The sequence below is a fragment of the Vigna unguiculata genome, chromosome 7 (genome assembly GCF_004118075.2).
Source record: "Vigna unguiculata cultivar IT97K-499-35 chromosome 7, ASM411807v1, whole genome shotgun sequence".
NCBI classification, from domain to species: Eukaryota; Viridiplantae; Streptophyta; class Magnoliopsida; order Fabales; family Fabaceae; genus Vigna; species Vigna unguiculata.
The window spans coordinates 38,200,654-38,270,844 of NC_040285.1; the positions used below are offsets into that span (position 1 = coordinate 38,200,654).

Genomic DNA, 70,191 nt, shown 5'->3' on the forward strand with positions numbered 1-70,191 from the left:
TATTTGTATGGATGTTTTGTCCAACACATCATACACTTGAAGTCCACACACTTGAACATGAAATAGAAACCAAAATTTTGTTTTTCTAAAACGGATTACATAATCCGTGTGTTAAAGATGTGAAACGGAATAACTATTTCGTTTCATAGTATTCCGTTTCATAATTTGATTTTGTGTGTTGGTGTGTATATTGTGTTATTGGTGAATTTTTAATGTGAGTCTGTGTGATTGGTGAATTTTCTAACTTAAATTATGCAATGAATATGAACATGCAATTAGATTTCAATTTTTGAATATGAACATGCAATTAGTTTTCAATTTTTGATACGTGTTGCATTCACTCGTTTTCTGTGATACGTGTTGCATTCTTTATGCATTTAGATGGGTTATTTACTTATTAAAATTTCTTTTTTTATTATAGTTCATTATGGAAGAGCATGAATTTAGTTATTTGAGTTTCTTGGATTCTCAAGCGGATTCTCAACAAAATTGTAGTCTCATGTCAGAGTTTTCTGATTTTGTTCATGATATCTGCGAACAAGATTATACATCTCATTTTACAACCGATGATATTTTCTCAACACGTGAAGATTTAATTAAATGGGTTAGAGGGGTTGCTTATAATCTTGGGTTTGTCGTTATTATTCTAAGATCGGATAAATACAATGGACAACCAGGAAGAAAGACCCATGTATTATTAGGTTGTGAAAGAGGTGGAAAATATAGAAAATACAAGTCTGATGCAGAACCCAGTTTATCTGGGACAAGAAAATGTGATTGTCCCTTTAGATTGAGAGGGAGACCCATCTCTCAAGGGGAGGGATGGGTGTTGAACGTAAAATGTGGTTACCATAATCACGATGTCTCTTCTACTCTAGTTGGTCACCCCTATGCGGGTAGGTTGAAGTCTACTGAACAGTCGTTGCTTGTTGATATGACCAAAAGTCAAGTCAAACCTGCAAATATACTTCTCACTTTGAAAGAAAAAGATGATTGTAATGTTACAACTCTGAAGCAAGTGTATAATGCGAGATATAGGTACAAACGTTCAATAAGAGGTTCAAGAACTGAGTTACAACAGTTAATGTTGATGTTGGAACGTGATCACTACATCCATTTTAGTAGATGTCTTGATGAATCTGATGTGGTAAGCGATTTGTTCTGGACCCATCCTGATGCTGTGAAGTTGTTAAATTCATTCAACATTGTGTTCTTAATGGATAGTACCTATAAAACCAACAAATATCGGTTGCCATTACTTGAGATTGTTGGTGTGACCTCAACGGGATTAACTTTCTCGGCCGCTTTTGCATTTTTATCTAGTGAAAAGAAAAATAATTTCATTTGGGCTCTTGAAAGGCTAAGAGGTCTATTTATGACGTCCGAGGGTGGTCCACAAGTCATTGTAACTGATAGGGATCTTGCTCTAATGAATGCTGTTGGCATGGTGTTCCCTCAGTGTTATCATCTTCTATGCCGTTTCCACATTCAAAAAAATGTGCAGGCAAAGTGCAAAATGTTAGTAAATTCTGTTGACGCATGGGATGTTGTACTTCAAGCCTGGGAGAATGTCATGGACTGTGAAGATGAATTAAAGTTCAACGAGTGTGTTCATCGTCTTGAGCTTGTTAGCCAGCCATGACCTGTATTCTTTGAATATGTTAACGACTCGTGGATCATTCCTTATAAGAAATTCTTTATGAAGGCATGGACGAATAAAGTTATGCATTTGGGGAATACAACATCAAACAGGTATGTTTGTATTTTGCTATTAATTAATTTTTTTTTTATTAATGGTTTATATGATTTCCTTGTATAAATTGTACTAGGGTTGAGTCTGCTCACTGGAGTCTGAAGAAAGTTCTTGGAAGTAGTATGGGAGACCTTTGTTCGTGTTGGGATGGAATTCACAACGTTATTATCTTGCAACACAACGAAATTAAGGCATCTTTTGAAAGAAGTATAAATCTGATCAATGACTCTTACAAGGCATTGAGTTATAGAAGATTAGTGGGTAATATTTCTAGATGTGCCTTAGAACTCCTTGCTCCAGAATTGGAAAGAGTAAAGAAGATTGGATTCGATAGTAGTCGTTGTGGCTGCATTCTCAGACAAACTTATGGTCTACCATGTGCGTGTGAATTAGCACGATATGATCCTGGGATTATTCCTCTCCAAGAAATTCATGTCATGTGGACTAGGTTGAGCTTCTCCAATGTCTCGTCTTCACAATCTGAAGGGCAATTATCTATTCAGAGGGAGGTTGATCTACTGCTTAATCTTTTCAAAGAAGTTAATATTGCAGGAAAAGTGACCATAAAACATAAATTACTTGACATAGTTAGCCCTTCCATGACATCGATGTTACCACCACCGAGTAAAGTTAAGACGAAAGGTGCAGCTAAGAGTCATAGATCAAAGAAGTCAACCAAACGTGATCCCTCCTATTTTGAGCATGTGGACGCCTTCAAAGAGTCCTCAAGACAAGACACATTTGTTGCAAAAACAGAAAACAAGGTGAAGAGCAAACGTGTAATTGAAGAGAAAGTAATACCCATGCTAGAACAGTTCAATCCTGTTTTTCATCCATATATACTCGATGTTGTCGATGTTGTGGCGGACGGTCATTGTGGATATAGATGCATTGCTGCATTGTTGGGTATGGGTGAGGAGTCGTGGCCTCTAATCAGACATGATCTATACAAAGAACTTAGCCAATGGCGAGATGAATATGCAACGTTAGTTGGAGGCTATGATCGTCTGGAAGAACTGAGAAAGTCTTTGCTAGTTCAATCACCATCAGGGGTATAACTTCTATACACCACTGTTGAAATTTATGTATTACAAGTTTTTTATGATTTTGTTTTATTATAATCTAATTAATTATATACAGGCTAATCGAGACAAGTGGATGACTATACCAGACATGGGGTATGCGATTGCTAATCGGTATAATGTAATCCTCGTGTGCTTGTCATCAATTCAGAATTTGACTATATTCCCACTTCGTACATCCCCACCTACTTCGCAAAGTCAACATCGACTAATTTGTATCGGACATGTTTACAATTCTCATTTTGTTCAGGTATATATGTTTATATATATATATATATATATATATATATATATATATATATATATATTATTTTTATAAATAACTTTATTTCTCTATTGACTAATTGCGTATTTACAGGTTCGTCTACAAGAAGGCTGTCCATTACCGACAGTGGATATCATATCATCTAGCAATTGTTACCCAAAGGCAAAAGGGTGGACATCATTTTATAGAGATAGGATGCAAGCATTCCTAGATTTACACATAGTGGATCGTAGTTATGTAGATCTCATGGAAGACTGATATTTGTTTATTGTATTTAAGTATTTCACTGTTGTAGTTTGTAATTATTTTACCAATATATAAAATTCTAACTCCTTTGGCCAAGGGACATATATATTTTGGCCTCATTGCTAACATTAAATAACTTAATATAAAATACCATATATAGATGAAATATCTTAACATAAAATCCAATACAAATGTCAACTCTAACATCAAATACAAATAAATCGACTATCCAGACGTAGATGGTCGTCGACCTCGAACTCTACGTCCTCCTCTAGTCTCTTCCTCTTCAAGTCCATCTTGAGCCATCTGCAATAACTCATGAGTGCGATCCCAGGCAACTGTGCCCTCAGTAACATCTCTACAGTCTATCATCCGCTGAAGACCACCTACAATGCGTTTCACGAGACCCTGTCATAATAACAAGTTAATGTCAAATATTAATAGTTACTAATAATATGAACAACTAAATGTGTGACATACCAATAAACCACTGGAAGATGATGACGGTGACGTCCTCTGAACTGTTATGTCATCTGGCAAATTCCGACGAAGTCGGGGCACAAGCACAAGGCTAGGTCGGTCAGCCTCAGCTCCACGTAAAATGTATGGATGGGAGACTCTCCTAAACCACTGCAAATATCCATCCGAACATGAAAAGGGAGCTGGTGCTTGGACCACTTGATGTACAACAAACTGCTCGTGCTTTTTCCACTGATCATCAATAGCCTCAAAGTCCATCATGGGAACCGAACTAGGCGGTCGTGGAATAGGCTGGATGAAGCCAAATTGTCGCAACACACGCTCCGGCAAATGACGTTGTACGACGGTCCCAACCCTCAGGAAGCCAGAAAACATGCTATGTGTTACCAGTTGTCGTGCAGCTCTGTGTGCTACATATGGGTTCCAAATCATCCCATCATATGTCAAGCCATCCAACTGGACTCTAACATCAGCTATAGCGGAAATGGCGCGTCCAGTGACATAACGTAGAGCACGGGGTTCAGTCTCCACATATGTATCCCGTACTTGCTTCCTTCCCAATGTAGGGAAGTGCTCGTATATCCAAGCCTGTATCAAATAATATTTCATTTAACCATTGTCATATAAAACTAAAAACAAGTGAAATAAAGAATAAAATGTTATATAAATGGGTACCTGCAGAAGAGGTAGATATCCAGCTAATTGCTTTGTATTTGCAAAGTTGGCATCTCCTAGCTGCTCATATAAGTGGACAAGAGCAGCAACTCCCCAACCATATGTACGACATGTGGAGAGATCTCTAAATAGCTCCAGATAATGTGTACGAACATAGGTGGCGCTTTTGTTAGCAAATATCGTGCACCCTACAAGATGCAAAAGATATGCACGTGCAGCAAACTCCCATTGCTCGTTTTCACAACAGTTGTCATACAAGTCCCTCAGCCAGCTCAGTCGGACCTGTGCACCCCGACTTTGATTCAGCTCCACACATGCCATGGCCCGGTCAACACCAAGAAGTGTCGTCAAAATCTGAACAGAATCTTCATATTCAAGATTCTCAGTCGAGCAAAAGTTTCCACTGATGGAAACATGGAGAAGTGACGATACGTCATCCAAAGTGATGGTCATCTCCCCAATGGGTAAATGAAAAGTATTAGTCTCGAGATGCCATCTCTCCACGAAACCCAATACTAACCCAAGGTCGATATATTCATATAAAATGTCGCACAAAGACGATAATCCCGAAGCTAACACAAAAGGTGCAACAGCAGGGTGAGGACGTCCTAATTTCTTAACTTTTTTAATATGGGAGACCACTTTCACAGCTCGATCCTAACAGAAGAAACAAACAACAATAAAAATACTTAACAACAACAAAAAATTAAACCTATATAAAAACTTCTTACTCACCTGACCATCCCATATCATGCGTGCAACATGATCCTGGTACTGCGTCAATAAAGATGTATCATACGGCCCACCAGGAAATCCTCCACCATCGTTATCAATGACCTGGTCGTCCTCCCGAGGAACGTCAGGAACCTCATTCTCAACAATGTCATCCTCAACAACATTAGCCTCATGCTGACCCCTTCTACGAGCCGATGTTGTCGGTCTCTTTCGTGCAGCACCCTGTGTGGAACTCTCGGGTGCATCATTTGAACCACGTCTAGATATATTTCCTCTGGTCCTAACCATATCTGTAATAAAATAAAATACAAATTAATAAATAAAAAAGAATAAATACTCGCACTCATCTTTCCTTATTTTCTTTTCCTCATACAAACACAAGTGCACGTTCAATTTCATCAAACGAATTTTTATATAAAAAACATTAAACGCATAAAAAAAACAAACAGAAACGGATTTTGAAAAAAAAAAAAATAAACGTGAAACGGATTCCAAAATCTGTTTTTTTTTTAAAAAAAAATTGAAACGGATTACACAATCCGTTTCAAAAAAAATAAAAAAAAATAAATGTCAAACGGATTCCAAAATCCGTTTTTTTTTTAAAAAAAAATTGAAACGGATTACACAATCCGTTTCAAAAAAAAAATAAAAAATAAACGTCAAACGGATTCCAAAATCCATTTTTTTAAAAAAAAAAATTGAAAAGGATTACACAATCCGTTTCAAAAAAAAAAAAAATAACGAAACGGATTCCAAAATCCGTTTTGTAAAAAAAAAAAGGAAACGGATTACACAATCCGTTTCCAAAAAAAAAAATTAAATAAAAACGGATTCCAGAATCCGTTTTGAAAAAAAAAATTGAAAAATGGGGAAACGGATTCCGCAATCCGTTTCCTTAAAAAAAATAAAAACACCACACCCTTCCTCTCCAACGCACACCACTAATCAACCCAACCCACCGTTCCAGATTTAACAACATGTAAAAACCTACATATAAAATCAATTCAAATAAAAATATACACATGCATTCAAATAAAAATATACACTGTATAATTTTAAAAAACAAAAAACGAGTATGACTTACCTGCAAATGAGAAGCCGCGGGAAAGGATCAAAGGTGGTTGCCGACGGTGGGGAGAAGAATGGTGTGTGGAGGAGAAAAGGAGAAAAGGATGGCGTGGCGGCGACAATGATTTGTTGGAGAAGAGGGAGAATGAATCGGTGCAGTGGGGGAGAAGGATGCTTTGTGGGGTGCAGTGGGGGAGAAGGGGAGTAGGGGAGAAGGATGCTTTGTGGGGTGCAGTGGGGGAGAAGGGGAGAAGGAAGCTTTGTGGGGGTGGGGAGGTAGGTCAAAGATTCTCAAGAGTGTGTGCAGTGTGTGCAGCGTGCAGAGGGAGAGGGAGAGAATCTGCTTTTTTTTATTGGGGTGCGGGTAGAGGGGTTTTGGGGGTGCAGTGTGGTGAGGGGTGTGAGGGGTGCAGGGGTATTTGGGGGGTACGCAGTAAATTGAGAAAACAGACACAATAACTTTTTTTTAAGCAGGGGCAACGTTGGAAATAAAGAAGGTTTTGGGGGTACAGGAGAGTTTATTGGAGGTGCAGGGAGAAGCCCCCGTACAGAGGATGTGATGATAATTGGGCCATGTGTTGAATCTCTTGGCAAGCGTACCAAAAGTCAACTGTAGTATAATGATTTGAAGTAAGAGTGTCGAACCCACGAGGAACGGATTCAGTTGAAATAATTAATTATCTCGATCAGCATATATATACAGAGATTTTAAATTTGATTTGACATTAACCTTTGCATAAAATTAATACAGTAAAAGCGGAAAAGTTTAGAAAAATACAGTAAAAGAAACTGGGATTGAATTTCAGCTATCTCCCTTGTCTGTAATCTGGATGAATATAAAATATAACATCTGAAAATACCAATATTGATGCACACTCAAAAATCATTTATACCGATCCCTCGCGTATAAAATTCATAAGATTGGTTTCCTGAATATTGATTCCTCACATATTCAACAAACTATCCAGCATTACGGTCGAGTATTAAAAGCAATTGATATATTGAGATCTATTCCTAGCATCACAGTATATCAAGTATCATTGTTCAAATCAGATTTTCAGAAATACTTTCCAGTCAGTTCTAAAAATCAAAATCAAAACATCTATTGATCAGATAGAAGTAAGCATTAAGAGTAGAACAATAATACCAATACTGAGTAAAACAGAAATGCTATATATAAATATCACCAGATTACATCCAAGTTCGAGTAGATTACATTCAATCCCACGGAGAAGATTAGCCACTCATGGTAGCTATCAAAATCCTATGAGCTAAGAAGAAGAAGAAGAAAATGAGAAACTGATGCTCCTGGTATCAACTCTGCAGCATGGACCTCTTCTCTCCCAAAATTCCAAGCTGAAAAATCACTTTCTGATGCATGAAGAATATATACCCACGAAGTCTCGCTCAAGCTACCAAAGTCTCGCTTGAGCGAGACAACATTCTTCATCCTAAAGAAAGCCTCTCGCTTAGGCGAGATGTGCTGAAGCCAACATCTCGCTTAAGCGAGCAAGAGTACTTCAAGCTGAAGAAAGGGTCTCGCTTAGGCGAGATTGGCAGCATCTGAGCTCGCTTGGGCGAGTATGGGGGCAAGAGAGGGTCCCCACTGCACGAACTCTCGCTTAAGCGAGATTCTGCGTCGCTTAAGCGAGAATGGCGGTAGTGGCTTTGGCTTAGGCGAGAATGCTTTGGTTTTGAGCGAAGTTAACAGCATTCCTTCCCTATTTTCTCTATTTCTTACTTTCTCCTTCACTCTTCTTGAGTTCTCTTTAATCTTTCCTGAAAAACACACAAAATAGGATCAAATGATTTCTTTAAATCAAAACTTGGAAGCATGTGATTAAAACTTAGATTTAGGGAGAATCAATATGAAATGAACACAAATTTAAAGTATAAGTGCCAGAGTTTGTTATGAATCTTTACTAAATTTTGGCACTTATCACCATGACAGGAGAAGTATGATACCTTCAAATTGTAGGGGTTTCTCCCTACACCCCCAAACCTTATCTTGTACCCCAATAATTACCTTTTTGACCTTAATCAAAAGTATGAAACGGATTTCAAAATCCATTTCATAAATTTTCATGTTTTTTTATGAAACGGATTTCGGAATCCGTTTTAGAAAAGTATGAAACAGATTCCGAAATCCGTTTCTAAAAAAAAATTAAAATTAAAAATGTGATTGTCGTTGATGTCGCTGAGGGAGGGATCGCAGGTAATGTGGCGAAGGAGGTTGAGCTGAGGGAGGGTTGGGGAAGGCCCATGGAGGGCGGGGAAGTGGGTGGAGGAGGCGATGAGGAAGGCGAGGTTTTCGTTGGAGGGCAGGAGGGAGAGGAGAGGATGGAGAAGGAGAAACGAGAGGAGAAGGAGGCAGTGGAGTTGGTTTGGAAGTGAAGAAAACAGAGAGTCAAAAGGGTAATTATTGAGGATACAGGAGAAGGTTTGGGGTGCAGGGAGAAGCCCCCCAAATTGTATTAGAAGAATAGTAATTTTGCAAGCACAAAAGGAGGGAGTTTGATGAAAGATTTGTGAATGTGGTTGTGTTTGGAGAATGTATGGTGGAAATGGAAGTGAAATGCATATGGAAGATCCACAAGATCCATGCGGTGCTCCGAAAAGAACTCCACCTTTATTTTTTGCACCGGTCATATTCATACAGTGACATCACTCGTTAACCATCAAACCTTGAACAAGTAACCTCACACTCTCTTGGAAACATTTTGACTCATTTGCACATTCATGTAAATTTATATATTCACACCTAAAATTATTTTATAATTGTAAATTTTCAAATGAAAGAAATATCATGATGCTCTCTTTATGCATAACATATTATTATATACCTTTTCTATTACAAATTTGTTTTTCACTTATTATTAAGTTGCCTCGATCATTAAGTCAAAATTTTGTAATTTATAACAATTTATTTTTTCTCGGGACAATTTGTCTGGGAAAATGGATGCATACATTATCTTGTGTCTCTTGGAAAATAAAAAATTTATGGTAAAAAATAATTTTAAATTTAACTAAACCTCACAAAATCGATTTGTAATGTAAAATGTATATCCACTTAAATACTGTAGATTTATCCAATTTCTAGTCAATATAAGAGATCTTCAACACACGCTTTTACACTGAAGTATATACATTTTAAGTATGAAACTAATCATTAATTAATAGTCTGATAACGGATGACACGATCAATAACGAAACTTTGTTTATTTGTAGGGAGTCTTGACCCTCCCAAATTGTTGTACTTCTTCATTTTTTTTATTAGAATATAATAATATATTTTCAATTTTTTGAAATATAAGTATTCAAAATGTTAGTTTTTAAGAAATAAAACCCAAATAATTATAGAATTTAAAAACATAAAGATAGATGATAATGTTTATCATGATTTTTTTACTCGCTCACTTGCTATCAATTATAACTTTGTTACTATGTTTTTAATATCATGTTAAAAAGAACACTGATATAAAAATTTAACTTCACTATTTTATTCTAGATGTTCTTAACCATCCAAATTTGAGAAATTTATCAATCATATTTGAATTATGTGTTTTTGTTAAGAATAGAAAATACATTTTAACGTAGCTGATGGTCGAAATCTTCAACCCATCTTGTTCTTTTTAACGTAGACCGAGTGACTGATTTATTGGGTCCAATCCGTTTTACTACTCCTTTTATTACTTAAAAATAAAAAATTTGAAGTATTTTAAAATATATATAAAATACAAAGACAGATATTGACACAATTATGATGACAGAAGAGATATTTACATAAGGAATATTTTCCACATTTCCAATTTATAAGATCAAATATTATCATTTTTAATTGTATTTTAACTCCTTACCCTGATTTTAAACTCAAACTTTAATTGTATTTCAACCATGACTCCTTACACTTACACGTGAATAATACTTATACAAGCAGGACGTAATTCTTCGTTTATTTTACAATTAAAACAATTAACTTATATTTTAAAATTTTATAAAATTAAATATAAACATAGCTTTAATATAAATATTTTTGCGCGTATAAGAAAGCAATTATTGTGTATGGGTATTGATTTTAAGGCGAGACATAATAGTTCAGGGCATACCTTTCGGTTTTAAAAAGAAGTCGAATAATATTACTGTGTTTATGTACTTAGTTAAAGTGAGTGTGTTTTTTTTTTTTTTTATATATAAATAGGGATGAACTTAAATAGTTTTGAAATCATTTGTCGTTCCTACATGTATAAAAAAAATTAAACAATGAAAAATTTACACTTTTGCATTAGTTGGATTAAGTAACGAGAGAATTAGATTATTTAAATAAAGAAAAAGAAAACCATAGAGATATAGGTAACACATAACATTCATAATATAAATAACACTTCAAAATATTAATTTTTTAGTATCTAATTGATTTTGGTCATAATCAATGTTATACTTTGAGCTATATATTCAGAGTAAAAGGACTTTTTAATTATTATTTTTTTCACACAATCTTGAGGTCCGTGTGTGTTTTTCTTTCCCCTATCCACAAATGCAAATGAGTCTTGGTATGCTCTTGCTCAGTCCAAGTCAACGGTGGGACACAGGAAGCAAAGGCTTAGAAAATAAACAAATTGCGCGTAGAAAGTGTTGCGCAAAACCCATGTGATCATTATGAAACCAAACAATGCTCCCAACTTGAACATTATACGTCACATCCAATTTTGACTAGCTAAAAACACTGCTATTTCAGAATAATTTTTTAACAAAAAAGAGAAGGAAATAAGCTTTTTTGAAACACACCATAAATATTTTGAAAAATTATGAAGTAACTCGAAGTTGGAAATCTCAAAGGAATGGAAGGGAGGGTCCTATTTTTGTTTTTCAAGTTCTGGATGGAGGAAAATAATAAAAAGAAATCGAAAACTAGCTGTGTTCTTACAAAGAAATACACTATTTGCCAGTAAGAGGCTAGTAAAGTATTTCTTTTACAATAAGTTGGTAAACTTGTACGACTTGGCTGTTGGAGGGAACCGTTTGTAATGAACGAAGAAATATCTTTTGTTTGTTGAGATTATTAATTAAAAGTTAACAGGGAGAGAATATACACTCATTTTCCTCCCTCTTCAGTGATCTGCATCCACAACTAGAATCCAAGATGATGAACCCAAACTCCCAATTTTTTATCCTCAAACCCCTCTATTTTCGCATCACCAATTCCTTCATCATCATCTTCTACCTTCTTGCCCAAATCACTTCTTCTCAAGTCGACCCTAAATTCACTGCATGTGCACCCAAAACCTGCCCCAACAACAACCAATCTATTAGCTTTCCCTTTTACATTCAAGGAACGCAAGAATCTTACTGTGGGAGCCCCGGTTTTGAAATCTCGTGTGCCCCAGATGGCTCCCCTACCCTCAATCTCTCTCACACCCAATACTTCATTCATCAAATTTTCTACCAAGATCAGTCCCTGCGAGTGTCCAATGCTGCGTTCTCAACTTTGCAATCAAACGCCACCGGAGGTTGTCTTGTTCCAACTCAGAATCTCACTCTTCCTCCCAGTAACGAGTTCCGTGTTGCTCCAAATCAAACGGACATGGTGTTGTTCTACGGCTGTGACGCACCTTCGCTTCACGAACACAGGGTTGGGTGTTCTGCAGAAAACCAGACGAGTTCCGTTTTGGCATTGGATAAAAGAGATGAGCTTATAAGCTTTGTGGCAGCGAATTGCAAGGGTGAGGTAGTGGACACGGTTGTGGAAGATGGAATAGGAGGGGTCGGTGAAGCTTTGAGAAAAGGGTTTTTGCTGTCGTGGACTGCGAGTAACTGCAGCGTCTGCAACAGCACCGGAGGGAGGTGCGGTTTCGATTCAGATTTGTACACTTTCAGGTGTTATTGCACTGACAGAGTTCATTCTGCTAGCTGTGGTGCGGTTGATCCAGGTCAGTCTCACTCTTCTCTCTTTGATTTTACTAAAAAGTAACTTTATTAAATAGTTACTTTTTGCTTCTACTAAAAGGTAACTATAGAAGTCAGTAAATTGGTTCGATATTGACTGACCCAATAAAAACAACAATAAATTTTATTATATCATTTGAAAAAATAAAATTTAAATATAACTAAAACTTGCAAAATCGATAGCCTGTAATGTGAAATTAATATTCATATTTATATTATAAATTTATCTTACTTCTATTTTATTATCAAACAATTTTCTTTTTAATATTCTCTCAATCAACAAATAAAAAAAAATTTGATGTAACCTCTCGGAAGGGAAAAACTAATTACCGAGAAACATACAATTAGATTGACTTAGTCTAAATAAATATCATAGTTGAAAATTGCTTAAATAAATATATTATTAAAAGTTCTCATATTATATAAATTTATTAAAAAATTTATAAGAAAATATTTTTTCCTACTATTTTTACTAATAATTTTAATTGACAAATAAATAATTTTTTTTTACAAAATTTATTGTAAAAAATGTTTTATATAAAATATTTTAAAAACAATTGGTAATAATTTATTGTAACAAAATTTTCATAATAATTTATAAATATTTCTTAAAAAAAATTTAAAGCAAAATTGACATAAATATAAATTTTTTAGTAATAATATGGTTGTAACACTTTACCACTTTGTTGAAAGAATATAAATGTTTGTAATGACATGTTTGGTAACGAGGAGAAAAATAAATAAAATAAAAAATAAAGTAGAAACTTAAAGATGTTCTGCGAAAGGAAAATGAAAATAAATGAAAATAGAATTTACAGACTAATATAAAATTAACTGAAAAATAAAATAAAATAAAAAATACTTAGTTTATTCACTCATCAACATTTTTTTTTTCTCACCGTAACCAATCATACATACGAGAGATCTAAATCTATTATATTTAAAATGAGGAGCACGGAAAAGATATTTATGTTTATATAAAAGATATTTATGTTTATATAGCTCAATTGGTTATGCAAGTTTGTGAGTTGAACTTTAATGTGTCGTATAATTTTAAGTTTTTTTTTCCATTCTTTGTATTAATAGTGTTGGTCGTTACACAATATAAAATATATTGATTATTATGATTAATAACATTGAGTGATCAAAATATTTTTTTTTAAATATTCTTAAGACGCAAATCAAAATAAATAGTAATTAATACATACGCAGAAGAAAAAAAAAATCATATATTAGCAACCTAAATAATATATCCAGCATTTGAAATTCGCTTTGATATCTTTGTTTGTCTTGTGCAGTGATTACCAATAAGAACAAGGCTACAATGGTGAAAATAGGTAGATCACTACAAAATTCAATTCAATTTCTTTATTTTATTACTACAGTCTGAAAATTAATTATTCTACAAAGACTTTTTTTTTCTTATAATACATGAGATAACTATCGAAGTATTAAAGAGATTTATACGTTATATTGGGTTTTGTTATATATATATAGAACAATGTATGTGTTGATTCATAAAATACTTACGCTGTACAATTTTCTTTTTATATTATATAAATTCTCCAGCTTCAGCAGTGGGCGTTGTTGGAATTGTAGTGGTGGTGGTCTTGGCTTGTTGGTTGAGGACAAAGATCTTTCCCTCGTCTCTTTTATTTGGGAGGGATAATCAAACCCATCATGTCATTCAGAAGTTTTTGAAGGAACACGGACCTCTTCCTATAACTAGGTACAATTATTCAGAGATTAAGAAAATTACCAACTCTTTTAAAAACAAGTTAGGGCAAGGAGGCTTCGGTAGCGTATATAAAGGGAAGTTACATGATGGATGTGTTGTTGCAGTAAAGATTTTAGGTGAATCAAGAGGCAAAGGAGAAGATTTTATCAATGAAGTCGCAAGTATTAGTACGACTTCACATGTTAACATTGTCAGACTCCTGGGATTTTGTTTCGATGGTTCTAAACGTGCTCTAATATATGAGTTTATGAGTAATGGATCTCTTGACAAGTTCATATATGAAGACAAAAATCCATTACAGGTTGCTCATGAATTGGATTGCGAGCTAATGTATAACATTGCAATTGGCATTGCTCGTGGATTAGAGTATTTACACAGAGGGTGCAACACTAGAATCTTGCATTTTGACATAAAACCTCACAACATATTACTGGATGAGAATTTTAGCCCCAAAATTTCAGATTTTGGACTTGCAAAAATATGTCCAATGAGAGAAAGTGCGATATCCATTACTGGTGCAAGAGGAACTGCAGGTTATATTGCTCCAGAAGTTTTTTGCAGAAACTTTGGCGCCGTGTCACATAAATCAGATGTTTACAGTTATGGAATGATGATCATGGAAATGGTTGGAAGAAGAAAGAATATTAAGGTTGAAATCGAGTGTTCAAGTGAATTGTATTTTCCTTATTGGATTTACGATCGTCTTGAATCAAATCAAGAGCTTGGTCTGCAAATTGTAAAGAATGAAGGTGATGACAAAATGATGAGAAAAATGGCTTTGGTAGGTTTATGGTGCATACAAACCCACCCTTCAAGTCGACCAACAATAAGTAGCGTGGTGGAAATGTTAGAGAAAAAAGTTGAATTATTGCAACTTCCGCCTAAACCGTTTTTGTCTTCTCCTTCACCATCTTCGCTTCATTTCTCAGGAGACACTATAGCTTTGTGAGAAGCAATTATTTTTTACTTTTAATTTGTTAGAACACGAATATTTATTTCTTATATAGTTGTTTATTTTATTTTAATATTTATGCACAATAAATAAAAAGAAAATAATATTTCGACTTCTACAATTTAATTTTTATTTTATATTTTCTGACGTAATTTAATATTTACAATAAACCACATAATAAACTACAAAGTCAAAATATGAATTTGCTAAATAAGATTTAAACATTACCTGGTGTTTTGCAGTCGCCCATGTCGTACATAGTTTTAGACTTCCAAGTGGTTTTTTATATGGAAATAAAAAATAAAAAAGAAAAAGAAGTCCAAATTTGATGCGGGAAATGGATTTATACTATTTTTTATATATTTTTTAAGAGAAATGATATTTTTTGATAAACTTTTGACAAATAATTATTTTTAGTATAAAAGATCTTAAAATTTTATTATTTTATTCTTGTAACTTTCATAAAAAGATAGAAAATTAGTTTATGTAATAATTTTATCAACTTTGTCAATAAAAATGTTTGTTAATTTTTTTTAAGTATAAAAATGGATAAACCGCAAGTAAATTATGAGTAGACTTGCATTTCAAACACGTTTTCTAATAAAAGAAGTAATGTTTTAAAACATATTATAAAATGTATTTTTAAATATGGTTTAATTTCTTTTTTATATTGAAAATTTAAGACATGGTCATAAGTAATTCTCCTGAGGCACAATTGTCCGATAGTTTTAGAAGAAAAAAAAAGTACCCGTTGGGATAAAAACGAGTTAGGAGGTTTCTTAAAAATATTCTATTAATTTGTGATCTCGGAATTTTTGGAATTAATAACATTTATAGATTTAATGTGTACAGTAAGTGAAATACATTTAAATTGATGAGTGACCCAAAAAAGTTTCAAAACAGATTAGATCATGTTACAAAATAACGATATAAATTGAAGGGGATTAATTTTAGTCTAATTAATTTTTAAATAAACCTAGACAGAAAAAATCCGTTTTTAGCATATAATAACTATATTTTAAAAGAATTAAATATATTATTTTTTCATTTAATATATATATATATATATATATATATATATATATATATATATATATATATATATATTACATCAAAATGATACATTTAAAAATTAAAATTATTTTTATTTGCGTATTTTTTTAAAATGAAAGGTTCAATTTTCTATTTCTTTTAAATGGGACCAAAATAAGTCATTTATTCAATATATGACTAATCAACATAATTTTTTATTTGACTTGGAAATACATGTTTTCTAGCCATATCAATGTGCATTTAGTATGATATTAAATTAGACGTGTGTCACCTTGCATATGTTAGATTGGGTTTTGGTAAATCAAATTTTGGTGAGATCTGAATGAAACAAGTGTAAATTTAACATAGTTTATTTTTGATAAAAGAATTATTTTTCATCTTGAAATATTTTGTGATTTCAGTTCAATCTTAAAATTGAAATAAACTAAAATAAAGTTTTTGGAGAGATTTTTCACCTTCATCTTTTATTTCATATAGGTATATCTATATGTTATAACTGAAGTACAATTTAATCTTATACTTTATCATTAAGATACAATTTTTTTCTCATATATTTATTATTAAAATAGAATTTAGACTACACATAAAAAATCAAATTATATTTTATTGTACTACTTTAAAATTATTTCACAAATAAATAAAAGTAGTGTTTAATAAGATTTCTATCATTATTTTTAACTCTTTAATAGATATCTTGTAGACATATTTATAATATATAAGTGAATTTAATATAGTACTGGAGTCATCTAAAATCTATATTTCGCTTGTTGGACCTATTGCGTCACTTGTTATTGAGCTATTGGGTTACATGCTATTGGCTATCTATTATCGAATCACTATTAAATCACAATTAATAACTAATTTCACATATATAATATATATATCTCAATGAAAAGTTTAACATCAACTAAAGATAAAATAAATTTATGATATATTTTTTAATAATAATAATAATAGTAAAAAAAAATGTGTCGATAAGTTAATGGTAAGAATAAACATGTAATGAAAAATAAGTATATATATATATAAAGAAAGAAAACTATGTATAAATATTCGTTTCAATATTTATCAGAAAGTAACGTGAGTGATTGAAATGTTATGGGGGTGAGTGAGAAACTCATATAACGTAACCTAATTATATTTAACGAGATAGACGGAGTAAATCGAATTGGGTGCAAATTTTGTTCATTATGTTGGACTAAAATAAAGTTAAATAATAACCTTGTGAATTTAAAATTCAATAAACCCAATTCAACTTAATTATATGATAAAAATACTTAATTAATTTTTTCGTATAAAAAATATTTTCACAGTTGATTATATAAATATTACAATTAAATACTTCATATCACATAATGATATTAAAATAAATAGTTTAATTATTTTGAAATTACATTTGTTCACTACATTGCAAAATTGATTTATGTATTATTTTGGTAATCTCCTATTTTAAGGATTATTGTTTGTATTTATGTTTTAAGTTTTGTTAATTTTTTAAATAATAAAATTTATTAGAAGTTAAAGAGAAAACAATATTTTTCAGTACACACTAAAAGGTAAAATTGAAAGTACAATATGAACACTAAAAAAGTAAATCCTCTTTATATTATTAATTACATTTGTTTTACAATATTGAACATTTTTTTTATCTCATTTGTTTTGAACAGTGGTTATGGATGTTGGAAAGGTAAATTTGTTCCACTAAATTTGATTGGGTCATAGCTAACCGAAACTGTTGGGTCATTGATGATTGGGCCTTTAGAGCAAGCCTATTGAAATTCTAACATAACATTCACACTTTTTTAAGGACTTTCATTTCATTACGGTGAAAATTTACAAAATTAAGATATATTTTCTGTGTGAAATAAATATTCTGTTTATCGGTCACACACAAGAGGGGGGTTCAGTTTTAATTATTTATTACTAGTTAACGCAATTTCTAATGATCATGACCTAGGAATCGTTGTAACTTGAAATTGAATTGCTACAATAGTAATTTTGCAAGCACAAAAGCAGAGTTTGATGGATGTTTTTGAGTGTGGTCGTGTTGGGAGAAATTGTGGTGGAAAATGGAAGTGAAATGCTAATGGGGAGACCCACAAGATCCACCATGACCTTGCCACTTTTCTTATTCGCATCACTCATATTCATCAGTTTTCAACCATATAATTTTCAACAAATATACCCTTGTGGGGTTCGCCTCATTTTGACTAATTTATAAATTAGATGTAATTTCCTAATAATCGAAACTAAACTCTTCTTTTACCTCATTTTTCAAGAGAAAAACAGCATACATAGTGTGAAGTCAAATAACGAAAATTTATACTTAGAAAAAACAACTTCAACGCACAAAATAGTGTACAAAGCCCAACCCATACTTTAGAAACCAGAGATTGCTTTGAATGTGGAGAGTCAATAACCTTTTTCTTTAGTTTATGGTCCAAGCAATTGTTACGTTCAATTTTGTCATTAGTCGAAAACACTTAGACGTGTATGAGAATAAATATTTTCAAGAAAATGAGATGGAAAGACAAATTCTTTTATTTATTTTTTAATTGAGAATTACAGAACATTTATAAAAATAAATAAGAGATCAAAACATGATATTGTTTGTCAACTTTTTTTATTTAAAATAAATAAGAAAAGTTTTGAAAAATAAAAAAAAATGTCTTTTTACGTTAGTTCACTATATAAGATTTCTAGCATGACAAATATTATGGTATTACTGAAATTATGGGATTAAACGACCCCTTTGATGGGATCAAATATTGCACGAGGAGTTTTGTCTTCTCACGCATCTGTATCATTTGATTTTCCATTGTTTTGGGTCAAATGTGTGTCATTGTCCCCAATTTATATACTAGTCAGAGGCCCGGTTCAGTTAGTTATTTTCTTAGGCCGAGAGGTTAGGGCATATTTAAAGTGCCACACCACTTTAGATTTGGCCCACAATTATAAAGCTAATTAATCCCATAAAAATATCCTTAACTATACCATCAATTTTCATCCACAATTAAAATTGGTTAACACAAAGGCCGAATATTAAATTAAAGTACCTATGAATTCTTATAAAAGAGGGTAATTATTGTGGCAAAGGATGAATCAAATCATTTTCGAAGGAAGAGAAGATCTCCACAAAGATCTTTATGCTTTTCAATAAATTAGTAGTTAATTCTTTCTTCTGAATGGATGGGAGTATATAAAAAAATAACTTTTATGGTCGAGTTAGTTAAGTGAGAGATATATAAAATAGTAAATGTATAGTAATGAAGGTGAATTATGAAAATTATATAAAAAATGAAGGTGAATTATGAAAAGCAAAACTCTAATTTGAATATAAAAACATTAGTGTCAAACCAAACCATACATGTTTATCTCTATTTTATATGGTTTATTATTCACAAACTTGACTGGGGGATTTTTGTTTTCAAGATTAGCAGAACAACTTGGACATTTGAGCACTTAAAACCCATTAATCTTTGTCTCTCTGTGTCTCTAACGTCTGCAATCCAGGCATGTAGCGAAATCGAAGTGGAAAACAATTAAACAAGTGGTGAGAGAGAGGGGAATAGAGTCAACATTTTCAACTTGTTCCCTTCTTTTTTAAAAATTGGTCACTGTACGTGGAGATGATGAATTCAATCAGAGATAAGAGGCAGAGACAACTAGACAATTCTTTTTCACTCAAAGATATGTTAGAACCATCCACTCCCAATTCCAACTTTCAAGGTCAAACCCCTTCGCCTTAGGCGGCCATAATCCTCACTGTTCATCATTTTTCGTATAACCAATTCTCTTCAATCATCTTCATCCTCACCTACAAACAAAAAAACCCCTTCAAAGATGATGAACCCAAACACCCAATTTTTTATCCTCAAACCCCTCTATTTTCGCATCACCAATTCCTACATCATCATCTTCTACCTCCTCGCCCAAATCACTTCTTCTCAGGTCGACCCTAAATTCACAGCATGTGCACCCAAAACCTGCCCCAACAACAACCAATCTATTAGTTTTCCCTTTTACATCCAAGGAACGCAACTACCTTACTGTGGGAGCCCTGGTTTTGAAATCTCGTGTGCTCCAGATGGTTCCCCTACCCTCAATCTCTCTCACACACAATACCTCATTCATCAAATCTTCTACCAAAACCAATCCCTGCGAGTGTCCAATGCTGCGTTCTCAACTTTGCAATCAAACGCCACCGGAGGTTGTCTTGTTCCAACTCAGAATCTCACTCTTCCTCCCAGTAACGAGTTCCGTGTTGCTCCCAATCAAACGGGCATGGTGTTGTTCTACGGCTGTGACGCACCTTCGCTTCACGAACACAGGGTTGGGTGTTCTGCAGGAAACCGGACGAGTTCCGTTTTGGCATTGGATAAAAGAGATGAGAATATAAGCTTTGTGGCAGAGAATTGCAAGGGCGCGGTGGTGGATACGGTGGTGGAAGATGGAATAGGAAGGGTTGCTGAAGCGTTGAGAAAAGGGTTTTTGTTGTCGTGGACTGCGAGTAACTGCAGCGTCTGCAACAGCACCGGAGGGAGGTGCGGTTTCGATTCAGATATGTACACCTTTAGATGTTATTGCACTGACAGAGTTCATTCTGCAAAATGTGGTCCGGATGATCCAGGTCAGTCACTCTTCTTCTGCTTAACCCTTTGCACTTTTCCAAATTATTTTTGTTGTGAAAAGATAAAATGGATTGCATTTGTTTGATCGAAAGAGATCTCAACCAAATAGGAACTGCATATTAGCTGTACTCAAACTGCATAATTGCAATGGCTGGATGAACACAAGCGTTAATAGGAAATTATATATGAACACTACTACAATATTGAATTGTGCAAATACTTTACATTTACAAAACCTAGTTTTAGACTAAGATTCAATACACAAACATGCTTTTAAGGATAATTAAGCATGTTACAAACCTGAATTGTTTGCATGTTTGCAATTAGCGCGTCTTCTTGGTTTGTAGTGAGTTGTTTGTGGCAAACAAAATTGCAGAATTGGGACCATGAACTGCTGGTTCAACCCCCTGTTCCATATTTTCTTATTTTCACGTCCAAAAAACTTTCATACCAATTTGACATTGTTTTTTATTTATTTTTACAAATACAGCAATTTACTTTTTAAATAACTATTTTACTTTTTACTTATAAAAATAAATTGTCAAATGGCTCACCCAATGTCAAAAAAATCGTTTTCCTTTGTTCTGTGTTAAAGGTTTAAAATACTACTTCAGTTTGGTTGGTAAAAAGAAAGGACCTAATCAATCTTCAATGATGGCTACGTCACTAAAAAAAACTAAGTGAAAATAGCTACACAAAGTACTTAGTCAAGCCATAATGACGTGTTAGTTAGTATAATAATATTGTTAATGAAAAACACTGTCTTGTTATAACTTAAATTAATGTGTCATCACATGTACCAAAAGAAATAATTAATAATGTCGGTACAGTTTTGAAATAGAAAAGGTTACTTCTGTATCTATAAAATAGTTGACTTAGAAAATAATTTGAATATTCCAAGCCACTGCTTGAGTTTTAATTTTCTTTTCAATTCCACCATTGATGCATTATCAATTATTTAGGATGGGGCTGCTATTGGCTATTTTTCATTGCATATATTTAGCTCTTGGTCATATTATTGAGAAATATGAAGATATTAATAGAATATTTCAGGGTTATATACTTCATCAAACTTTTTTTTTAGTTTAAAAACTTACTAAAACACAATTAAGTTAAGGCTATTAAACTCTTATTTTGGTATTTTAGAAAAAGTTAACTTTTGCACTAACGAAAAAGAATATTCGTACAAATAAAATACTCGTACAAACACAACTTTTCAACTATTTTTTTATGTAAATTCAAATAAAAACTAAATTTTGCTGCAAAAAAACCAATTTGATCCATCAGATAACTTTTTGTTTATACAATATAATATTTACTTTTCAAATAAGCCAATAAGCTTTGAGTTTCATTAATTGTACTAATTTATTATTACTATTCATTATTGTTGACAATAAGCTTGCAAGACTTAACTCGATTGCAAAAATATGACTTAATGTCAAAATATAATTAAACAAATATTTATGTTCTACATATTATTTTTAGAGGTCATAAAAATTTTTGGTTGTGAATTGGTCTTTACATTTGTAATTTGTTTTTCATTTCTCAGAGAATTATACTGTGTTAAAGAATGAAGATTTTTTTTTTTCTGTTACGTGTAATAGATATTAAAATGAGTCAACATTTCAACTTTTGATTTTGAATTAAAAAAATATATTTGAATTTGATATTACTTTTAATTGAAAATATGGTTTGAAATGGATTGGGCTGGATTTTTTAAACTTTATCGGATGTTGAATTGTGATTCTCACAATAATGGGCTGAAGTTACTATAGTGGGCCACAATTAGGCAGGGATTCGAACTATTAGTTGTATAAAAAATAAAAATTAAAAAAATTTTGTCAAGAATGGGATTCGAACCCATGCCCTTTCGGACCAGTACCTGAAACTGGCGCCTTAGACCAACTCGGCCATCTTGACATGTTGTTAATACTTGTTCAATAAGTTTTCATAATCTAAATTATAGTAAACAGTAGAAAAAAGTGAGAAAAGCAAAAACGGAGAAGAAATCAGTTTAATTTAAAGTTAGGTTGAGAGATTGAATTGGACTTCCTGTAAATATCAAAACTTTAAATCTTTAGAGGATGAACTTAGTTATTTTTACAGAAAATAATTAATTAACATCTCATGCTTTTAAAGCATTAATTAAGTATCTAGTACGAATGTAATATTCAAGAAGATTTTTTTGAATTTCGTTGTGTTTTGTTTATCGAGCGTCGTAGAAAATAAGTAAAAGTCTTTCTGTGAACTATTTGTTATCTATGAAAAGATATTATATTGGACAATAAGGAATTTTACAGAAATTCTTCCATTCCAGATCAGAGTATAGTTTTTTTTTTCTTTTTCTTTTTTAAATCAGCACAGAGTATAGTTTTTGGTTATAGGTGAGAGTTTCTTTTAGTTTTATTTTATGAAAATCTAACCATGCATAATTTTAAAAATCTAATCGCTCCCTCTTCTTCCCTCGCGTAAAAGATTTTGCACTCTTCATTATCCTTGAGTGCTTTTATTTGATTTAAACTAAAAAGGTTAAATTCTTAATTTAAAATATTACTATTGCCTATTGATTTTTTTTCTTTGATCCGTCGGGTGCAACTTTTGGGCTCACTATTCATGAGAGGATGGGAAAGTTGGCCCAATTTTTATTTTTTATAAAGAAGGGGAGAAGAAAATGTGATAGTGTGAAAATAATTCCAGTAACAGAATTTAGAAACAAGAAACCAAAATAACTTAAAATATGTTTTTTTTTTTAAGAATAGTCTATTTAAACAAGTTTTTTTAAAAAAAAGTGGAAACGATTTTAAAAAATAGGAAACAAACATCTCTAAGTTTTATGTCCTAATAATTTTGTTTTATTTATAAGTTCCTGTTTTATCTATTTCTCATTCAACTTATGTAACACTCCAAAATAATGATACACACACAAGCTTAGATTAGATGTTCATAATACCCAATAAATGATTTACATGATCAAAATATATGATCAAAATATGTTAGAAGTGGACTTTAAACCTAACTCAATCCCACAAAATCAGCTTATAAGGTGAGGTTTGTACCTCATTTATATATTATGAATTTGTCTTATCTCTAGTCGATGTGAGACTTTCAACAAAATATGTCAAAAATCTCATATGTGTGTAGGACATTTCAACTTTCTTTTTGAGTCTAGAAATATTTATTCAACAAAAACTCATCAGAATGTATAAATAATACAATCATTGTAAAAAAATTAGACAAAAGATCAACTACGAAGAAATTTTAGTCAATATATATAAAAAACTTAAGCTGTATGATATATTTTAAAATAGCATTGATTTAGATATCTTACTTGTAATAATGAATACATAATAATAATGAATAGCAATATCTTGCGAAAACACTTAAAACACTTTCAATCTATTAGAGATTATTATTTAACTCATTTAAAAAACTATCAATCTACATTTGAATATCAACTTTATAAGTCAAAGTAAGTTTATTTTACAAATTTTACAATAAAAAAATACGTAATATTGGTAAAAAACTCTTCAATATCTCATGTACCAATCTATGCCATTTAAACCATGAGTGGAAGAAAAATATTTTCTTTCATCAACGAGTTCATTTACAAGTTAAAAAATATTAAATATTATATCATCAAAACTGATAAAATTTTAATATATTCATAGATGCAAATTGAATAATTAAAAATATATGAATTTTGGAGAAAACCCAAAATTAGGATAGATGTTTGTGCAGTCTTTAGGAGAAGTAAATTTAATTTTTTTATTTATTATTAAAACACACCAACCCGTATTACTGCACTTTAATGGGCTAGTGACGGAACAGATTTTACACTTTTTTGTTTGGTCACGTAATTATTCTGTGATGACTATGAAATATCGTAGTCACAGTTCACAACAACTAGGTGATAATTTCACTTTAATTTTTAGAAAGGAATCCTGCTTATAAGTTAGATATTAGGTCTAAAGTGATGCATTTAATGGCACTGTACCTTATATTTTGCCCACAGCGTAATATGTTTGGAGGTTGGTATAAAATCTTCAAAGTAACGTGTTTCTTAGGGTAATTTATAGTATGCTACTACTACTACTACCAATAAGGATGGCTAATCCCTACTCAAAGGTTGCTAATCCAATTTTACTTTCTTACACTTTAGTGTACTTAACAAGAGAAAAGTATGTTTGTTAATAAAATTCTTTATTTGGTTGATAACATTTCAATCAACTTCACCTTTTGTTGCACTGTAAAACTGTTTTCCATATGGTGTTAATCATAGCATGCAATATTTTTGGTTTAGACACGAAAGTAGAATAAAAAAAAAAATGGAAGAACAAAGTTAAAATTTTACTTATAAAATGAGGCGTTAACATGAGTAACTAAAGATAATTGTTCTTTTTTTATCAGAAAAGAGTTCGTTCCCTCTTCCTTCTGCTAAGTTTAGGATGGATCTCATTTTATTGTGAGTCCCATGTCAAAGTCTTTTGTCTCTCTTTCCGGGAGCGATATGTCAAAACGGTGGAGGATGAGAACATAGTATAAAAAAATGAACATAAAAACAAAATGGAGTTTGCATTATAAGCAGATAAATAATTTCAAAGTCTTGGAAAACTAAAACAATTTGTGTCACATCCCTGTAGTGTGAAATGAAGAGAGATACAGAAGAAGAAAGAAGAAAGAGAAGATTTTTATATAAAAGAAAGATGGCAAAAAATATTTGAAAAAATGGAAAAAGTCACCTTAAGAGAATTGACGTTTTAAATTGAAAATCGCATTGTTGGGTATCAAAATTTTTCTGTTAGATAAGATGGGACCTTGGAAGATAAACATGAAATTGGGAAGCAAATAAATAATACATAATAAGTGGAAAATGTTTGTCTCACGTTACGGTGAAAGATGCCAAGTCAGTTGGAAAGGATAAATAAAGAGACTTTTGTTTCCATTTATGTTTTTTATGGACACAAAAAAGCAGATTACTAGAGAAAGTAACGCATGATAACTGATACAAAATTAATCAGATTCATGTGATAACAAGTCCTGCGTTCACTCGGTGGTTCATGTAATGAAAATCTGTGTTTGATTTTAGATGTAGTAAAATTCGTGGGATTAGTGAGAATACATTATCATAAACAGTAGTTTGCAACCAAGTGAAACAAACAAGACAAAAAAACTCAACAGGACCCTTTGGTTTCATTAGTTCACACAGAGAGTACTAGAAAACTGGTTGAAACTGGAGACAGCCGAAATGAGGAGGGTAGGTGGCAATGAAATTTGAAGTCAGTGATTATGACAGCGAACGCGTTTTCTCTCTGGCCTCGTTGACTGGTCACGTTGAAGTAAAGTGTGAACCTAACCGCTTAAAAAGACTTAACCATTCCATAACCTTCTCTTATTATTTCTTACACTCTTTCAACGTCATTTAGTACCCTTTTTTCCTACCTCTTTTAAGTGTTTCAACCTCGTTGGCCCCACTCTTCTGGACTCTGGACCCCTCATCCTCACCCCCTGTGATATTTTTTTAATATTCATTATGATGCACACAAGTGTTTTTCATTCTGCCTTGCGTCTCATACACGGTTTAGAGCCTCCGGGACCAAGAGAAGTTTTGGTTTTGAAGCAGAGTACGTTAAGAGATTATAAGGAATAAACAAGTCAAGTCTTCGTGCTTGTGTCGAAAGTCGCAAGAATTGGTCTCGCTCCCCTAAGGGCTGGATATGTATGTATGTGTAAATGTCTTGGTTTCATACTATCCCTCTTCCATGGAAACTTTTTCAAGGAGTATTCGTGAATTCGTGGACATTTTCTAATTCAACTGACGTATAAAGAGCTTCAAGTGGTGTTATATTGGAAAGAGTATAAAAGCAAGTGAGACAAACTTCTGCTCAGTTTGGATAATCAAATCGTAGTTGAATTCTATGATATTTTGCTCACAGACGTAGTGTGCGATTGAAGAAGCATGAGTCTGGTTCATGAATTCGTATTGCTGCTTTTGTTTTCTAACTTTATGCCACTTCTCTTGGCGGCTGGGGACCAAGGAAGGTGTCCACCTTCATTTCATTGTGGATATCTTGGCAATATCACTTTCCCTTTTACTGTAATTGGACGCCAGGACTGTGGCTTCTTGTCCATACGAAATTGTAATGATCATGATCCACATACGCCGAAATTTATCCAAGTACAAGCAAATGGAAATTGGGATCAGGTTGTAGCCATATATCCGCTTTTTAGCATCCCTACAACCCATTTCGCAACTTTTCAATTCAGAGACAAACATTTCTATGACCTTCTGCAGAACCGGAATTGTGAAGCTTTCACAAACAGTTATACTCTTCCGCTTATTTCTCACTTTGCTACTTTTAGACTGGCACACAACGCAACTCTGTTCTTGTGCAACAAGACCCTCAATGTCACAAATATAAATACGAGCAAGTATAATGGGTGCCTTGGCTACGATCTCTACTACAACCACTTCACTACAGATGATGATGCGTCTCGGAGTTCTTTTACAGCGTGTAAAAAGGTCGTGCTTCCAATTAAAGACGTGCCTGACGCCAATGACCCTTTTACTTTCGTAACCGGCGATGTTAACGTTATAGTAGCATTAACAGATCAATGTTCAGATTGCCACTATCGCAAAGGGCAGTGTCAACTTGACAGCAGAGAGCAATTTTGTTGTGCCAATGGTACACTACAGCAAAAACCCTGGAAACACAAGCACCCATGAATGCAATGCACTAATACTTGTTGCTTTTATCCGCTTTCCGCATTGTAGATTCTTAAATTTTTTCTTCACAGTATACTTTTCTGTAAAAGGCCCCTAGCCCAATTCCTTCTCCTATATCATAAACAGAAACAAACAGCTCAAGAGAAGTGACCTTGATGTTCCTAATCCATGTCCTCTCCTTGTTTTAAAATTTCAAATCTAGAATTTAGTACACTTAGATTGAAAGAGCTCAGTTGCTTTTATTTCTTGCCTAATGTCTAATATTTTTTTGGTGCAACACCCACAATTAACGTGCTATGTTTATCTCTGCATAAATGTATCTCCACACTTCAAATCTGTGTTGTTTGCTAAAATGTTTGTTGCTATAACTGCAGTTCCGGAAAAAAGGTCTCGTTGGAAGGTCAAACTGGGTTTAGGTAATGAACTGTTTACATAACTTGATATTCCTTTTCAACATGTGATTTCAAAATCGTTGATCCTGAGTGTCAAAGTTCATCAGTGTGTTGAATAAAGAGGATCTGCAGATTTCTTTTTTCTACCTAGAATGATGAAAACTTCTTTAAAAATTTGTATAGCTCTGAGTGCTAATTGCAATGTCTCAGGAAAGTAGCAGCAGTCATGCACTCTGTTCTGTCTCGCAGTATCTTCAATTTATATTTTCCCTTTTCACAGGTTTAGGCATTGGAGTCCCATGCATGATTTTAATTGGGTTGTTGTTTTTCCTTCTCCTCCGCAAACGAAAACATGCTACCTCAGGTGGACAACTAAAGTCAAGAGATTCTTATTCTGATTCCTCCTCGATTTCTCATCGAGCAAGTAGTGCCGAATACTTTGGAGTTCCACTCTTCTCTTACGCGCAGCTTAAAGAAGTGACAAACAATTTCGACCATGCTCAGGAACTTGGAGATGGAGGCTTCGGTACTGTCTACTATGGTAAGCTACTTTATCAAACACCGCACAATTCATTGATAGTTTGGCACACAGCATGTTATTGTATAGTTTAGAACTTGTACTACGTGTTCATTGGTCTTGGTCAATTTCAACACGTCCATGATCCAGAACTTTGATCTCTGAAAAATTGATGACATTACACATAAAGTGAAAATTGGATAGAGCTTTGAAAGTGTGAAGAAGAATTAAACAGTGAATACATAACAGTGTGTGCTTGGACAAACTTATTCATACACATCTATGTAAAGGAAAAATTAAAAAGAACAAGATAAAACTAGCTTTGTCTTAAGCTAAAATTAGTTGAACTATTCAATATTTCTCATGTAATTCTTATTGTAACACTTAGACCCTGAAATGAAAATGCAGGGAAACTCCCAGATGGAAGGGAAGTTGCGGTGAAGCGGTTATACGAGCACAATTGGAGGCGAGTAGAACAGTTCATGAACGAAGTTAAAATCCTCACACGGTTGCGTCACAAAAATCTAGTGTCACTCTACGGCTGCACTTCACGGCACAGTCGTGAACTCCTACTTGTGTACGAATACATTTCAAACGGCACCGTAGCATGTCATCTGCACGGTGGATTAGCGAAGCCTGGGTTACTACCATGGCCTACACGTATGAAAATTGCCATAGAAACTGCCAGTGCATTGGCTTATCTCCACGCCTCAGACATCATCCACCGTGACGTGAAAACAAACAACATTCTCCTGGACAACAACTTCTGTGTTAAGGTAGCAGATTTTGGTCTTTCAAGAGACTTCCCAAACGACGTAACACATGTCTCCACAGCTCCACAAGGGTCCCCGGGTTACCTTGACCCTGAATATTACAGCTGCTACCAGCTGACTGGTAAGAGTGATGTGTATAGTTTTGGGGTTGTGCTTATTGAGCTGATATCATCCAAGCCTGCGGTTGATATGAACAGGAGTAGGGATGAGATTAACTTGTCAAATCTAGCAGTTAGGAAGATTCAAGAAAGTGCAATTGGTGAACTTGTAGATCCTTGCCTTGGTTTTGATTCGGACAGTAGGGTTAAGGGGATGATAGTTTCAGTGGCAGGGTTGGCTTTACAGTGTTTGCAGAGGGAGAAGGAGTTGAGACCTTCGATGGATGAGGTGTTGCATGAACTGCAGAGAATTGAGGGTGGGAAGGATGAGATAGATGTTGATAATGGAGGAATTGCAGAAAGTCGTGCACATTCACCACCACCGGCTTCACCGGAGTGGGATGAAGTTGTACTGTTGAAGAATACGAAGCCTACTTCCCCTGACACTGTCACTGATAAATGGGAAAGTAAATGTACTACACCTAATATAAGTGGCTAATCATCACTTGCTCTATCATTATTTCTTGATAATCTCATTTTACCACACTCATTATTGGTTGAGTCACAATATCGCTTGTTTAATTGTGAAGAGAGAGGATGATTACTTATAGGGCACATTGTTGTCCACCAAAGAGTTAAGGTGAGGATACATCAGTACATATATATTACAAAATTCTGTACAAAGATACCACAAAAGAGTAAGTTATTGGCACCAAGTTTGCTGGGCTCTTCTATAACTTTCATCACTGGATTTCAAAAACACACATTGGTTATGGAAAATTTAGCAAAGTAATTTCTTGAAAAGGAAAATTATGAGAGAATATAGACAAATTGGTGAGAATCTAAGTTTGTGTTTAAGTCTAATATTAGATGAAAATAAAAATATTGAACTTCATATATAAAAAATTCATAAACTCATTAGGTTTAAAAATTCGAATTAAAAAAAGTTATATGATTTAGATTTGCATCACATTTTAAAAATTGATTTTTAAGTCTAATTTAATTTTACAAAATTAACTTATAAGGTCATTATTTATATGTTGTGAAATATTCTTATATTTAGTTGAGGTAGAATTTTTAACACACCTCCTCGTACCTAAACATATATAATATATCTTGAGTATAAAATCAGACATCAATGGTTTAATAGTAATCCAATAGTAAAAGACGTAATAAACACAACCAACAACAAATATTGGTGAAATAAACTTTATCATTGTCAAACTCAACCTTACAAAAATAGACCTGATAAGTTATGAAAAATATAAATTAAAATTTTATTATTTAGAAAAATATAAACATTAGAAATAAAGAAAACACTATTTTAAAAATGGTGTAAAATGAATAATATAATACTAAAACAAATATTATTACATTAAAAAATATTTTAATAAAAATAATAATATAATAGTAGATTATTTAGATATTTTTGTATTTTATTTAACAAGGAAAAGTCTTCTTAAATATAATATTATATAAAACAAGAAATAAAAAAATCTAGCTTTCATGAAGTTAACATATTTCAGTTTAATATTGTATATACTTTTATTTGTCAATTGATACATATGTGTTGTAACCTCACTTAAATTCAGTTGAGCATATAGAAAAATCTTTGTAGCGATGGTATGAAATGAAATTCTCTTCTCATTTCGCTTTTGAGAAATCCTGAAATGTATAATCTACCGGAGACTTTCTCAATACGCGTATTCTATAATATCTACACTCATACTTCTACCCGTCACTTTGACACAACGCTCTGTCACTATCCACAAAACCTAATCTCACTTTCTATTTCATTACCACATGTGGGAAATCTAATTTCCTTTTGAAATTATCTATCAAAATGAACATTAAATGCATATGTAGAAAATATCGAACTCGTAATTTCCCCACTCTTCTATTAACAAATACTGACGTTCAAAGTTCACCTTTGAACTTTAAACTTGAAACTATGTGGATTTGGAAGAGTCAATTCCAGTCCTGTGTTTGTGCGAATATACTGTATAAAATCAATGGCAGAAATTGACTGGAAAACTTTGTGTGTCAGGTTTCATTGTTGCAATAATGAAGACAATTACATGTTTGTATCTACACTAACTTTTTTTTTTTCCAAGTCTTCCATCCTCATCTTCCAAGTCAACTTGCCAATCAAAGACGTTGTTTTAAATTAGTTGATTCATGACATGTATATATTGTGAATGAGGTGTGACTATGCAAGATTAAGAACACTAAGCATAACATCATTCATAGAGAATCTGGTCACTTTTAAGAGATTTCATCCCTTGTTCCTCAAAATATTGTTTTACCAGTTTGTAGCAATTGGGAATTTGGTATGGCTATCGTAGATTTGTTCTGCTTCCTCTTGTTTTATCACCTTGTACTCATCCTCTGTGCTGGTTATGGATATGGACACCAAGGTTGTCCACATTCCTTTACCTGTGGCCATCTTGGGTCTTTTCATTACCCTTTTACCAAGGCAGAACAACCAGACTGTGGCTTGATACCTATACATGATTGTGATAATTCTCAGTCAATCCAAAAAAAGATCCAGCTGGAGAAAAATGGAAAACACTTTGTGCTTACAGGCATCACTCAGCAGGATGGGATTTCAATTTCAGATGAAGATTTGCACAAGCGTTTACAAAACAACATCTGTGACACTTTGAATAATAGCTATAGTCTTTCATCCCATTCTTCTTTATACTCTTGTTATATAAAATATAATGTAACACTGTTCCGATGCAAACATGGCCTCAGTATGAAACCCCCGGCACATTATTTCAATCACTCCTGCCCTGAGTATGATTATGATATCTATTATGACAGCCTTTCCTTCCTTAATAATGATGAGGCTCATAAACTTTTCTCATCATGCTCGGTTCTTACGTTAGCAAAAAAGGACAAGCCTGATACCACAGACATTCTATCGTTTGTATCTGCTCAGATGGTTGTTCAAGTACTATTATCTAAGGATTGTGATGACTGCTATAATCACAGAGGAGGTCAATGTCGTCTTGACCGCGATCAACAGTTCTACTGTCACGAAGGTCAGCTTTGCATACATTTTTCTTTTACGTTCCTTTATCCATTGAAGTATTGTCTTAGACGTGGCTAAACTATTCATTGCTCACTAAAAACTTCCTTCAATACTGCTTCATCTGCAGAGCCAAAGAATAAGAGTAAAACTTTGAAGCTGGTACTTGGACTCGTAACAGGTAAGTTAAGAATATATATTTTTTATTTAATCGAGTTCCTGGGAGTGAGAGTTGGTATTTGTGATGGAAGTGTTATATCTTAAAAGTTTTGTCCGATTAAAATTTGGTATCCCTTATTGCAGGTTTATGCGTGATATTATTAGCCATGGTGCTAATTGGATGCCTTATATTTAGACGAAAATGCACTCCTTCAGACCCCCAACACCAATCGAGAAACGCGGACACCGATTCAATTGGTCCCAGCTCAAATTCAGACCCCGAAAATTGCAGGTTCTACTACGGAGTCCCTCTCTTCTCTTACAAGGAGCTTAAAGAAGCCACATACAATTTCCACCACGCCAGACAACTTGGAAGTGGAGGCTTTGGAACCGTTTACTATGGTAATTAAACCGTTCTCTCACCTTCATGTTATATAGTTCTACAGATTTTGTTTGAATGAGTTGTAATCAGTGATTGATGTGGTGTTTAACAATCAGGAAAACTGCGAGATGGACGAGAAGTTGCCATCAAGCGTCTCTATGAGCACAACTACAGGCGCGTTGAACAGTTCATGAACGAAGTTCACATCCTCACTCGCTTGCGCCACACAAATCTGGTGTCCCTCTATGGCTGCACTTCACATCGCAGTCGTGAACTACTGCTCGTGTACGAACACGTCCCGAATGGCACTGTTGCTTGCCATCTCCACGGTGATTTTGCAAGGCCACGCACTCTTCCATGGCACATAAGAATGAAAATTGCCATAGAGACCGCAAGTGCATTGTGTTATCTCCATGCTTCTGACATCGTCCACCGTGATGTCAAAACCAAAAACATTCTCCTTACCCAAAGCTTCAGTGTTAAGGTTGCTGACTTTGGTCTTTCAAGGCTGTTCCCGAACGATGTCACGCATGTCTCCACTGCTCCACTAGGGACCCCAGGTTACCTTGACCCGGAATATCACCAATGCTACCAGCTTACAAACAAGAGTGATGTGTTTAGTTTTGGGGTTGTGCTTATTGAACTGATATCTTCTATGGCAGCTGTTGATATGAGCAGGCATAGGGATGAGATAAACTTGTCTAACTTGGCAATAAAGAAGATTCAGCAAAGTGCATTCAGTGAGCTGGTTGATCCTTCTCTTGGTTTTGATTCGGACAGTGAGGTAAAGAGGATGATGATTTCAGTGGCAGAATTGGCCTTTCAGTGTTTGCAACGAGACAAAGATTTGAGACCCTCAATGGATGAGGTTTTGAAGGTGCTGATGAGAATTGAAAGTGGGAGGGATGAAGAACATTTACTTCCACCCTCTCTACCTTCACCAGATTGGGAAGATAATGGATTATTGAAAAAGATGATTGTTCAACCTTCACCTAAAGCCGTCACTGATACATGGCACAGTGAATCTACTGCTTCTAATGCCAGTGCTTAATCTTGACGCACTGGTCATTCTAAATGAGTTTTATATAAAATTCATGGCAGTAATCTTTTATTTTGGAATTTTCTATATCAAGTATAAAAGCAACATAAAGGAAATTCTTTTAGTACTATTTATTAGAGTTACTCATATTTGCTCTTATACGATTATTTGATTTACTATAATTAATTATGCATACTCCAATATTAAATTATAGAGCTTCATTGATATATGATTTGATATAATATTATTTATGATGAATTATTTGATTATATCTGATATTATAAAAGGTCTTTTTTTAAGTAGAAAAAATATAGAAAGTTTATATGTGTACAATGTTGCTCTATTGATCAAGAAAAGGAAACAGAAGATATCCTACATGAGAAAATATTATTTTGACAATGATCTTTGAAGAAAAATTACAAAGAAAAAAGAAAAGTTTCAGGAAGAAATCGTTAAAGAGAAGATATGTCATAATCTATGTAGAATTTCGAGAAAGAACAACCAAAATATATCAGAAACATCTATTTGATAAAATCAAGATTTTTGTCATAAATTCTTTAATGGCAATCTGGATTGAACTTGAAAAAAAAAACATTATTTCTAAAAATTTATTCATCAGATTGCAAGATTAAATAAATTGTGCTACAACAATCATTCACAATTTTAAGATCAAGAAGGTATTTCCGGAAAGGTTAAATTAGTGTTGTCCAAAGAAGAGACTATATTTATCTCAAAGAGGTTAAACGCATCCCATATGAAAGTTTGATAATCATTGTGTCAAATATTTTATAATAAATTTATAATTTTTCAAATAATCATAATCCAAAATATAACCCAACTGAAATGTTTTAAGATTGATCTTAAAAGACTAAACGTAATCATAGTATTTGGAGTGAACTATTATAAATTATATGTTCTTTTAAACATTTGCCTAGTACCTACAAACTTTATTCAATCCCTTTTAAAACTCCATTGCACCTTCGTACATAAAACGAAGAGCAGGTGAAAGTCACCGAGAAACATCACGATTTTAATCCAATATATACTCAATTAGAACAATAAAAATAATATTTTTTAATGGAAACAATGACATTAAGATGTGACTTCACATTAATTGCATTATTATTTATATTATCTACAACCATGCATTTCTTAATATACATTAAGACAAGTTGATAAAATAATATAATAGGCACCTCATTCCGTTAACAAATTTAAAACTATAAAAAAAGTTGAGGTAAATAAACAAATTTAGAAAAACTTACTTGAAAATATCTTAATTTATTAATAATTTAAATTTTAATTAACTATTTTTTTATGAACTTATATCGTTAAAATCTTAGTTTTGAATATTAGTTATTTATTATTTATAATATTTTAAATTAAAAATATTAAATGACATTTTGTTGATTTTATATCTCAAAACTTTATTATGATTGAATTTTAATTTAGTTTAATTTGTTATGTTAGATAAGCGTAATATATTTTTTGTATTTTTGTTTAGTAATGATTTAGCATAAAAAATTTGAATTACAATTATTAGGGAGTAATATCCTTTCTTTAATTTTCTAACTTTGATCAAACCTAGCTATAATTAACTTCTAAACCGCGTGGTGTGCATTATGGGGTGTGGACTTTTTCAGCTAAGGAATTAACATCAAAATCAAAATCCACTTCATTTCTCTGCACATTACTTTTCTTAGTAGTTCCATTTTGTCTTGTACAGTAGACTATCTCACTCCAAAGGTGACTTTGAAAACGTCAATCACAGAGTCTTCTGTTTCTGTTTCTGTCTTTTGTTTTCCTCTATCAAGCAACATATCGTAAAATGATTTGCACTTTCATTAATATTTAGCTTTAATATAATTAATTTTGTACTGATTATAATTATTTTTTAAATCATTAGGAAGTTTTCAAATAGTGTAATTACTATAAATAAGAGCCTTATAGTTTTTTAAACATTTTTTCCTTCCGGACACAGTTTTTAAACACAGTTTAGTTTGCATTTCATAAGCTACCGTACTCTTTAGTTATAATTGCGAGAAAATAAAATTATTTTTCATTTACTTCGCAAATATCCTTTTCTAAATATAGCTTATGCAAGTATTTTGACAATAATTTCAACTACAGTTTACTCCTAATAAACCCATACTAGGAGTAACTAGTAAATATAACGCGTCAAGATATAAATAAACTGAAAGCGGAAAATATTTGAAATAATATATTCACCTGTACACAATTTTTTAACTTTTTTAATATTAATTAATTAATAATATAGTCATGAAATTATGATATTATAAATATTCATTATCTGTGGTTATGAGAATGAATAATTATATAAAAAAATTATCAAAATAATTAAAACAAACAAGAAATAAAAATTTAAAACTACGAATTCTTTAATAATTTAAACAAAAACTGAATGTGTATTAAGAAAATAATAGGACAAATATGTACATAAGGTAACATCTCAATTTTAGCATCTTAAAGCTAATAAAGTAAGATGTTTTATCATAATGTCAAAACAAATAATTTAGTATATAAAATATATTAATACAATCTTACAAAAAATATGATTATAAAAATATATTATTTATACCCTTAAACTAAACTAGTAAACTATATACATAAACTAATCACTGCTAAAGTTTCCATTGAAACCTGTCATAAACCTAAAAGATGGTTCCTCATCCTTCAGAGGTATCTCAGAAACTGCAACCACATCTGCTGCTCCCATAAAATAGGTGATCATCACAACATAATGACAAACAATACAAGACAAAAACATAGAAGAAGGGTAAACTAATGTGCAAGACACACGCGCATACACAAGTGTCAAATACTTGCAAACATCATATAAAACTTATCTCTGATTTATAATTTACACAAATAATTGACACTAAACTACACACACGTGTCACATACTTGCAAACATGGTATAAAACTTATCTCTGATTTATAATTCACACAAATAGTTGACACTATACTCAATTATCCGGACCATGCGCTTGATATAAAATTCTAAGGAAGTCTGCACCTGCAGTGGCGGAACTTGGACAAAAAATATAGGGGAGCCAAATAGATTTGTTATATATAATTTTTTTTAGTTAGAAAAAAATTCTTCATCTTTTCTCTTCATTTTCTCTGCTTAAAATAAGCACACATAATAGTAGAATTCAAAAAAAAAATATTATTATCATTCATTATTATATCATGCTATTATTTTATGATACCAAACCATGAATACCATTTTAGATAAACCATTCGTACCTTATCAATTTGATTTTGTGGTATTGTCAAATTTGAGACCGTTTTTCTCGCGTTGTAATGAATTTTTAAATTCATTATATTATAACTCTAAGAACTTTAGATATTTGTTTTTTATTGTCTTGAATTCTTGGTTCTCATAAAATTTCTCCTCAAGTTTAATCAACGTAAATGCATTTTTTTTATCTTTATCACAAACCTACCTCTTAAAAAAAAGAATCAATTTTTTTACTTTTTATCATAATCTTTCTAATATAAATTTATCATCTCTCGCCTATCTGAAAAAAATAAAATTTATATTCACAAATCACAATCATCACAATGCAAAACATAACAAAACTCATACCACTTTAATTAAATAAGCAACACCGTATGAATTCAAAACTTTTAAAAAAAATTACCATAGGCAGCAAAAAACACAAAATCTCTAAATTTCACAATTAAGGATTATAATAATATGGGGGAAATTATAACTAGGGTTCATACCAATTTCATAAAAGAATCCCTAAAATCATAATTAGGGTTTTATTAATTTGGGATCAACTTAATTTGGGATAAACATTCTAAAAAAAATCATAAATTTAACATACATAAATCATAATAAAATATTAACCTTGATCTGAGAGATCATGCAATAATGTATATTTCAATCTCAATTTATGTGTTTTTCAACCTCTATTTCCCAATCTATCTCTTTGTATTTATTTCTCTTCACACACTTTCATCATAATTTACATGGTGGAAAATCTTATGACGAAAAAAAAAAATCCTAATCTCTTTTATAAATCAATGTCTCCATTAAATTTTTTTATTTTATCTTTTATTATAATTTTTCATAATATAAACTTAATATAAATAATATATAAATATAATTTAAAAAATATATAAATATATATAAAAAAAATCAAAAAAAAAATGGGGGAGCCACGGCTCCCCCCTGTCACCACATAGGTCCGCCGGTGTGCACCTGATATGGTTTTTAAACTCTACAGAGTTTTAGACAAAAGGGTTTATTATCGAACCACTAAAAAGGTTAATCCCATCATGCCTCAGGCTCAATACGTTCCAAGGCTAGGATCTCTTGTTAATCAGACGACGACCATAGAAATAGAACTCCTAGAGAGAAGTCAAAGAACTCTAGAAAAGAGATTTCTAGAAAGATTATGTGTTTAAATATAATGAAAGTTTTTTATAACAATTCTATTTATAATAAAACCATTTAATATTAAAATAATCAAATCTTACTATTTTTAAATCAATGTCAATCTTAAAATATAATTTTCTAGAATTTTACACACACCAATTTTCTTACAACTAAAAAATTAAATAATATCCTTATTCATACCCAATAATAATTAATTTGAAAATTTTCATGAAAATAAAAACAAGTTAGAACAATTCTACTAGACGAGCAGAACTCCTAGAGAAAAATCATAGAAGTCTAGAAAATTGATTTCTAAAGGGATTGTGTATTTAAATGTAACAATACTCTTTTATAACAATTCTATTTATCCTAAAACTATTTAATATTAAAATAATCAAATTTTATTATTTTTAAATCACTATAATTCTTAAAATATATTTTCTAAAGTTTTACACACACCAATTTTTTTATGCAACTAAAAAAATTAAGTAATATCCATATTCATACTCAATAATAATTAATTTGAAAATTTTCATGAAAATAAAAATAGAACAATTTTATTATACGAGATTATCTCGTGTACATTTATCTACATGTTACTTTTCTTAGTAGCTCCATTTTGTCCTGTACAGTAGACATATTTCACTCCAAAAGGTGACTTTGAAAAGTCAATAACAGAGTCTTCTGTTTCTGTCTTTTGTTTTCCTCTATCAAGTAAGGAAGCATATGTAAATTGATTTGCACTTTCATTAATATTTAGCTTTAACATAATTAATTTTGTACTGATTATAGTTACTTTTTAAAATCATTAGGTAGTTTTCAAATAGTACAACTTCAATAAATAAGAGTCTAATAGTTTTTTAAACATCTTGTTTTTTCCTTTCCGGCACTGTTTTTAAACAGTTTACTTTTGCAGTACATAAATATTTACTTTTAACTTATTATTTTAATCACCATTAAATCATCTCACACTCATTTAAAAAAATTATAATTAAAAGATGAGTTAAAAATAAATAAAAAATAGTTAAAATATTATTATATATATAAAAAAATTCATTTACTTTACAAATATCCTTTCTAAAATATATAGCTTATGTAAGTATCTTGAAAATAATTTAAACCAAAGTTTGCTCCTAATAAACCCATAGTTAATAATTGGAATGCAAAAAACAACTAGTAAATATAACGTTTCAAAATATAATAAAATTAAAAAAAAAAGATTTAAAAAATATTTTTATATTTGTATTTTTTTTTATTATTTCAGTATTAATTAATTAATTTTTATAAAATATAAAACTATTGTATAAAAATATAATATTCAACAAATATGAAATTTCAAAATAATGTATTTTTTTAGTATCAAATATTTAAAAATAAACAATAACTATATAAATTTCATATCACGTTACCAAATAGTAATAGAATATAAATGAAAAAATTATATAAAACGTCACAATTTCATTACAACCAAAAAACTACCTCATATTTGAAGAAAAATAATTAACAAAAAAAAATATAAATTTATTTTCTACCACTAGTGCAGAAAGGGCTTTTGACAATGATTATTTTTGTCATTTTGCCCCGATTTTAGAAATATTAGCCAATTTTTAGACTTCGAATCTTCAAAATCGAGACATATCAGACCTTTTGGCACCGGTTTTCTAATAAACCGAGACATAAAAGTTGGAAAAAATTATAAAAGTGCCATCGTGCAATTTTATGCTTCAGTTAAGCGATAACTGAAACTTATAACGCAAGTTAAAAGGTCAAAATTGCACTAGTATACTAAGTTTTTGACAGTATATATATATATATATATATATATATATATATATATATATATATATATATATATATTAAATTTTTTTTGAAAATATCAAAACAATATATTTTAAAATCCTATAAATAACACCTAAAACTCAAAAGATTCCAAATTCAAAACTGTGAAGGTTAAAGGTACTTGAATGTATAATAGAACATGTTTCTAATGGTTTTCAGAATTGTAAAAGTTCTTTTATATGCAAATCCTTCCATTTTCTTTTTAAATTTTATATATTAAGCAAAATTTAACTCGTTAATGTTTTGTTAAAAAAAATACACCACAAATGTATACTTTACGAGGCTTCTCGCTTCACAATATATCTAATAAGAATAACTTTTTTTATTTATTGAAGAAGCTATTATAAAAACGACATATTTTTTTAATTTTCATTTCTCCAAAATAATATAGAAAAATATCCTAAATTGTATTCACATATTATCTTTATAATTAAAAATAAGTATAGAATATGTTTGTACATAAATATAAATAAAAGGTAAAACAATAGTCATTACATTTATCCTTCGTATTCAAACATAAATGAATTATTTATCATTAGTCACATAAATATTAATTATATTTAAAATTGAATTCAATGCTTATAAAACTAGTGCAGTGATAATATTTACTTGAAAATATGTCTTAATATATATGAGTTTATAAATCTAAACTGCAATAGTATTGTCAGCCACGATAAACAAAAAATCGTTATGGTTTTAAGTAAAAAAATTATACACGACCACGTCTTACTTGTTGACTGATACCAATTGTGATTATCATTTTATAGATTAAGTTAAATACTATCAAATAAAACTGCATCTATAAATATTCAGATCACTCGATATGTAAATGAATTAAAACGTCATTTTCGAAATGAACCGGCGTATAAAATACTTCAAAACGAAAAAATGTTTTTTTGTGTCTTGTTTGAAAAACAAGGTGCAGCACTTTTTGACTGTGGGTTTATATTATGGTGGTTGGTTATTCTAAATTCTCAAGTGTCCGTCACCTCTACTTTTAAAAAAAGGGTTTTCTTTTTCTATGATGCATTTATTGTTTTTCTTTTCAAAACCTTTCCCTGAGTTCATATTTGATACACAATTTGTCATTCCTAATGGTCTGGGTTATTGTTTTGAAGTTGCTCATAGTCTATTTGTCACAGCTTGTGCTTATTGTTTCAGCTCAGAAAGAAAAGTGTCCACCATCTTTTGATTGTGGAATTCTTGGCCACATTCAGTTTCCTTTCACAACCACTGAGCAACAACACTGCGGCGTATTGGCTATACATGGCTGTCAACAACTTTCTCCTTCCGCTCCCAGAACTATCCAACTAGGCACCTCCCCATCAACCTCGTACTCTGTTCTAAGTGTAGAACCTCGTACCATATTTATCTCAGATGATAAGCAGCAACGTTATTTGAAAAACAAAAGTTGCAAAGCGTTCAGCAAGAATGTTACTCTTCCTCACACCTCTCCTTTAGCTTCTTTCAGCATCAAATATAATATCACCATCTTCAGATGCAATCACTCCATCAAACCCTCCCTTTCCAACGATTTTCATACATATTCGAACTGTTCTGAGTACGACATCTTCTATGGCCCTCCAAATACACTAACTCCTCCGCGTTTCCAGTGGCCCAGCTCTTTAGCACCATGCTCAACCATTCAGCTTGCTGTAGAAGCAAATTCTACCGACGACCCCTTTCAATTTCTAACAGATAGTATCGCTGTTGAAGTTCAGTTATCTGATCAATGTGAAAGGTGTCTTCGTCGTAGTAAAGGACGATGTTTACTTGACACCAAAAGAGAATTCTACTGCTCCGCAGGTATGCAAATTTTATTTTTTGGTTAAAGAATGCAGGGGAGGGAGGGATGTTTCAAGTTCTGGGATTGCCATAACCCTCAATAAAAGGTTTCAAAAAGACAAATGATTTTTCAATAAAGGAGTATAGAAAACATCAACTTCAATACTTGTTTTTTATTTAGTAGACACACGGTAGGGTACACAGAACTAGCCCATTCAAAGTTTTCTGGCTTATATATCCTAATTTGCGGAAACTTATCTTTATAAAGATTAATAACGCATTTCAATACATTTTTTTATTTATAAATAATTATATTATTAAAAATTTCAAAAGCCTCGTAATATAATTTTTTATTTATAAATAAAATTTAATCATTGTATATAGTTCAGATTTAGGATTTAAAGTTTAGAATTCACGTATATAATTTTGTTGTGAGATAATTAATCTTATTTATTTATCGTCTATACATACAAATACATATAGTGATGTGATACTAGGTTTTCTTTTAAGTTATGTTTTGACAAACTTTAATAACACTTTAATAGATGAAAAAAAATGTTTGATATAATTAAAAAAAAAGTAAAATAATTTAATATATATTAAAAAGAAAATTTTGTCAAACTTTCTTTAAAAAAAATTATCAAATATCATCGCTTACCATACATTACTTTGGCTATGTACAGATCCTGACTTGAATTTGACCAGAAGACCAGAAGAATTCGCATCCCTAAAATTAAGTATTTTAAATCTTTTATTAGAAAACCTCTGTAATCCTAGTATTTTAAATACTTTAATAGACAAATAAAATAACAAAACAAATAATTTTTTATACGACTGCATACGAGTTCACCAATTCACGGACCAAATATCATACGGGATGGATTAAAAAATTTAGTCAGTATTTCTTATGCCGGTTAACCTAATCCTTTTTGCAAGTCATATATGAAAATATTAAAACAGGACAAACCGATATGTATTATCATTCTTTTATATATATATATATATATATATATATATATATATATATATATATATATATATATATATATATATTCAAGTATAATGGTGTATTAAAAATTCATATTCGAAGATATTCACTTTTTTTAATCACTTGTAAAATGAAATTTGTCGTAATTTTGAAGCCAAGACGAAAAGATTAATAAATTACCTTTGTATTTTCTTCTTGCATTATGTCGAATACATTTTTCTAAAGACCTATAAAAAGTCTATTGTCTGTTTTGACATGTTATATTTGCATTGAGAGCCTTAATATATTACACTAATTCTATGTAATTGTTGTTAAAATATTACAACATGCAGTTGCTCAGTAACCATTACAAAAATAGAAATACAATGCATATCCTAAAAGAACTTGAGAAGTATCACTGTAATTAAGTAAAAAAATGGGATGGGTGATCAACTTTATTTTAACTTGATCTCTGTTCTTAATTAATTGGTTCCTTTGATTTCTATTGCAGAGGGTAGGAATTTGGCATTGAAGTTGGGACTAGGTAACATTTCTTCGTTTCTTATACGTCAATTTGAGTTCCTTGTTTTTCATGTCTTATGTATTTTTTTTCCACCCCTCATTGATTTCGTATTCATTTCTCATTTTAACTTTCCATGTCAATGCTCGAGGACAGGGTCATACACTACCGATTAGTCAAACAAACAGTTTCAAATTTCACATTTACACGTTCTACAAGATAATCTTAAACTAATGAGTTGTCCTTTTTGTGAGTTTCTAGGTATTGGAATGTCGTGTACTGTTATCATTGGGCTACTAATACTATGGTACAGCAAACCCAGATGTGTCTTTAATTTCTTTTCAAATCGAAACCCAGAAAGTACGTGTATCTATTTTGGGGTCCCTGTCTTCACTTATAAGGATCTTGTAATAGCAACAAAAAGTTTTGATTGTTCGAGAGAACTAGGAGAAGGAGGCTTTGGGATTGTTTACTATGGTATGTATGTATGTACAAAACCAACAACATCTTTCTGTGTACAAAATAATTCAATGGGTTTTCTTTCACTTTCTCTGTTCTCAAATATCTCTTTCTTTCATCTCTTTTTCAACAACTAGGAAAACTCCAGGATGGACGTGAAGTTGCTGTGAAGCGGCTATATGAGCACAACTATAGGAGAGTAGAACAGTTCATGAATGAAATCAAGATCCTCACACGCTTGCGCAACAAAAACTTAGTGTCTCTCTATGGCTGCACTTCACATGATAGCCGTGAACTACTGCTTGTGTATGAATACATTTCAAATGGAACTGTGGCCAGTCACCTCCATCGTCATGAATCAACGAGTCGTAGCTCTTTGCCGTGGCTTATCCGAATGAAAGTGGCCATTGAGACTGCTACTGCATTGGCCTATCTCCATGCCTCCGACATCATTCACCGTGATGTCAAAACCAGCAACATTCTGCTCGACAACACTTTTTGCGTTAAAGTTGCAGATTTTGGATTGTCGAGACTGTTCCCGGTTGATGTCACCCATGTTTCCACTGCTCCACAAGGCACCCCTGGCTATGTTGATCCGGAATATCACCGCTGCTACCAACTTACCAACAAGAGTGATGTGTATAGTTTTGGGGTTGTGCTTATGGAGCTAATATCATCTATGCCGGCAATTGATCTGAACCGCCATAAGGATGAAATAAACTTAGCAGATCTAGCCGTTAGGAAGATTCATAAAAATGCAATTGCTGATCTGGTGGATCCTTCCCTTGGTTTTGAGTCGAATGATGATGTTAAAAGACAAATCATTGCAGTAGCAGAATTGGCTTTTCAATGCTTGCAACAGGACAAAGACTTGAGACCCTCCATGGATGAGGTGTTGGAGGTTCTGAAAAGAATAGAAAGTGGGAAGGATGAAGAGCCATCATCACCATCTTCAGTAGATCACGATGACGTGAAATTGTTGATGAATATGAAGTTGCCACCTTCGCCAAGGGCTGTTACGGATAAATGGAACAGTCGCTCTACCAGTCCTAATGTCAGTGGTCAATAAATCTAACTTGCATTTTGTAACTTTCTTCCTTTCGCACTAAATATAAAACTTTTACAAACTAACTATATATCATCAGTTAAATTTTTTAGTTAACTTAATTAATAATATAAAACTTGTTTGTAGTTTAATAGCTTCCAGTGTGTCACAGAGTGTGAATCATTTCAAATAGAGCTGTTTACACGAAATGAAGTGGCCATAGAGACTAATTATTTTCTAAAATTATGTTGCTGGCAGGGTGTGAAGCAGAAAATTATCGCAGATATTCATCTGTGATAAATATTAAATTATTATCTCTATAGATAATAAACATGGATATTTAATTGTCCATTTTTTATAGATGAATACATGTATCATACTTTTATAAAACTGGATCATGCACGACAGACTCAATATGGTGTGCAACCCATGCTACAAAAACCTTGCAGCTCTATTACAAAACAACGATGTTTACGACTTTAAAGTAATTTGTAGGTTTCACTTTCTTATTCAGAGTATGCAGATAAAAAAACAAAATCATATACTTTTGAGACCTAATTTTTCTCTTAATTCCATTTGACTCTTTCTTTTTATTTTTAAGTTATTATATTTAATTGTGATGTTAAACTCAATATCGATTAATTGATAAATTCAACACCTGATTAATAATTATTGTAGAAATTACACAAAAAATAAATAATCGAATAATAAACATAAAAATAAGATATAGAATAAATAGAGAATTTTAAAAATAATAAAGACTCAAAAGAATACAAGAGGTAAAAATAATAATAAGAATAAAAAAGACAAAGTAAAATAAGAAACAGGAAAATTACATTCTTAAAAACTCAGACCGATAGAAACTAAATATAAATAAATTTTAAAATAAAATAATAATATTAAGTGTGAGTATAATTAAAATACAGTATCAAATATCAAGCACAAGCACCAATAGTAAAATCAAAATACAGTATCAAATTTCAAGCACAGGCACCAATAGTAAAGTAACCGATCTTTCAATAACGAGTAAAGATATTTTAAAATAAAAAAGACAAAACTAAATCTATTTAAGACAAAATTATATTTATCTGACATTAAAAATAATAATATTTTAATTATATTTATATTATTTTTAATTTCAAGTTATGATATATATATTATTATATTATTAAAAGGAGTGTTAAATGAACTTAAATTTAACCAGACTGCCAAACAAACTGTTTACTCAAAGATTCCAAGGAACATGTTTTCTGTGTTTCAACTTTGGAAGCTGGGGACCAGGCCCTGCTTCTTTACTCGTTTTTCGTGTCTACAGCAGATATGAAACGACTTGCCAATCGTGTGACACACTTGCGCGGCGAGGAATGAGTTATAAATTATGGGGTTTTTCTTCTCTGGGTTCAATCACAACCTTTTCTTTACCATCCTCTGAGGATGTTTCCTGTTTACATGTTCATTATGGTTTTCCTTGTGTGGGTTGGGAATGGAAATGGGCACAAGGGTGATTGTCCGATGTGGTTTGATTGTGGAAACCATGGGAAATTCGGTTACCCTTTCACCACGCTACAACGCCAAGATTGTGGCATATGGCCAATCCATGGTTGTGATGATCAGAATCCAAAGTCAGGGCAAGGGGTAACGTTAAAGATCGGATCAAGGTGGATTAGGGTTACAAATTTTGAGATGCAATGGACTGGTACTACTGTCTACTTCATTGATGATCATCTCAATAATCTCTTGCAATCCGATAGTTGTGAGACATTCAACCACAATATTTCACTCCCTGCCACCTCTCCCTTAGGTTACTTCACTATCAACAACAACATAACCCTTTTCAAGTGTAACCGCACCCGCCATGTTAAGACCCCCAGAACATTCCTCAAAAACACAAGCTGTGACTATGACATCTTCATTGGGCCTCCACACCCTGATGATGTGTCTCACAATTCTCTAGCTTCCTCCTGTTCAATGGTTCAGCTTCCCGTCAATGGCTATGCAGTCTCTGCAAATCCCTTTGCATTCTTAACTGCTGACATTCCCCTGCAGTTCCATCCGTCAGATGAGTGCATGCACTGTTTGGGTCGCAGAAGCCATTGTCGCCTCGACAACCAACGAAACCTTCATTGCGCCACAAGGTATTTCTAATATTTACCAAATTCATATATCTTTAAGTATGTGATCGATCTTTCCTATTATGCAGGAAGGATAAAAGTCCATCTTGGAAGCTAGGATTAATAATAGGTAATAAACATGATCTAATACTCCAGACTGCATCTTGCATGGCATAAAGTGTCATTGTTTTTCCTTTTTTAATATTTAACCCTCTTTGTTCTCCAATTTCGTCGCTAAAAAAACAATTTACTGTATTTAAAGGAATTGGCTTCCAAAATATTTTGCTGAACAATTTTTTTCATTGAGATGACATACCCTTCTATGATATATACTCTTATGCAACTATGGCAGGTATAGGTGCTGGACTATGCAATGTAATAACATTGGTGTTGATCCTCACATTACGGCGCTGCGAAGGTAAATATGGTGGTGCACTAGCTCTGTTCCGATCAAGACACGGTGCTGATCCTCACGACAATCCCGACTTAATGGCAGATAGGATCTTCTTTGGAGTACCCGTCTTCTCTTATAAGGAGCTTCAAGAAGCAACAAACAATTTTGACCGCAACAGAAAGCTAGGGGAGGGAGGATTCGGAAGCGTTTACTATGGTCGGTACCATATAAAATAGTTAATAATGAAATTTGATTCAGTTGTTAAATTAAAATGACAAAATAAAAATGCAGGTAAACTCGAAGATGGACGGGAAGTTGCAGTGAAATTCTTTTTCGAGAACAACTACAGGAGAGTGCAACAATTTATGAACGAAATTGAGATTCTCACTCACCTGCGACACAGGAACCTCGTCTCCCTCTACGGTTGCACTTCGCGTCACAGCCGTGAGTTACTGCTTGTGTACGAATACGTCCCAAACGGCACTCTTGCTTGCCATCTCAAGGGAAGGGACAAGTTGCTGACGTGGCCAATTCGGATGCAAATTGCGGTGGAGACCGCCACTGCCTTGGCTTATCTCCACGCTTCCGACATCATTCACCGCGACGTGAAAAGCAGCAACATTCTACTTGACACAAATTTTATGGTTAAGGTGGCCGATTTTGGGCTTTCGAGGTTGCTTCCGACCGATGCAAGCCACGTGTCAACGGGTCCGCAGGGGACTCCGGGGTACCTTGACCCTGAGTATTTCCAGCACTACAAGCTGACGGACAAGAGTGATGTATTTAGCTTTGGGGTTGTGGTGTCTGAGCTGATATCCTCGTTGCCTGCGGTTGATGCCGGCAGGGAAAGTGATGAGATCAACTTGGTGAGTCTTACCATAAAGAAGATTCAAAATGGGAAACTCAGTGAGTTGGTGTGCCAATCGCTTGGTTTTGAATCAGACGAAGAAGTGAGAAGGACGGTGAGTTCAGTGGCGGAATTGGCCTTCCTGTGTGTACAAGGAGACAGGCAATTAAGACCTTCCATGGATGAAGTTCTGGAAACACTGCAGAAAATTCAAACTGGGATTGGTGAGTGTGAAATGTAGGAAAAAGAGGGAAATGGTATTACTAAAAATTACTTTTATTCTTCAAAGAAATAAAAGACAGTATCAAATTAGTGTAAAAAAAAAAAGGAAACTTAATATGAAATTACCATTCTCTAATAACATTTTTTTTTTGTCTATAAGAAACCACTGTTAGTAAACTATCTACATTGGGAAAGTTAAATTTGCATAGTGAATCTTTTATCCACTTATACCGGACACTTTATGTTTTTAAATTAACCGTTATAAGGAGAATTTTAGTTAACAATGTACAATGATATTATTACTTCTATCTTAATGTAAGTTATTATTAATGTACCAGTATTTTTTAAAAAATAATTAATGATTTTGTTCTGGTCAAGAAAAGTGCCAGATAATTCTTAACCAAAAACAAAAAGAAAGAAATATTTTTAACCATAGCTTAAGACTTGCTTAGGTCAAAAAATCTCTGTTTTTTGTTGTAGCGTTTCTTATTGAAATTTGGTGGAGTTGGGATCGAGTTTTACCGGACCCCACGGTGGGCGCCAATGTTCTGGTCAAGGGACAGAGATTTTTTGACCTAAGCAAGTCTTAAGCTATGGTTAAAAATATTTCTTTCTTTTTGTTTTTGGTTAAGAATTATCTGGCACTTTTCTTGACCAGAACAGATTTATATTAATGTACCTTCATTTTTTAAATTAATGTACCAGTATTAGTGTTGTGAGATCTAAAGTAAAAATGAAAGTAGTGATGTATCATCATCCTTAAAGGAAACTCAATTTTAAAATAAAAATGGTTGAGTTTCACAAAAAACTCGATTCATTAAAGAAGTAAAAACAAAATTTATGAACAATTTAGGAATTCAAGACATACATAAAACATAATTTTAAGGTTTAAATACCTTTTTCGTCTTCATTTTCGTAGTGTTTGTTGTGAATGGTCCTCATTTTTACCAAATGTTTAAACTGGTCCTCATTTTCGTAGTGTTTATTGTGGATGATTCTCATTTTTACCAAATGTTTAAAATGGTCATCATTTTCGCAATTCGAGTTTAATCTAGTCATTTTCTGTGACGCCATTTAAATCAGTAACGGAGCACTATACAGGTGGCACTGTTTGTATTACATTATATTGAGGTATATTACGTGTATTGTAGATATTTGAGGATAAATATGTGAGCTAGGGTTTATCGTTGAACCACCAACATTGCACGAATTGCTACAACACTGTTGCCTCCAACGATTACAACCAGAGGTAAAGGAAGATTGGACCGTGACATGGGATTGCAGGAAGAAAAAGATTGCAACAACACAAATTGGGAATGGAGGAAAAAGATTGCAGCAACTGACCAACTGCCAAACAATTCATTTTCAAAACCCTAGCTCACCTATTTATCTCCAAATATCTAATTACCACACTTGTACAGTACACGTAATACACCCGAGTATAATGTAATACAAATAGTACAAATAGTGCCACTTGTACAGTGCTCCGTTACTGATTTAAATGACGTCACAAAAAAAAACTAAATTAAACACGAATTGTGAAAATGATGACCATTTTAAACATTTGGTAAAAATGAGGACCATATGCAACAAACACTGCGAAAATGAGGACCATTTTAAACATTTGGTAAAAATAAGGACCATCCATAACAAACACTATGAAAATGAGGACGAAAAAAGTATTTAAGCCTAATTTCAAAAAATAAAAAATAGACAGTTAACATGGATCAGCATTGACTTAGAGAGACTAAAAAAAATTTACACAAAATTTAGAAACTAAAAACATAATTTTAATTGAGAGTAGATTTAGATTTTGATGTAATAAATATTTCAATTTCTTTTATCGAGAATCGAATCAAAATTCAGTCATTTAAGAAATAATAATCTTAAAAATAAAATTATAATCTGACTTATACTAATTTTATTAGAAGTATTTAAGTATAATTATATTTTATGATACATGATATGTTGATATTTTAATTTGAATCACATACGTGTGTATGATGCTTTAAAATAGTTTATTAATTTTCAATTAAGTATCTTATATATAAAATAATAATATTAATTTATAATTTTTAATATTTATTATATATTTTTTAAAAAAGTTTATACATTTTTCGATATCCATATCTTATTATTTTCGTATTGTATTTGATACACCGTATGTATATTTTCTTCATAGATTATATCCTAAGTTCGAATTCTAATTAAAGATAAAATATTACAGCTACCTTTATTTCATTTTAATTTTAAATTACAAACTTTCTAACTTTGAACAATTTTTTCTTGATAATAATTGAAATTATCATCTAAATAACTTTTAGTGGTCAACCGACCACTGGCATTTTAGTCTGGGACAACTTAGTTAAACAAATGACTTTTCGTTTTATCTGTAGAGGTGTGCTTTTCAAACTCAAATTTTGAGCGGAGACGAAAATGCTGACTATATCAGCCAATGGTTTTATTCTTTTTGAAACCGACAATAAAATTAAGTGTTGAAGACTTTGATCAAGAAAAGAAGAATTATTAAAAACAAAAATAAAAGCGAAACAGTTAGACTATTAATTGTTTTTTATTTACTACTTAAAATTAATAATAACTTTTTACAATTATTTATGACAATTAAGGAGTTCTTTTTGTCATCAGAATCATCTTTTATAATTCACACGTTTTTTAATGAAAGCATTAAACATCATTCATAAAAAATAGTAGAACAAGATAGCAATCATAACAAAAAATATATATAAAAGTTATATAAATATTTAATAAATTAAAAAATCAATATAAATTAAATTAAAAAAATCAAAATCAAAAAGAGAAGCTTAAAACTTAATTAAATCTTATCTATTACTAAAATTATTTAAATAAACACATATTACACGCTCCTTAACTTTTTAGTAAATTTTATTAGAAAAATGTAGGGGGTTGTGACCGTATCAGACTATTTTCATTATTTTGTCAGAATTTGAAAAAAAAAAGAATATCTGTAATGTTTGTGTTTGTTTGAATTTGTGTTTTTTTTGACGTATCTGGTGAGAGATGCAAGAGTAAATGCATTGGTTGAGTTGAGTGCATGTGTACCAAAGAGTTTGATTCGATTTTCACGCCGCGGCGTGTTGCGAGAAAGCGATCTTTTGAAAGTCAAATTCCAAGAAAGAACACTTCTACCTAGTCAAGAGTCTCAGCAACCGAGTTCGTCAGCGTGGATGTGAGTATTATGAGAATTTATCACATTTTTATGATCTTTAGGACTTTACGCATTTAATATTAAGTAACACGGAGATTAAACAGCAGAACAAAATCACCTCAATTCTTGGTCCCATTTACATTGATATTCGCAGTCAACTGGCGTATGAGTTGGTTTATAGAGGGGTGAAGAAGCAATATATAGAGGCATTCCATGGTTGTGGTGCTTCCATTGTATCATATGAAAATGAAAATGTACGATGTTTATGTAATCCTTTTGTTTTGTCATCTGACAGTGTTGCATCTCTCAGCTGGGAATGCAAATGAGCACACTTCTGATTGTCCGGACTCATTTGATTGCGGAAGTTTGGGGAATATTTCCTTTCCCTTCACCACCTCTGAACACCCCAATTGTGGTGCTTTGGCAATCCAAGGCTGTAATAATCCTAACCAAACAGCACTGAAGCAAGTCCGGTTGAGCAGTGGAGGAAAACTTTTACAAGTTACAAACATTGTTGGTGGTTGGAGATGGAAAATTTCCATTATAGACAAGGATTACCGCAATCTTCTTGAAAATTCTAGTTGTAATGCCTTGAGCTATAATATCACCGTCCCTCCCTCCTCCCCTTTCGGTTGTTTTTACCTGGAAAACAATATAACCGCCCTCAATTGCAGCCACCACAAAAACCTCAACCTTTCAAATGATTTCATCAACTATACTGGATGTTCTCCCTTTGATTTTTACTTCGCCCCTTCATCCTCTGATCAGAACTACCTACGCTCTTTAACCTCTTCATGTTCAATGGTTCAACTTCCCGTCAGACAAGATTCCCAGTTCTTCAAAGACCCCTTTGGATTTTTAAATCCTCAAATTACCTTTCAATTCCAGTTTTCAAGTGCCTGTCGGCGGTGTCGGGAAAAATGGGGCAATTGCCGACTAGACAGCAACGCAAAATTATATTGCGCCATGAGGTAATACTCATGTCTCAACAAAATTTCTTCATTAATATTTACATATATAACCACATTTCTACAATTTCACACTTTTTATATCCCAACTGCTAAAAAGCAAGTTAACTCTGCATGTTTTTTCCCATCAACACAACAGTTAAAATTATGTAATTAATTTCTATTTGATTACTTCAATATTTGCGCTACTTGACTGTTTTATCGTAGAAATTTGCTTTACCATCTGATCGACATAGAACTAGCTCACTTCACTTCTGTCATCTAATCGGAACAACTGCTCTGCTTTAAATTATGCAGGAAAAGTGGAGCTTGGAATCGGAAGCTTCCGTTGATGCTAGGTAACTTACACAACTTGACATTCCCCTTCCAAATCTAAGTTTTCACTCCGAAGTTTACTATAAAACACGTTTTTCCATCCATAAAGTGAAAACTTAGGGAGAATCAATTTCTCAACAGCCAAACGTTGTCCCATGCGTATATGTTTTATGATTATGGCATATTCTCTTACAAGTTCTTTTAATATTTTATAGAGAAAATAAATTTAACATTTATAAAACATTCCAAAACTCGATACATGTTACAAAAAGTTATAGTGTTTTAGAATTATTCACAATTTCATACTTTCCCTAGGCACCAAGTTTAACATTACATTCTAGTTTTCTCCAAGGAAACTGAAGTGACACAAATTTAACATAAGATCTGATAGGTAATTCACGTCCCCGTACAAAATTTTAGAAAGCCATATTGAGGATTTTTTCCCACAAGTTTCTTTAAATTAGATCAAATAGGATATTGATTTCGTCATCACTAAGTTTCTTTAAATTATTAATTAATACCTTAACCTAAATAATTAAAAGTATTTTCTTAAAATATATTATTAGTACACGTGACACTTTTTTATACAACTTTAATAAAAAAAAACTTAATTAAGATTCAAGTTCATCTCGATATAAGTATTTTCAATTGAATCACTATTAAATTTTTAATCTATAGATTACTCAAAAAAATTCTATTTTTTAACCTAGTCTTTAATGATTATATTTTTAAACGACTGACATGGTTTTTATTTTTGAGCTGTAATCTTACTTATTTATCTTCACTACTAAAAAGTGTACAAAGATTATAAAATTTGTTATTCAGATAAAATCATATTGTAACTAATATATTATAAGTCAAAATTATAAAATTATGAATACTTTTAATACACGTAATAAATTGAAAACATAAAAAATTATAAAAAACATACAACTTAATTGAATCTTTAATATATTATATTTAATATGTTATATCACAGACACATTAATTTGTCAACCATCTCAAAAGTATTTTAGAAATATTGAAGTAATTTTTGTCCCTCTCTCCCCGCAGTCTCCTCTCTGGTTCATTCAGTGGTTGACATTAAAAAGAAGACTTTAATTCGAGTCTCTGTTTGTTGTGAAACTAATTAACGTCGCAATCTTTGAAGGAATCGGTCTTGGACCATGGGTGATATTTGGGTTGTTCTTCACGTTACGCTACTTCAAACAGAAGTATGTTCAATCGAGAAACACTTATGGTGATTCCTTCCAAAATCCAGACACAGAGAGTGACATGATCTTCTTTGGGGTACCCATCTTCTCCTATAAGGAACTTCAAGAAGCAACTAACAATTTTGACTCCACTAGAAAGCTCGGAGATGGAGGCTTTGGCATTGTTTACCACGGTCAGCATACACTACACTACACTACACACCTCATTTCCACTGCAGCGATACAATCACTTTTCATCTTATTAATTCGCTTAAGCATTTGTCTATAAAAAACCAGGGACACTGAGAGATGGAAGGGAAGTTGCAATCAAACATCTATTTGAGCACAATTACAAGAGAGTGGAACAGTTTATGAATGAAATTGAGATCCTTACTCGCTTGCGCCACAGAAATCTTGTGTCCCTCTATGGCTGCACTTCACGTCACGGCCAGGAGCTGTTGCTTGTGTATGAATACATTCCAAATGGCACAGTTGCTAGCCATCTCCACGGTGAATTAGCAAGAGTTGGTTTGCTGACATGGCCTATTCGAATGCAAATTGCCATAGACACTGCTACTGCACTCTCCTATCTCCATTCTTCTAACATCATTCACCGTGATGTGAAGACCAATAACGTTCTACTTGACATTAATTTTTCCGTTAAGGTAGCAGATTTTGGGCTTTCAAGATTGTTCCCCAGTGATGTAAGTCACGTGTCCACAGCTCCACAGGGATCTCCGGGGTATCTTGATCCTGAATATTTTCAATGTTACAGGCTCACAGATAAGAGTGATGTGTATAGCTTTGGGGTTGTGCTAATGGAACTAATATCATCCATGCCAGCAGTTGATGCAGCCAGGGAAAGGGATGAAGTTAACTTAGCAATTTTTTTCATGAAGAGGATTCAAAAAGGAAAGCTTAGTGATCTTGTAGACCAATCCTTTGGGTTTGAGACAGACCAAGTAGTTAAAAGGATGGTGACTTCAGTGGCAGAATTGGCCTTCCGGTGTGTGCAGGGAGACAATGAATTAAGGCCTTCTATGGACCAAGTTCTGGAAGCCCTCCAGAAAATCCAAAATGGGAATTATGAGTCTGAGAATCCAGAGAAAGGAGATCATGCTGGTAATGTTATCTCGTCTATCTCCAGGGAAGAAGTGCAACCACCACCTTCAGCTTCACGGAGTTCGGGTCAAATTGAAATTTTGATGAGTAATAAGCTTTCTTCGCCAAGGTCCTTCATTGAGAAATGGGAAAGGGAATCTACCACTCCCAATGTCAGTAGTTAACCACTTTCCGTCTAATAATAGCAACAGTTTTTCACGTTTTGGAAAAAATTAAGAATATATTACCGAGCCTTTTTTGTACTCTCGATGCTCCTAGTTCCATTACACTAATGATTGATTCCGAATTTCAAAGAGACAAGGACTGCGGAAAAAAAAGTAAAGAAAAATCGAAGGGAGAAGAAAAATTCTGTAATCTACGTCACATAATTCGCTATTTATCAGTCAAATCAATGTAACTATTTGTTAGTAACGCGCGTGACGTTGTACTGTAGTACATTTGTTCTTTGTTTCTGTGGAGGGTACATTTGTTCTTAAAGGTCGCGAGATCCGGTTGGTGCAACAATTTCGTTTTATTTTATTGAAAAGAAAAAAAACGAGATCGGAAAATGGTTGGCCTACTTGCGATTCCATTTCCATGGTCCTGGCATCGGTCATAGTGCTTTTTAGTCCAAAGTATCAAAGGAAGAGTTAAAGAGAAATAATGAATGTGTGTGGAAGAAAAGATACAACCATTCCCAAAATAGATCCCATGCTTGTTAGGAGCAATCAATCACCTTTGTCCCCTCACAATTATCAATATTCAAATTCAAACTCACTTTAACCCTCTTTTAATAGAGCAGAGAACAGAGTGAGGAAGCGTGGAGAAATAACTCAATACATGGCTGCATTGCAGAAGTTCAGACTGTTTGCAACGCCGTGTGGAGTGGGGCAAAGCCCGACCCAAAGCCCAAGGACGAGCCCGTTGGTTCAGTTCCGGCGGCCCAAAACTTCCCTGCGTAGTCTTCTTAGCCTGAACCGGTCACCTCGGCGGGCCGTGGAGAAGGATTCCATGCGGAGACACTCCCTGAAGGACCTCTTTGTGTCCTCGCCGCCACGAGAGGAGCACGTGCACGATCACGATCACGAAACTACTCCAATGTTGGCTTCCGTTGCGGCCCCGCATTCTTGGAGTAGCGAACCCGGTTCAACGAACTCGCCTTGGACCGGTTTTCGTTGCAGGTCGTTGTTGAAAAGGAAATATTGGCGTCCTCTCCTCCTCACCATTCCCGAATGATCTGATCTATTCAACCAATTTCATCGTACCACTCACTTCCCTTTTGCCCCATATCAAAGTTTTGCTTCTCTATTTAAGACTCCTTAAATATAATTTCATTTTATCTTGGTTATGGTATTCACTCTTTTGTGATATGAGAAATCATTTACATTGTCACTTCACGTGTATCGGTCTCTTAGATTGAAATGGATGTTAATAAATTAAAATTTTTTGTCTCGATTTAACGTACTGAAATATTCTTGTGTTGTGAGAGGAGAAGCTGTTCATTTTTAGCACAAAAAAAAATAAACCAAAACGGCAAAGTAAGGTTAGATTTGGGTAAAGAGAAGCGTGAGACACGTTATGAGTTGGGAGAGAACAATGTTGCTTTCTTAAAGCACCAACAGTCAATGTCCATGTAAGACAAGGCATGCTTTTGTAACAAACAAAAACAATGCTTTTTTTTCTTGCATTGAAAAAACATTAGTTGGGATTAAGATTCGAGGTCATCTTCTTCTTCTAACTAATAGGTCTTCGTTCTTTTTCTACTTCTTCCCTCTTACAAGGTCTTCTTCTATATAAAATCTTTTTCTTCATAAAAAAAATATATATTAAAAAAATATTAAATTATTAAATTTTCATAACAAATAATTACATAATTAAATAAATTTATAATTTTTATTTTGTAAGTGATTTCATTTATTGTGGGTAATTATTTAAATTAAAAAAAAAAGTATTTAAGAGATTAAATAGAAATAATTTGTGTCATCAAAGAATTAGTTTTTAAAGAAATATTTTTCTCTAATGCAATATGTCGTAGAACCATTAATTTTTCATGTCTATGCTCTTCTTGATCTGTTTTAACAAAGAACTTTGCCAAATAAGCACTGGTGAATCTCAAAAAACTGGTATCAGTGTTGCCACTTACATCCTACTGAAGGTATAGTCGCATTAATCGCTAGTGTAAGCTTGTATGTTAAACAAAATCAATACAACATAATGGAATCATCTTATTATCATCCATATCAAATTTTAATCTATTTTCTTTTTATCAATTTCATTGTTATGTTGTTGCACCTATAAAAGAACACACTAAAACAATTTTATGTAGCAACATTTAACAATCATTAAAGGGTTCGTCCCGGCCAAGACGACAGTCGAGATGGTCCAATCCGTGTCCACGGCTGAAACTGTTAGTCTTGGGTTCATTGTTGAGACAAATGGACTAACACTCGTGATAGTTTGGTCTAAACTTACGAACAAGACTTGTCGGACCGGACCAATGACTGAGACGGACTGACCCAAATCAACAACTCTAGCTTGGGCCCACGACTAAGTACGATCAGACTCATAAGGCTGTCATAAATTTAAACTTTAATGATATATTTAAAAATAATAATATATTTTTCATGTTTAAAGAAAAAAGTTCATAGATTTACTCTGAACCTTAGTACTTTTGTGAACTTTTTGATCTCGTGAATTTTTTTAATTGGGAGATTTCACGTCTTGTGGGTTCTTTTAGTCCCAACCCATGTGGATCAGGACCAAACCCTATGGATTAGATTAAATTGACAACTCTACGTATTAAAACAAATCAGTTGGAAGAAATTGAAAGAACAAAATAAGTGAATACAAAAATTAAATGATAATATTTATATAAAAAATTATTTTAAGTGCTAAATTAAAATCAGTCTTAAACAAAAATTTTAATTTTAATTAAGTGTAAAAAATGATAATATATATATTATGTGTGTAAAATTCAATAATTAAATACGGATGGGCTGAATTTGGACAGTTTCTTGTTATTTGAAATATAAAAAGTTATATTTTAGATTATTAACTCTCGAATACAAAAATTTATGGAAGTGCAGGTTGAAATTATGGAGGTGCGAGAAGAAGAAATGGCCGTAATGATAAGAATTGGGCTTTCATTTCTTGGCCCATTTTACTGAACCATTCCTAAGCAAATTTAAAAATTGGGCCTTGCTGGTTTAAGCTCAATTAAATCAGGGCTTTTGTTCCTGCACCCCATAAATTTTGAAATCTCACATTTATCCTTTGTCCGGACCATCTAATTTTATCATACACTGTTTTATTATTAGTTGAAAAGTATATTTCAAAGTAGAAGGCTAAAATTCTAACACTGTCAGAAATTCATTTTTCCAAAATTTATAATTTTAACACATTTGCTTGAAAGTTATTTTTTTTTAAATATTAGAACTTTAACCCATTTCAAAAATACTTCTCTGAAAATGTTAAAATTTTGGCATTCAAGATTGGAGTTTTAGGAAGCCAGTTTTTGGAAAACAGAAGAGACAGTAACTGATTTGAAGGACAAAAACCTTTACATTATTTGGAGTAATCATGCTTCTCTCTTAGGAAAAATTTACCTTTCAACCAAACAAGTGACTTCATTAACAAACGGGACAAATTTTTATTATTACTTAGCACAATTTCTGATTTTTTTTTCTTTTAAATTTGATTTCTATAAAGAACTTTCCAAAGTGCGTTAAAATTTCAACACATTCCAAAAGTATTTTTTTTAGAATGTCAAAATTTGAACACTCCCAACATTTACTTCCCAAACTAAGTTAAACTCTTAAAATTTTCAAAAAAACATTGTTTTCTCCTTCCTCTTCACTGCATTTTCTTTTATTTGCGTGCTTGCGTCTGGGTTGCTAGTGGAACTGGTACGACGTTGTCATTATTTATTTAATTGTAACACAATTTAATAAATAAATAAAAAAGGGTAAAATAGCTTTTCTACATAAAAATGTATAGATATATTTTCTTTCAACTCAAACCTTATCACTTTAGTTTGGGTTTAATTTTCTTCAACCAAACATCCTTTTTACTTGATTTTTAACCTATGAATTTTGTTTCTCCCTCTATTTTTCTCTCTCACCGCTAAACAAAAGTGGGATCGGTTTTCTGATCTGTACTGTTCAGTGGATATATGGTATTTAAAAGGGTAGGACCAAGGAGTGCGAAGCAGTGGTTGTGTGTTCCCTGTACGTTTACCAAACTGGCCTCTCACTCTGGGCCCATAAAAGGCCCATCCTTTTAAAGCCTTATCCATTACATTTTTCTTTCTTAAAGCATGAACATCGAAATATACACACGACAAAAAAGTACCAACTTTGAAACAAAAAAAAAGGTGGAGAAGAAAAGAAAAAAACAAAACAAAAGCACGAGCAGTGATCCAAGACTAAGATCTCAGGGTGTTGAAGGTTGGCAAGGATTAATAGTATATTCAACTTGGAGAATGTGTCCTTCCAATTCTACAACACTTTGTTTCTTCATAATTATTGGAACATGCTCTTCTCTCGCTTTAACTTTATCTCTCTCCTGACGTAGTTGTAGACGTACACATATACATTATATGTCAAATCATGTTAAATTCTTTTATTATTTATTTTTTTTTTCTTATTCTTTCTTTTATTGTCTTGTTTCTAACATCATTAACATTAAGAAAACATAATATAACATCTAGTGTTGAATCTGGCAAAAAACAACACTAATTATCTGTAACATGACTAACAAGGTTTTGAATAATGTTCGTTGAAATAAAGGATTAAATGGAATTGTGAAATACATAATTTGAATGTGAACAAAAATAAAAGTTTTCGCATGTGAAGAGTATATATTAGTACAAGTTTTGGATGGGCGAAATGGAACATGGAAACATAATGGACAGCGATGTTTAAGATAATAAAGAAATTAGAGGGTTGAATTGATGTGCTTAAATTCACACTGTTGCATGATGCTACAACACAAAGCGATGAGTTTGCCAAGTTGGCAATTTGTTGTTTTATGATAACCATACAATCTGAAAGTCACTTTCAGAAAGTTGCAGAGAACAACCCAATGATACAGCTTTTCTCCCCAACTACTACTTTTAATCCAAATTCTAAGATATATTATCCATGGCTCAAGAAAACGCATCTTAAATGCATATGTTTCATTGTCACCCCCAACTGGTTTCATCACACTAGCCACATAAAAAATGCCCCACTCTAACAACGACTCAACTCAACCATATCCTTAAACGCTCTCAAATACCATGAAGCTACGGATTCACTTCTTTTCCCCAACTTTCTGACATCCTTAATTCTCCAGCACCTGTTTTTATAGTATAAATTTGACAACTTTAACAGTTTCACCTATGAAAATGTATTGCTGTTAAAAATGAAGTTGAAATGCATTAAATATTGGTTTAATAAATAATAATAAGTGGAACAGTTTAAGATATTCAAGTGATAATTCCTTCTGAAGTGTTCATGCAAGTGGATGGTATAATCATTTTAATTTCTTTTAAAGGTTTGGCTACTCAACAGAAACTGTGATAAGTACTAATGGCCTACTACTTGGGTTAATGTGTCACCCTTGTAACAATATACTTCTGTTTACACATTATGCACCAGAGAACTTTGATGGATATGAAAGAAAAAATCATATTAATTTGAAAGGGAATATTTTTGAATGAGATAAAAAGTAATGAGAAAAAGACAAGGTTGGTGGCAAGGAAGAGTTGGTTCATTTTTATCCAACACTGTAATTTGTTTCTTCCTATTTCAGATCTAGTAGCTATAGGGATGTTAATTAAGGGTATTGGTAGTTGTGAAATTTGATTAAACTTAATCTCACTTATTGAGCATTGGATACCTATTTAGACGTTAGATGAATAGGTTGTAGCTGCGTATTAGTAAATATAATTGGAGGGAGGGAACCATGATTACTCATGCAATCACGTGCTTCCTCATCTTTATTATTGGCCTCAAGTGCATCACATTTTTCTCAAATTGTAAATTAGTATATAAAATGATTTATATATAGGTAATAATCAGTCTTCTCAATATTTGATTACCAAAAACAACCTTTTTTTTTTTTTTTGCTTCTTCATATTTGAAAGGCATTTATCCAACCTTAGAAAATTTTATACCCTGTCGAATTATTATGAACTTTATATAAGTTATAATCCTTATACATCAACACTTATCACTGAACATGTATTTAAGTTTTCACAGTAGGCTTAGATTTGAGTCACTTGTTTGGTGTTCAAATAAGCCATGCAGTAGTATTTTTGTTTTTGCTATATTATTATTTCATCAATTTCAAAATTACAGCTGTTTTTAGCTAAATACATATTTATAAGAAAACATTAACTATTATATTTATGAATTGAATTAATACCTTTATATAATGTAACAGTTTTATAAAATTAACGTTTTAATATATATATTAATAAGTTTATGACGAGGAACGCATTACAAACGTTATTTTAATTCTATTAAATAATTACATTTTTAATAAATATACGTTAGTTAAAAAATCATTATTTTGAAATTTCAAAGATATTTTATTGTTATTAGTAAAAATATATTATTTTTTTATACATAAGATACAAAATTGATTAACAGATAAACATATAAATTCTGTAGAGATTGAAGAAAAAGATTAAATATTTTATTTTTAGAAAATTAAAGACATCTAACATTTATCAAATGTCAATCCTATGTAATCGACGTGTTATAATCTAAAATTAAAATACTTTATCTCATTATTTCTTCCAATTTTTAACGTATTTATATACTCATGTATATAATTGAAAATGTATTTTTCTTCTAATAAAATTCGTATTATTTTGTAACGTATGATTCAATTTTGATTTCATTCACTTATTGTGTCTGATTTCAAATGAAATTTAATTTATTAAGGTAGTGAGATTAATTCAAATACACCTATAAATAAGACCATGTAATATTATTCTTTGTGTGCAAATATTGAAGAAGTGAAACTTTTATTTGTGTTATTAGAAATGATGAAGATTTTTTTCATAATTCTTTTGTTTGTCCTGATTTCTCAAGGTGAGATCTTCTCTTGAAAGATATAACTTCTGTTTATAAAATTTTTTTATCGATAATTTGTGTTGTGTATGATGATTTTAGGTTATAGCCCGTGTTCTTTGAGTGATATCCATGTAAACCAATCTAGAACAGGACGTACAGTAAATGGAAAGCCACAATAGACCGTGTATATCACAAATTGGTGTGCATGTGTTCAAACAAATGTATAATTAGATTGCAAAGGATTTCAAACTTTTGAAGCAATTGAGCCTTCACTCTTACAAGTCTCGGGTGTTGTTTGTCTTGTTAGTGCAGGTCAACCTATCTGGAAATGTGCTATAATTTAACTATGTTTGGGATACGGGGATACTCAATTCCCGTTAACTCCTATTTCCTCAATTGTTGCTTGTTAAGTGTAAAGCAAATATTTTTTTTTAATAAACTCAACTTTTTGCTCTTCTTATATATCAATATTAACACTTTATGATAAAATATTAATTTTATGTTGTTGGTTTTTTTTATAATTTGTGAATTATTGTTTTATTTTGGAGAGTATTTACTATAGTAATAATATATATTCAATTTCTATATTGAATTATTTAAGGCCAATGGATTTTATTTATTAACCTATCTAGTGCAATAAGTATTTAGCATTTCATATAAAACTTAACCTGGTTGTTGTCTTTTTTAAATATTTTGAATCCGTAACATTTTCTCCCAAATTAAAATGTATTATTTTTATCAACTCCAAAAATGTAATTGTTTTACAATAAATTAAAGTCAATAATAAAATCATTGAAGAAGTGTCATATACACTCCAAGTTTATTATGATGGAAGAAAGAAATTTATATATTCATAAGCTGAAAGAAAATACTTTTAGGCTTAACAATAATGTGCTGCCTTAAAGGATATAGTTTTTTATTGGGTTAAATATATTTTGATCCCTTGACTTTTACTGCTGAAAATTGGAATTAGTCTCTCTTATAAACTTTGGACTAACTTAGTTCTCTAACTTTAAAATTGTGTGTATTTAGTCCTTTTAACCAAATTTTTGTAAATTTATTTGACGTTTCAAACACATTTCATGAAACTTAAAAGAAATTGGTTAAAATGACTAAATACACAAATTAGATGACTAAATTAATATAAAATATAAGACAAACTATTTACAATTTTCATTCAAAATTAAAAGACTAAAAAAACCCTTTTGTTATTTATTAAAAGACTTTGCATGTACAAGTTCATATAAGAACCATTTGCGGCTAAATTGAGAATAAGAATATAATTATAAATCAATTTTGGAAATTTGTAATAAAGGCCTAAAATAATAGGGTTAAATATGTTTTTTGTCCCTTAACTTTCGGTGAAAATTGAAATTAATCCATCTTTGAAATTTTGACCTAATTTAGTCCTCAAACTTTAGAAATGCATGAATTTAGTCTTTTTAACCACATATTTTTAAGTTTATTTGACTTTTCAAATGCGTTTTATGATAATATTTGAGTTAACATTAAAACGAAAATGTGTCAAATAATATAAAAAATTCAAATACTATCATGAAATGCACTTGAAATGTTAGATAAACTTAACAAATTTTGATTAAAAGAACTAAATACACGCATTTCTAAAGATGAAGGACTAAATTGGTCAAAAGTTTTGAAGAGGGACTAATTCCAAAATTCACTTAAACTTGAGGAACTAAAAACGTATTTAACCCAAAATAATATAGATAAACATTCATTTCATGTCCTTGATTTTCGATGAGTGAGGAAAAAAATTTCAGGAAATAAAGAATAGTTGTTTGTTTTAAAAAAAAATAAAAGGGAAAAGTAAAGAAATTTGAAGGTAAACTTATTCTAATATTATATTTAAATTTGAACAATTATCAATATTAATATGTGGATTCTGTTTAAAGGATAAGATACTACTAAAATATACTAATATTATATTTAAGTATATAAAGTCATCTTAAAATATATTGACATTAAAAATATTTATGTTAGATCTAAAAATATAAAATGATACTACATATATAAAAATATTTGTATTATGGAGATATATTTCTGTATTTGATAAAGGCAAAGAAAAGAGAACTTTGCAAATTACCTTCAACACCCACTCTCTTGTTAAGTTCACGCCCCATTTTCTTAATCTGAAAAATAGATATCTGAGTCCAACTTTAAAATCCAACCGTGCTTTCTAGATGCAACACCTCAAATCACTATTTGCCATTCCTTAATTTAATTATAACATGCATTGCCTTAATCACTTGAGTAATTAATTAAAACATAAACATATTATATATTAAATTATCAACTCTAGTTAGGAAAGTACATATAAATATTTAATTAAAATAGTTTAAAAACTTAAAAAATATCTTGATAATAGATATAAAATAACAATTACGAGCATGTGGATCAACTATCTAAAATATTTTTATATATTACATATTTTGGTAATTAATTTCCTACGTATTATTATAATAATTTTTTATTTAAATAAAATCATCTGTAATACATTATATAAGTAATCTCATTATTAAGGAACAATCTATACTTTTTTAATCATAAATTAATAGTTAACTAAAAGTCAGACTATAAATTAGTTATAATTATTTTAACTGCGCATAGTATTAATTAAATTAAAAAAAGGGAGTACTGAATTGAGTGAAGAAGAGGGTAGAGTTGAGAAAGAAGAAAAAATGTGGTCCAGTGTGAGGTGTGCAAGGCAAAGCAATGCAAAGCTGCAGCGCACTTTCTCTCTCAACCAAACAAACAACAAGGCATCGTTGTCGACATCATTGCGATCCCAGAAACAAATGCAAACCCTTATAACACGTGTCCCTTTCCATTCACCAATTCCCATACTCACATTTCTTTATTTATTTCACCTCCCAACCAGTTTTTTTTTTTTTTTTGGTTTTCTTCTCGCAAACAATTTTGGGTGGTCCCCACCATCTCCCTCGCCCGTTTTTTTTTATCTGTATACTTTCACCAAGTCTGCATCTTTGTTTCTTTCCTTAATTCAATTTCCCTTCATCTTTTCATCTTCTAGTTGTTCTTGTCATAATCCAACGAGATAGATAATCAAACTCATTCCCTTCGTTTGTGACGGAAATTGGTCTCCTGCTTAGGTTGTATGTCCATCTCAATTTCACACTTGCCTGCTACAACATGTTTTTCCAGTTGTCACTACTTCCTCACCCTATTTTACTCGTTTTTTCTTGGAAAGTAGAAAGAAAAAAAAAAGAGGGGTTGCATTTTTTTTTTGTGTGTATATTTTTTTCCCTCTGGGGGAAGGAAAGAGAGAAAGTTTAAAGATACCGACATTTAACTGAAACAGAATGTGGGTGTTTGCAAGCAAGGCTTTATAAGTCAGTAAAGCCACTTTCTTCCTTCCATGAAAAATAGCTCGATCCCGTGCAACCACGCCAGCAGCATCTGCTTTTTTGTTATTCTTTTTGGTTCTGGGGTGGAATCTACGTATAAAAGTTGAAATCTTTGTTTCATTTCTTGGTGGTGGAAAATTGTTCTTCGAGCTGACTTAGTGTTGGGTTGGTTCCAAGGTTTTTTTATGTTTTTTTGTTTTCTTATTTCTTTAAAGTGAATAACTCTCTCTCTCTCTCTCTAAGAATTGGGTGCTTCTATTTGTTTAATGGAAGATTATATATGGGTTTGCATTATTGGGTTTAACAGTTCATACCTAGTCACCAATACGCGTTTCGTCTACGTATTGAAATATTTCTTTCTTCTTCTGTGCAAGTTTGCTTGGTGTAGCGGTCTTATCTGATCTGGTTTTGCGCGTGGTGGACACCCAGACATTCACCCTGGTAATTCAGCTACTTTGTTGTCTTCTTTTCTAAGGTTGGAATTTGTGTTCTCTGTTTTGGGTACTTCGAACCCAGCAACAAATTTTCCCTGTTTCTTTGAATGAAAAATGTAATTCAAGCTCGTGGTTCATCAAGCAACTGCAGGTCGAGACTTTTTTGGAGTCTGCCACTACAATTGTGATTGCAGTTTCCTGCAACTGTGATTGCTATCGTGGTTGCTTCTGTCTGCAATTTCCCGTAATCGTACTTTAAAACCTTGGTAGATGTTAAAACTGGGTCATACTTGCATGATGCATTGTAAAAAGTTGCTTTTGCATTTTGGATTTACATGCTTTATTTGGTTGTTTTTGGGGATGAGTAGGTAATTGTTGATCTTTGTGATGAATGTAGATCAAGTTGGGATAAAGTTTATATTGCGAAGAAGTGTTTACTCGTGGGAGGAGTGTTTCATGCTTGGAGGTCTAATATGCTCGTGAGAGTGAGGGCCTCTTGATTTCGAGTAATTGGTGAAGAGAAAAAGGAGAAGCTGAAGGTTCTTTGGTGGGGCAAGACATGGCCTCTGGTGAAGGGAGGCGGCGTCATCATGATCTTGTGCCTCTTGCCGCATTGCTGAAGAGAGAGATGAAGAGTGAGAAGATGGAGAAGCCTACTGTGAGGTTTGGACATGCAGCTCAGTCCAAGAAAGGGGAGGATTACTTTCTGATTAAGACAGATTGTCAGCGAGTGCCCGGGAACCCTTCATCATCCTTTTCTGTATTTGCGGTATTGTTCAATTTTTCTGCTTCGGATTATATTTTGCTCTGCTTGTTTTATTGAAATTTAGCTTTATTTTTTACTCTTGGGGTGTGGCAACATCCCTTTTGGACTGTAATGAATGTCCTTTTGGCTGGAAGCACATCATCCCATGAGATGATCACTCATTTCTTCTGGTTCACAGATCTTTGATGGGCATAATGGAAATGCTGCTGCTATTTTTACTAGGGAGAATTTGTTAAATCATGTGTTGAGTGCTCTTCCTCGTGGGCTTGGGCGAGATGAGTGGTTGCATGCTTTACCCAGGGCATTGGTTGCGGGTTTCGTTAAGACCGACAAGGAGTTTCAGAGCCGAGGTGTGGACTTTAGCTTTTATTCTTGCACTTTTGGTGGTAGTATAGTTATTCATTCATATTGGGAGGGTGGAAAAACGGAACAAGGGAATCAGGAATGTATTTCTCCTTTTTACTGATTAGAGCCTTCATTTGGTTTTGTGTAGGAGAAACTTCTGGAACCACAGCCACGTTTGTAATAGTGGATAGGTGGACTGTTACTGTTGCATCTGTTGGAGATTCCCGTTGTGTGCTAGATGCCCAGGGTGGTGCTGTTTCCTCCTTAACTGTTGATCACAGACTTGAAGAGAATATTGAAGAGTATGTTTTTATCCCTTATGGCCTAGTTAGTTTGCTTCTTTTTTTTGTATGCTTTTTGTTACAAGTTATTCTGTATGCACAGGAGGGAACGTGTAACTGCTAGTGGAGGTGAAGTTGGGAGACTTAGCATAGTTGGTGGTGCTGAGGTGAGCATATTTAGTTGTAGTTATATTTATTTTTTCATCCTAAAATGGAAGAAAGGAGAAATCTTGCATTTGTCCCATGCCCCTTTTTCAGCATCTAATTTAGGGAGTTTGAATTTTGCTTATCCTTGTTTTGAAGTATAGTTCTGAACCATTACAGATTGGTCCCCTTCGATGCTGGCCAGGGGGTCTATGCCTTTCTCGGTCAATTGGAGACATGGATGTTGGAGAGTTCATAGTTCCCATACCATATGTAAAACAAGTGAAGGTATAATTCGTTTCCAGATAATTTCATTTTCTTTATGTCAGAGATTACAATTACTATGCAGCCTGTGAGGTCTTTGTTCAGGATAAAAACTTACCCTTTGTGATGGATTATAGCTATCAAAGGCTGGTGGGAGGCTTATAATTGCTTCTGATGGCATATGGGATGCTCTATCCTCAGAAATGGCTGCAAAATCTTGTCGAGGTTTGCCTGCGGAACTTGCAGCTATGCAGGTTGTCAAGGTAGTATGCACTACACTGCTATCCGTAATTTAGCCAAATCAGCATGTCTTCTGGCTTGTGATTTGACATTAGCATATTACAAAGTTGGCATTTCTTCTCACTTGTATATACATTTCAACTGTTATTCAGGAAGCACTACGAACGAGAGGATTAAAGGATGATACAACTTGCATAGTAGTTGACATAATCCCACCTGATAATGAATTGCCACCAACACCTCCCCCCCAAAAGCGGAACAAGCTGAGAGATCTTCTTTCCTTCAGAAAAAGATCCCGTGATTCTGCTAGTAAGCTGTCAAAAAAGCTTTCAGCTATAAATATAGTGGAGGAGTTGTTTGAAGAAGGATCGGCAATGCTTGCTGAAAGGTAATCTGTTCGTTCTCTTTTATATGAAAATTTATTCAACTGAGGAAACAGGGAAAATTTCATGAAGGTTACTTGCATTTTTGTTTTCCATCTTTGGAGACTTCCATTTGTCCCGCCAGTATTTGTGTCATTAAAAGTAGGGGTTGGTTGGTACACAGTTTATGAAGGTGAGCTGGTGGTGAGACTATTACTGACTGGTAAATGATATGCTGAGATAGTTTGTGAGATACATGCTAAGGCATTAAGGATTTTTCTGACAACCATTTGTTTATTCAGTTGATCTTGTTCAGACCAACTTGGATTTTTCTTCATCTAACATTAATGGACTTGTCTCTGCGCGCATTAAGTTTGCTCCCCAACAAAAAGCACAGACATTAAGGATCTTCAATATAATGAATTGCCATTTATGAATATCACCCATGGCTATAGACTCTGTTTTTATTAGGAATGATGTTATATTTTCTACAAATAATTTTCAATTCGAGTAGGTTTTGATGTAGGATTACGATTAACTGGACATAACTTTGAAGATAAGAATTTATGATAGGAAGGTGTTCAAATTCTGTTTTGACACAGTGTGTGTTACTATTGAAAACAGTCTTTCCCTCATAAATATTTGTATCTGTAATATTCAAATTCTGTTTTGACACACTCTGTTACTATTGGAAACAGTATTTCCCTCATAGATATTTATGTCAGCATCCTTCCTGATCAAACAAACTAAAATTTTATCTTTATTTTCAGTGTTACAGTACATTATATAGGTGTGCTGATAAATATGTGTACATTATAGTTCTCTCTTAATTGATATGATATCCACTTGGGATCTACGTGACCCAATTCAATATGTGTTCTGTAGCTATGAGTTTGTTCCTGGTGGAAGTTTTTTCCTGGTTTGGTTATCGAGTTATTCGAATTGCTCAATCACAATTTCTATCTTATTCTTTGAAATACTTTGAAATCAGTTATGGTTCATTGATATTTAATACTTATGTATGCAGATTAGGAAATGATGACAACTTGAACACGGGGCAATCAACATCTGGTATTTTTGTTTGTGCTGTTTGTCAAGTTGATCTTGCTCCAAGTGAGGGCATTTCTGTCCACGCCGGTTCAATTTTCTCCACCAGCTCCAAACCCTGGCAAGGTCCCTTTCTCTGTTCTGATTGCCGTGACAAGAAGGATGCCATGGAAGGAAAACGTCCAAGTGGAGTTAAGGTCTCATAGGCTCAAAATTGGGGTCTTATTCTAGAATTCTTTATGCTACCTTTCACATTTTTTGTATTCACGATTTTTATAGCAAATCAATTGATTGAATCTCACTTGAAGTAGCGACAGATGTATATGTAATATCCGCGAATTCATCTAAAACGGGCATTGCGTTTTGAGTAGTAAATCATGGCTGGGAGAGTACCTGGAAGGGTTTTTTGGGCGGCTGAAGATTCTTCATCTCTGATTGTTAAAATCGATCCCTGGTAAATTCTTTTGTATAGTAGTTAATGTACCCACAAAAGTGGCTGTCATTTTCATCTTCTATGCAACATTCCGTGCTTTGTACAAATTTCCATCACCTTTCCAACTCTTGGGGATTGAAACGCTTTGAAAAATTAACCCATCCAAATTCACATGAGCAAAAAATTTTATTTAGTGGCAGAAAGTGTTTCTAATGCTATGATTCGTGAAAATCTTTGGCACGAAATAATTTTTTAACAGCATGTGGTGCAGAACAATTGATCTATTCAATTTGAAGTTTGTACGAACAGCTTCAATGGTCGA

At 32.4% G+C, this 70,191-nt stretch overlaps 9 protein-coding genes and 1 non-coding gene across 27 annotated transcripts; 8 read left to right on the forward strand and 2 right to left on the reverse strand.

The window, feature by feature from the left end:
* Positions 1–3,968: 3,968 nt before the first annotated feature.
* Positions 3,969–4,954, reverse strand: LOC114191434 (protein MAIN-LIKE 1-like). Its single transcript, XM_028080606.1, has 3 exons — positions 4,502–4,954; positions 4,147–4,414; positions 3,969–4,057 (listed from the first exon to the last, which is right to left on the reverse strand). Exons 1-3 carry the CDS (start codon positions 4,952–4,954, stop codon positions 3,969–3,971), a joined length of 810 nt encoding a protein of 269 aa, XP_027936407.1.
* A 6,467-nt stretch (positions 4,955–11,421) lies between these two features.
* Positions 11,422–15,009, forward strand: LOC114192055 (LEAF RUST 10 DISEASE-RESISTANCE LOCUS RECEPTOR-LIKE PROTEIN KINASE-like 2.1). The gene is made up of 3 exons (XM_028081610.1): positions 11,422–12,231; positions 13,546–13,584; positions 13,817–15,009. The coding sequence occupies exons 1-3, from the start codon at positions 11,445–11,447 to the stop codon at positions 14,932–14,934; spliced, it is 1,944 nt and encodes a 647-aa protein (XP_027937411.1). The 5' UTR covers positions 11,422–11,444; the 3' UTR covers positions 14,935–15,009.
* Positions 15,010–19,475: 4,466 nt separating this feature from the next.
* On the forward strand, positions 19,476–29,693 carry LOC114192051 (LEAF RUST 10 DISEASE-RESISTANCE LOCUS RECEPTOR-LIKE PROTEIN KINASE-like 1.2). 2 transcript variants are annotated; one of them, XM_028081606.1, is made up of 4 exons: positions 19,476–20,620; positions 27,720–27,761; positions 28,018–28,278; positions 28,663–29,693. In XM_028081606.1, the coding sequence occupies exons 1-4, from the start codon at positions 19,834–19,836 to the stop codon at positions 29,622–29,624; spliced, it is 2,052 nt and encodes a 683-aa protein (XP_027937407.1). In that variant the 5' UTR covers positions 19,476–19,833; the 3' UTR covers positions 29,625–29,693. The 2 variants fall into 2 exon arrangements, with proteins under 2 accessions (XP_027937407.1, XP_027937408.1); XM_028081607.1 differs by lacking the exon at positions 19,476–20,620 and adding an exon at positions 25,123–27,304.
* Positions 22,461–22,541, reverse strand: TRNAL-CAG. Its single transcript has one exon. It is a non-coding gene; the product is annotated as a tRNA-Leu (tRNA).
* A 1,666-nt stretch (positions 29,694–31,359) lies between the features above and the next one.
* Positions 31,360–33,850, forward strand: LOC114192054 (LEAF RUST 10 DISEASE-RESISTANCE LOCUS RECEPTOR-LIKE PROTEIN KINASE-like 1.1). Its single transcript, XM_028081609.1, has 4 exons — positions 31,360–32,172; positions 32,290–32,340; positions 32,463–32,720; positions 32,817–33,850. The coding sequence occupies exons 1-4, from the start codon at positions 31,458–31,460 to the stop codon at positions 33,749–33,751; spliced, it is 1,959 nt and encodes a 652-aa protein (XP_027937410.1). The 5' UTR covers positions 31,360–31,457; the 3' UTR covers positions 33,752–33,850.
* Positions 33,851–40,983: 7,133 nt separating this feature from the next.
* Positions 40,984–44,944, forward strand: LOC114192056 (LEAF RUST 10 DISEASE-RESISTANCE LOCUS RECEPTOR-LIKE PROTEIN KINASE-like 1.1). 2 transcript variants are annotated; one of them, XM_028081611.1, is made up of 4 exons: positions 40,984–41,795; positions 43,253–43,285; positions 43,523–43,738; positions 43,858–44,941. In XM_028081611.1, exons 1-4 carry the CDS (start codon positions 41,084–41,086, stop codon positions 44,787–44,789), a joined length of 1,893 nt encoding a protein of 630 aa, XP_027937412.1. In that variant the 5' UTR covers positions 40,984–41,083; the 3' UTR covers positions 44,790–44,941. The 2 variants fall into 2 exon arrangements, with proteins under 2 accessions (XP_027937412.1, XP_027937413.1); XM_028081612.1 differs by lacking the exon at positions 43,523–43,738 and having other exon boundaries at positions 43,858–44,944.
* A 1,065-nt stretch (positions 44,945–46,009) lies between these two features.
* LOC114192058 (LEAF RUST 10 DISEASE-RESISTANCE LOCUS RECEPTOR-LIKE PROTEIN KINASE-like 1.1) lies at positions 46,010–48,510 on the forward strand. Its single transcript, XM_028081614.1, has 4 exons — positions 46,010–46,900; positions 46,966–47,006; positions 47,229–47,486; positions 47,562–48,510. Exons 1-4 carry the CDS (start codon positions 46,200–46,202, stop codon positions 48,356–48,358), a joined length of 1,797 nt encoding a protein of 598 aa, XP_027937415.1. The 5' UTR covers positions 46,010–46,199; the 3' UTR covers positions 48,359–48,510.
* A 3,180-nt stretch (positions 48,511–51,690) lies between these two features.
* Positions 51,691–55,600, forward strand: LOC114192053 (LEAF RUST 10 DISEASE-RESISTANCE LOCUS RECEPTOR-LIKE PROTEIN KINASE-like 1.1). The gene is made up of 4 exons (XM_028081608.1): positions 51,691–52,497; positions 52,792–52,832; positions 53,960–54,196; positions 54,300–55,600. Exons 1-4 carry the CDS (start codon positions 51,740–51,742, stop codon positions 55,286–55,288), a joined length of 2,025 nt encoding a protein of 674 aa, XP_027937409.1. The 5' UTR covers positions 51,691–51,739; the 3' UTR covers positions 55,289–55,600.
* Positions 55,601–55,841: 241 nt separating this feature from the next.
* LOC114192062 lies at positions 55,842–56,558 on the forward strand. The gene has a single exon (XM_028081632.1). The coding sequence runs from the start codon at positions 55,944–55,946 to the stop codon at positions 56,337–56,339; it is 396 nt and encodes a 131-aa protein (XP_027937433.1). The 5' UTR covers positions 55,842–55,943; the 3' UTR covers positions 56,340–56,558.
* Positions 56,559–65,100: 8,542 nt separating this feature from the next.
* LOC114192060 (probable protein phosphatase 2C 15) lies at positions 65,101–69,976 on the forward strand. 16 transcript variants are annotated; one of them, XM_028081622.1, is made up of 11 exons: positions 65,109–65,298; positions 65,928–65,994; positions 66,130–66,231; positions 66,385–66,756; positions 66,932–67,103; positions 67,247–67,400; positions 67,483–67,546; positions 67,704–67,811; positions 67,925–68,050; positions 68,180–68,415; positions 69,417–69,976. In XM_028081622.1, exons 4-11 carry the CDS (start codon positions 66,547–66,549, stop codon positions 69,640–69,642), a joined length of 1,296 nt encoding a protein of 431 aa, XP_027937423.1. In that variant the 5' UTR covers positions 65,109–65,298; positions 65,928–65,994; positions 66,130–66,231; positions 66,385–66,546; the 3' UTR covers positions 69,643–69,976. The 16 variants fall into 16 exon arrangements, with proteins under 16 accessions (XP_027937416.1, XP_027937423.1, XP_027937424.1 ...); XM_028081623.1 differs by having other exon boundaries at positions 66,139–66,231; XM_028081630.1 differs by having other exon boundaries at positions 65,117–65,301; positions 66,139–66,231.
* The last annotated feature ends 215 nt before the right edge of the window (positions 69,977–70,191 follow it).

Coding starts and splice junctions, on each gene's coding strand:
- LOC114192062 (XM_028081632.1), top strand. CDS start 55,944: ATGGCTGCATTGCAGAAGTTCAGACTGTTTGCAACGCCGTGTGGAGTG.
- LOC114192056 (XM_028081611.1), top strand. CDS start 41,084: ATGGTCTGGGTTATTGTTTTGAAGTTGCTCATAGTCTATTTGTCACAG. Junction 41,796..43,252: donor AGAATTCTACTGCTCCGCAG/GTATGCAAATTT, acceptor TTTCTATTGCAG/AGGGTAGGAATTTGGCATTG. Junction 43,739..43,857: donor CTTTGGGATTGTTTACTATG/GTATGTATGTAT, acceptor TTCAACAACTAG/GAAAACTCCAGGATGGACGT.
- LOC114192055 (XM_028081610.1), top strand. CDS start 11,445: ATGATGAACCCAAACTCCCAATTTTTTATCCTCAAACCCCTCTATTTT. Junction 12,232..13,545: donor CTGTGGTGCGGTTGATCCAG/GTCAGTCTCACT, acceptor TGTCTTGTGCAG/TGATTACCAATAAGAACAAG. Junction 13,585..13,816: donor GGCTACAATGGTGAAAATAG/GTAGATCACTAC, acceptor TAAATTCTCCAG/CTTCAGCAGTGGGCGTTGTT.
- LOC114191434 (XM_028080606.1), bottom strand. CDS start 4,954: ATGACCATCACTTTGGATGACGTATCGTCACTTCTCCATGTTTCCATC. Junction 4,415..4,501: donor GATATCTACCTCTTCTGCAG/GTACCCATTTAT, acceptor TATTTGATACAG/GCTTGGATATACGAGCACTT. Junction 4,058..4,146: donor ACAACGTCATTTGCCGGAGC/GTGTGTTGCGAC, acceptor ATTGATGATCAG/TGGAAAAAGCACGAGCAGTT.
- LOC114192054 (XM_028081609.1), top strand. CDS start 31,458: ATGGCTATCGTAGATTTGTTCTGCTTCCTCTTGTTTTATCACCTTGTA. Junction 32,173..32,289: donor ACAGTTCTACTGTCACGAAG/GTCAGCTTTGCA, acceptor CTTCATCTGCAG/AGCCAAAGAATAAGAGTAAA. Junction 32,721..32,816: donor CTTTGGAACCGTTTACTATG/GTAATTAAACCG, acceptor TTTAACAATCAG/GAAAACTGCGAGATGGACGA.
- LOC114192053 (XM_028081608.1), top strand. CDS start 51,740: ATGGTTGTGGTGCTTCCATTGTATCATATGAAAATGAAAATGTACGAT. Junction 52,833..53,959: donor GAAGCTTCCGTTGATGCTAG/GTAACTTACACA, acceptor CAATCTTTGAAG/GAATCGGTCTTGGACCATGG. Junction 54,197..54,299: donor CTTTGGCATTGTTTACCACG/GTCAGCATACAC, acceptor ATAAAAAACCAG/GGACACTGAGAGATGGAAGG.
- LOC114192060 (XM_028081615.1), top strand. CDS start 66,547: ATGGCCTCTGGTGAAGGGAGGCGGCGTCATCATGATCTTGTGCCTCTT. Junction 67,401..67,482: donor CTTGAAGAGAATATTGAAGA/GTATGTTTTTAT, acceptor CTGTATGCACAG/GAGGGAACGTGTAACTGCTA. Junction 67,812..67,924: donor CATATGTAAAACAAGTGAAG/GTATAATTCGTT, acceptor GATGGATTATAG/CTATCAAAGGCTGGTGGGAG.
- LOC114192051 (XM_028081606.1), top strand. CDS start 19,834: ATGATGAACCCAAACACCCAATTTTTTATCCTCAAACCCCTCTATTTT. Junction 20,621..27,719: donor ATGTGGTCCGGATGATCCAG/GTCAGTCACTCT, acceptor CTATAACTGCAG/TTCCGGAAAAAAGGTCTCGT. Junction 27,762..28,017: donor GAAGGTCAAACTGGGTTTAG/GTAATGAACTGT, acceptor CCCTTTTCACAG/GTTTAGGCATTGGAGTCCCA.
- LOC114192058 (XM_028081614.1), top strand. CDS start 46,200: ATGTTTCCTGTTTACATGTTCATTATGGTTTTCCTTGTGTGGGTTGGG. Junction 46,901..46,965: donor AACCTTCATTGCGCCACAAG/GTATTTCTAATA, acceptor CCTATTATGCAG/GAAGGATAAAAGTCCATCTT. Junction 47,007..47,228: donor GAAGCTAGGATTAATAATAG/GTAATAAACATG, acceptor CAACTATGGCAG/GTATAGGTGCTGGACTATGC.